Source organism: Salmo salar, chromosome ssa14, assembly GCF_905237065.1.
Source record: "Salmo salar chromosome ssa14, Ssal_v3.1, whole genome shotgun sequence".
NCBI classification, from domain to species: domain Eukaryota; kingdom Metazoa; phylum Chordata; class Actinopteri; order Salmoniformes; family Salmonidae; genus Salmo; species Salmo salar.
In genome coordinates, this window is record NC_059455.1 from 31954697 (window position 1) to 32026785 (window position 72089).

The 72089-nt window shown below is 41.4% G+C and overlaps 4 protein-coding genes across 6 annotated transcripts; 1 reads left to right on the top strand and 3 right to left on the bottom strand.

Moving 5' to 3' along the window:
- Positions 1 to 12787: 12787 nt before the first annotated feature.
- gjc2 (gap junction protein gamma 2) lies at positions 12788 to 34750 on the bottom strand. 2 transcript variants are annotated; one of them, XM_014140579.2, is made up of 2 exons: positions 34509 to 34750; positions 12788 to 15485 (listed from the first exon to the last, which is right to left on the bottom strand). In XM_014140579.2, exon 2 carries the CDS (start codon positions 15463 to 15465, stop codon positions 14200 to 14202), a length of 1266 nt encoding a protein of 421 aa, XP_013996054.1. In that variant the 5' UTR covers positions 15466 to 15485; positions 34509 to 34750; the 3' UTR covers positions 12788 to 14199. The 2 variants fall into 2 exon arrangements, with proteins under 2 accessions (XP_013996054.1, XP_013996053.1); XM_014140578.2 differs by lacking the exon at positions 34509 to 34750 and adding an exon at positions 19989 to 20404.
- Positions 34751 to 36319: 1569 nt separating this feature from the next.
- Positions 36320 to 39054, bottom strand: LOC106569335 (5-beta-cholestane-3-alpha,7-alpha-diol 12-alpha-hydroxylase). Its single transcript, XM_014140577.2, has one exon. It carries the CDS (start codon positions 38996 to 38998, stop codon positions 37460 to 37462), a length of 1539 nt encoding a protein of 512 aa, XP_013996052.1. The 5' UTR covers positions 38999 to 39054; the 3' UTR covers positions 36320 to 37459.
- Positions 39055 to 45959: 6905 nt separating this feature from the next.
- LOC106569333 (atypical chemokine receptor 2) lies at positions 45960 to 48128 on the bottom strand. Its single transcript, XM_014140574.2, has 2 exons — positions 47418 to 48128; positions 45960 to 47309 (listed from the first exon to the last, which is right to left on the bottom strand). The coding sequence occupies exon 2, from the start codon at positions 47292 to 47294 to the stop codon at positions 46176 to 46178; it is 1119 nt and encodes a 372-aa protein (XP_013996049.1). The 5' UTR covers positions 47295 to 47309; positions 47418 to 48128; the 3' UTR covers positions 45960 to 46175.
- A 295-nt stretch (positions 48129 to 48423) lies between these two features.
- On the top strand, positions 48424 to 52927 carry higd1a (HIG1 hypoxia inducible domain family, member 1A). 2 transcript variants are annotated; one of them, XM_014140575.2, is made up of 4 exons: positions 48424 to 48725; positions 49248 to 49322; positions 50225 to 50359; positions 51089 to 52927. In XM_014140575.2, exons 2-4 carry the CDS (start codon positions 49253 to 49255, stop codon positions 51178 to 51180), a joined length of 297 nt encoding a protein of 98 aa, XP_013996050.1. In that variant the 5' UTR covers positions 48424 to 48725; positions 49248 to 49252; the 3' UTR covers positions 51181 to 52927. The 2 variants fall into 2 exon arrangements, with proteins under 2 accessions (XP_013996050.1, XP_013996051.1); XM_014140576.2 differs by having other exon boundaries at positions 48448 to 48639.
- The last annotated feature ends 19162 nt before the right edge of the window (positions 52928 to 72089 follow it).

Sequence of the window (72089 nt, forward strand, 5' to 3'; positions counted from 1 at the left end):
GTGGCCTGTCTGACCATTTGTTGAACTTCTTTTCCATCTCTATCATTTACTAAGGATCTCTGCTCTAACGTGACACTTCCCACGTCGTCCATAGGCGCTCAGAGCCCGGGAAAAAACAGAATGTCGTCATTCCAGCCCCAGGCTGAAACACATTATCGCCTTTCTCAAGTGGCCGATCAAGAGACACTAGCTTATGCGCGTGACCCCGACCGCCCCGCCTTTGGGATTTTTTCCTCTGTTTGCCGAAAAGGAGATTCCCTGTCGGAATATTATCGCTTTCTACGAGAAAAATGTCGTAAAAATTGATTTTAAACAGCGGTTGACATGCTTCGAAGTACGGTAATGGAATACTTCGAATTTTATTGTCACGAATTGCGCCAAGCGCGTGACACTTCTTTACTATTTCGGATAGTGTCTGAACGCATACGAACAAAACGCCGCTATTCGGATATAACGATGGATTATTTTGGACCAAACCAACATTTGTTATTGAAGTAGCTGTCCTGGGTGTGTATTCTGACGAAGACAACAAAAGGTAATGAAATTTTTATAATAGTAAATATGATTATGGTGAGTGCTAAACTTGCCGGGTGTCTAAATAGCGAGCCCGTGATGCCTGGGCTATGTACTTAGAATATTGCAAAATGTGCTTTCACCAAAAGCTATTTTAAAATCGGACATATCGAGTGCATAGAGGAGGTCTGTATCTATAATTCTTAAAATAATTGTTATGGTTTTTGTGAACGTTTATCGTGAGTAATTTAGTAAAATGTTAGCGAATTCCCCGGAAGTTTGCGGGGGGTATGCTAGTTCTGAACGTCACATGCTAATGTAAAAAGCTGGTTTTTGATATAAATATGAACTTGATTGAACAAAACATGCATGTATTGTATAACATAATGTCCTAGGGTTGTCATCTGATGAAGATCATCAAAGGTGAGTGCTGCATTTAGCTGTCTTCTGGGTTTTGGTGACATTATATGCTGGCTTGAAAAATGGGTGTCTGATTATTTCTGGCTTGGTACTCTGCTGACATAATCTAATGTTTTGCTGTAAAATAGTCATATGTTTGAGAAATTGAAGTAATAGGATTTTTAAGGTTTTGAAAATCGCGCCACAGGATAGCCGTGGCTGTTACGTAGGTGGGACGAATTCGTCCCGCCTAGCCTAGAGAGGCTAGGGTAGGTGGCACCAAATCGCCCCACCTACGTAACAGCCAGTGTAATCCCGTGGCGTGTTATTCAAAAACCTAAAAAATGCAAAAACTTAAATTTTTCAAACATATGACTATTTTACACCATTTTAAAGACAAGACTCTCGTTAATCTAACCACACTGTCCGATTTCAAAAAGGCTTTACAACGAAAGCAAAACATTAGATTATGTCAGCAGAGTACCCAGCCAGAAATAATCAGACACCCATTTTTCAAGCTAGCATATAATGTCACATAAATCCAAACCACAGCTAAATGCAGCACTAACCTTTGATGATCTTCATCAGATGACACACCTAGGACATTATGTTATACAATACATGCATGTTTTGTTCAATCAAGTTCATATTTATATCAAAAACCAGCTTTTTACATTAGCATGTGACTAGCATGTGACTAGCATTCCCACCGAACACTGCCGGTGAATTTACTAAATTACTCACGATAAACGTTCACAAAAAGCATAACAATTATTTTAAGAATTATAGATACAGAACTCCTCTATGCACTCAATATGTCCGATTTTAAAATAGCTTTTCGGTGAAAGCACATTTTGCAATATTCTCAGTAGATAGCCCGGCATCACAGGGCTAGCTATTTAGACACCCAGCAAATTTAGCACTCACCAAAGTCAGATTTACTATAAGAAAAATGTTATTACCTTTGCTGTCTTCGTCAGAATGCACTCCCAGGACTTCTACTTCAATAACAAATGTTGGTTTGGTTGAAAATAATCCATAGTTATATCCAAACAGCGGCGTTTTGTTCGTGCGTTCAAGACACTATCCGAAAGGGTAAATAAGGGTGACGAGCATGGCGCAATTCGTGATAAAAAAATTCTAAATATTCCATTACCGTACTTCGAAGCATGTCAACCGCTGTTTAAAATCAATTTTTATGACATTTTTCTCATAAAAAAGCGATAATATTCCGACCGGGAATCTGCGTTTAGGTAAACAGACGAAAGAAAATAAAGCATTCGGTCGACTCGGGCACGCGCCTAAGCCCATAGTACTCTGATCGGCCACTTGCCAAAAGCGATAATGTGTTTCAGCCAGAGGCTGCCTCGATATCGTTCAGCTTTTTCCCGGGCTCTGAGAGCCTATGGGAGCCGTAGGAAGTGTCACGTTAGAGCAAAGATCCTCAGTCTTCAATAAAAAGAGCCAAGATGAAACACAACTTGTCAGACAGGCCACTTCATGCATGGAATCTTCTCAGGTTTTGGCCTGCCATTTGAGTTCTGTTATACTCACAGACACCATTCAAACAGTTTTAGAAACTTTGGGGTGTTTTCTATCCAAAGCCAATAATTATATGCATATTCTAGTTACTGGGCAGGAGTAGTAACCAGATTAAATCGGGTACGTTTTTTATCCGGCCGTGTCAATACTGCCCCCTAGCCCTAACAGGTTAATGTGAGTCTGGAAGGAGATTTTATGGTCTAACCAGACACCTAGGTATTTGTAGTTGTCCACATATTCTAAGTCAGAACCATCCACAGTAGTGATGCTAGACGGGCGGGTGGGTGTGGGCAGCGATTGGTTGAAGAGCATGCATTTAGTTTTACTTGCATTTAAGAGCAGTTGGAGGCCATGGAAGGAGTGTTGTATGGCATTGAAGCTCGTCTGGAGGTTTGTTAACACTGTCCAAAGAAGGGCCAGAAGTATACAGAATGGTGTTGTCTGTGTAGCGGTGGATCAGAGAATCACCAGCAGCAAGAGCGACGTCATTGATGTAATCAGAGAAAAGAGTCTGCCTGAGAATTGAACCCTGTGGCACCCCCATAGAGACTGCCAGATGTCCGGACAACAGGCCCTCCGATTTGACACAATGAACTCTATCTGAGAAGTAGTTGGTGAACCAGGCGAGGCAGTCATTTGAGAAACCAAGGCTATTGACTCTGCCGATAAGAATGCGGTGATTGACAGAGTTGAAAGCCTTGGCCAGGTCGATAAAGACGGCTGCACAGTATTGTCTTTTATCGATGGCGGTTATGATATTGTTTACGACCTTGAGCGTAGCTGAGGTACACCCATGACCAGCTCGGAAACCAGATTGCATTGCGGAGAAGGTACGGTGGGATTCGAAATGGTCGGTGATCTGTTTGTTAACTTGGCTTTCAAAGACTTTAGAAAGGCAGGGTAGGATAGATATTGGTCTGTAACAGTATGGGTCTAGAGTGTCTCCCCCTTTGAAGAGGGGGATGATCGCGGCAGCTTTCCGATCTTTAGGGATCTCAGACGATATGAAAGAGAGGTTGAACAGGCTAGTAATAGGGGTTGCAGCAATTGCGGTGGATAGTTTTAGAAAGAGAGGGTCAGATTGTTTATCCCAGCTGATTTGTAGGGGTCCAGATTTTGCAACTCTTTCAGAACATCAGCTATCTGGATTTGGGTGAAGGAGAAATGGGGGAGGCTTGGGCAAGTTGCTGTGGGGTTTGCAGAGCTGTTGACTGGGTAGTGGTAGCCAGGTGGAAAGCATGGCCAGCCGTAGAAAAATGCTTATTGTAATTCTCGATTATCGTAGATTTATTGGTGGTGACAGTGTTTCTTAGCCTCTGTGCAGTGGTCAGCTGGGAGGAGGTGCTCTTATTCTTCATGGACTTTACAGTGTCCCAGAACTTTTTGGAGTTTGTGCTACAGGATGCAAATTTCTATTTGAAAAAGCTAGCCTCTGCTTTCCTAACTGCCTGTGTATATTGGTTCCTAACTTCCCTGAAAAGTTGCATATCACGGGGGCTATTCGATGCTAATGCAGTATGCCACAAGAGGTTTTTGTGTTGGTCAAGGGCAGTCAAGTCTATATCTGTTCTTAGTTCTACATTTTTTGAATGGGGCATGCTTATTTAAGATGGTGAGGTTAAGCGCTTTTAAAGAATAACCAGGCATCCTCTACTGACGGAATGAGGTCAATATCATTCCAGGATACCCGGGCCAGGTCGATTAAAAAGGCCTGCTCGCTGAAGTGTTTTAGGGAGCGTTTGACAGTGGTGAGGGGTGGCCGTTTGACCGCAGACCCATTACAGACGCAGGCAATGAGGCAGTGATCGCTGAGATCCTGGTTGAAGACAGCAGAAGTGTATTTAGAAGGCCGGTTGGTCAGGATGATATCTATGAGGGTGCCCGTGTTTACGGATTTAGGGTTGTACCTGGTAGGTTCCATGATCATTTGTGTGAGATTGAAGGCATCTAGTTTAGATTGTAGGACGGCCGGGGTGTTAAGCATATCCAAGTTTAGGTCACCTAACAGTACGAACTCTGAAGATAGATGGGGGGCAATTAATTCACTTGTGGTGTCCAGGGCATAGCTGGGGGCTGAGGAGGCTGACAAGATTTGCAACCTGACATCAGATCCTCAAAGTTCTACAGCTGCAGCATTGAGAGCATCTTGACTGGCTGCATCACCACTGGGTATGGCAACTGCATTTCATCCGACTGCAAGGCCCTACAAAGGGTTGTGAGTACGGCCCAGTACATCACTGGGGCCAAGCTCCCTGTCACCCAGGACCTCTATACCAGGCGGAGTCAGAGAAGGCCCTAAAAATTGTCAGACTCCAGCCACCTAAGTCATAGACAGTTCTCTCTGCTACCGCATGGCAAGCGGTACTGATGCACCAAGTCTGGAACCAACAGGACCCTGAACAGCTTCTACCCCCAAGCCGTTACAGCCTTATTCTAAAATTGATTAAATAGTTTTTTACCCTGATCAATCTCCACACAATACCCCATAATGACAAAGCAAAACAGGTTTAGACATTTATGCAAATTTATAAATAAATAAATAACTGAAATATCACATTTACATAAGTATTCACACCCTTTACTCAGTACTTTGGTGAATCACCTTTGACAGCAATTACAGGCTCGAGTCTTCTTGGGTATGACTCTACTAGCTTGACACACCTGTATTTGTGGAGTTTCTCCCATTCTTCTCTGCAGATCCTCTCAATCTCTGTCAGGTTGGATGGGGAGCGTTGCTGCACAGCTATTTTCAGGTCTCTCCAGAGATGTTCGATTGGGTTCAAGTCCGGGCTATGGCTAGGCCACTCAAGGACATTCAGAGACTTGTCCCGAAGCCAATCCTGCCTTGTCTTGGCTGTGTGCTTAAGGTCATTGTCCTGTTGGAAGGTGAACCTTCGCCCCTGGCTGAGGTCCTGAGTGGTCTGGAGCAGGTTTTCATCAATGATCTCACTGTACTTTGCTCCTTTCATCTTTGCCTCGAACCTGACTAGTCTCCCAATCACTGCCGCTGAACAACATCCCCACAGTATGATGCTTCCACCACCATGCTTCACCGTAGGGATGGGGCCAGGTTTCCTCCAGACGTGACACTTGGCATTCAGGCCAAAGAGTTCAATCTTGGTTTCATCAGACAGGGGATCTTGTTTCTCATGGTCTGAGAGTCTTTAGGTGCGTTTTGGCAAACTCCAAGCGGACTGTCATGTGCCTTTAACTGAGGATTGGCTTCTGTCTGGCCACTCTACCATAAAGGCCTGATTGGTGGAGTGCTGCAAATAGGGTTGTCCTTCTGGTTCTCCCAATTTCCACAGAGTAACTCTGGAGCTCTGTCAGAGTGACCATTGGCTTCTTGGTCACCTCCCTGACCAAGGCCCTTCTCCTCCGATTGCTCAATTTGGCCGAGCAGCCAGCTCTACGAAGAGTCTTGGTGGTTCCAAACCTCTTCCATTTCGGAATATGGAGGCCACTGTGTTCTTGTGGACCTTCAATGCTGCAAAAATGTTTTGGTACCTTTCCCCACATCTGTGCCTCGACACAATCCTGTCTCGGAGCTCTACGGACAATTCCTTCGACCTCATGGCTTGGTTTGTGCTCTGACATGCACTGTCAACTGTGGGACCTTATATAGACAGGTGTGTGCCTTTCCAAATCGTGTTCAATCAATTGAATATACCACTGGTGGACTCCAATCATGTTGTAGATACATCTTAAGGATGATCAATGGAAACAGGATGCACATGAGCTCAATTTCGAGTTTCATAGCAAATGGTCTCAATACTTATGCAAATAAGGTATTTCTGTTATTTTATTAATAAATTCACCATTATGGGGTTATTGTGTGTAGATTGATGAGGATGTTTTTTTATTTAATCAATTTTAGAATAAGGCTGTAGTGTAACAAAATGTGTAAAAAGTCTAAGGGTCTGAATACTTTCCAAATGCACTGTAGTTATCGTGAACAATAAAAAACTGTTATTGAATTGTAACTCGTGCACTTATTAGTTCCTTTTTCATTCACAATGTTTCCATCAAATCATTTCATGTTACTTGATGCATGAAAAAAGTCACAACCGGCTGATGGAAACATGAAATGCCAGTACAATTTTATAAATACAATTTGTTCGTTTGACATGGTGGGATCTTTTTGTGTCGGTAAAATTAATTATTTGAGAAATGACGGTGGAAAAACCTTTATAGGCAAATATTGATATAAAAACCATCATATTGAAATAAACTTGGAGTCACGTGATGATATGTTGTGTGGTGATGAGGTTGATGCTCCTTTCCAATAAATATTGAGGATCTTATTCTGGTGATATGATGATCGATGCTTGGCTGCTGTTTGACAAATACAAATAAAATCGCTCTTATCCATAATAATCTCATATTGTAGTTAGCCTATCTGCACTGTATATGTAAGATGTTGGCTAGGCTAGAGCGCATGTGTCAAGATCAGAATGGGCACATTTGCTATATAATGCAAAATATTTTGGGACAACACCATCAGTAGAGTTGAAAATGTGATGGAAACCCATTTCACTTGTATTTTTCATTTGGTACATGGGAATTTAACGGCAACTTTTTTTTTATGTGCACAACGTCATCACGCACAACCTTTTCCCCGCAAAAAGTAATTTGGATGGAAACACATCTCTGGTGGGAAAATGCACGTATTGTTTTATGCAGATTTTAGGATATTCACATGAAAATCGGTTGCAAATTGGATGGAAGCCTAGCTATTGATTATTTGTTATATGTTTCCCCCCCATGTTAAACTTTTTGCATAATTTACCTGCTTTTTCACAGGCAGTTCTGACAAGCCTTTTGGTCCTAGACTTGGCGCTCCGGTACCATTTGCCATGCGGTAGTAAAGAGAACAGTCTATGACTGGTGTGGCTGGGATCTTTGACAATTTTTAGGGCCTTCCTCTGACACTGCCTGGTGTCTCCATAGCTGAGAGAAGCCGAGGAGGGGTATCACTTCGTCCCCAATAATACTACAAATATTTCTAACTGTACCGGTGAGAAAGAGAAGGGCAGACTTATCCATTGTCGCTGAACTGTGTTCAGACAATTTTACAGTGCCAAAATGTTATCAGCCACTAGTCACATGTTCAATAAGGTATTCTGCTAATATAATCACAATGATTACAATGAAGTGCTTTGAAAGGCTGGTAATGGCTCACATTAACACCATTATCCCAGAAACCCTTTCCCACCTGGGCAAAAGGAACACCTACGTGAGAATGCTATTCATTGACTTAGCGTTCAACACCATAGTGCCCTCAAAGCTCATCACTAAGCTAAGGACCCTGGGACTAAACACCTCCCTCTGCAACTGGATCCTGGACTTCCTGACGGGCCGCCCCCAGGTGGTAAGGATATTTAACAACACATCCGCCACGCTGATCCTTAACACAGGGGCCCCAAAGGGGTGCATGCTCAGCCCCCTCCTGTACTCCCTGTTCACCCACGACTGTGTGGCCAGGCACGACTCCAACACCATCATTAAGTTTGCAGACGACACAACAGTGGTAGTAGTCCTGATCACTGACAACGACGAGACAGCCTATAGGGAGGTGGTCAGAGACCTGGCCGGATGGTGCCAGAATAACAAACTATCCCTCAACGTAATCAAGACAAAGGAGATGATTGTGGACTACAGGAAAAGAAGGACCAAGCATGCCCCCATTCTCATCAGTGGGGCTGTAGTGGAGCAGGTTGAGAGCTTCAAGTTCATTGGTGTCCACATCACCAACAAACTAGAATGGTCCAAATACACCAAGAGAGTTGTGAAGAGGGCACAACAAAGCCTATTCCTCCTCAGGAAACTAAAAAGATTTGGCATGGGTCCTCAGATCCTCAAAAGGTTCTACAGCTGCACCATCGAGAGCATCCTGACTGGTTGCATCCCTGCCTGGTATGGTAACTGCTCGGCCTCTGACCACAAGGCACTACAGAGGGTAGTTCGTACAGCCCAGTACATCACTGGGGCTAAGCTGCCTGCTATCCAGGACCTCTACACCAGGCGGTGTCAGAGGAAGGCCCTCAAAATTGTCAAAAACCCCAGCCACACCAGTCATAGACTGTTCTCTCTACTACCGCATGGCAAACGGTACCGGAGCGCCAAGTCTAGGACCAAAAGGCTTCTTAACAGCTTTTACCCCCAAGCCATAAGACTCCTGAACAGCTAATCAAATGGCTACCTGGAGTATTTGCATTGTGTCCCACCCTCCCAACCCCTCTTTTACGCTGCTGCTACTCTCTGTTTATCATCTATGCATAGTCACTTTAACTATACATTCATGTACATATTACCTTAATTAGCCCGACTAACCGGTGACCCGCATATTGGCTACCCGGACTATCTGCATTGTGTCCCGCCACCCTCAACCCGCCAATATCTCTTTTACGCTGCTGCTACTCTCTGTTTATCATATACGCATAGTTACTTTAACCATACCTATATGTACATATTGCCTCACCGGTGCCTGTATATAGCCTCACTACTGTTATTGCCTCGCTACTGTAAATAGCCTCGCTACTGTTATTTTCACTGTCTTTTTACTGTTGTTTTTATTTCTTATCTATTGTTCACCTAATACCTATTTTTTACTTAAAAATTGCACTGTTGGTTAGGGCGCGTAAGTAAGCATTTCACTGCAAGGTCTACACCTTATGTATTCGGCGCATGTGACAAAACTCTGTATGCTATAATGCCCATGTCTTGCAGCTTTAACAGTGTTGAGTCAAGCAAGACCTTTGTCAACTGTCTCACCAAGGACTAACTTAAAGAATGTTATGGCAAAGTTATCCATCTACTCTCTTCAAATTGGGCAAGTACACATAACTTGGAGCTATTGTTACTGGACATATATGCATAGATTGGTGTGGTTAGAAAAATTGGTTTTGGCTTTGGTTATATTTTACTGCAGCTACTGTATCTAGAAATGACCACAGTCATTTGTGTGATTCAACGTCTTAGCCTGTTAGCTAGCTAACATAGTTAGGGGCTGAAGATAGATAATAGTTCAGCGGATACAATCGACAAATCTAGCTTCTGGAACTAGCAATCAAGGTACTTTATACAGTAACAAACGAGTTGCGTGCAAGTTATCCAGGTGCACAGTAGCCTATCTAACATAGTACCAATATTTAGCTAGGATGTAAACAAACTGGATCATTGGGTGAGGCTGACCTGTCACTCCAAAAAAAAGAGCAGGGTAACTTAACCAGAAAATTGCAGGCAAAGAGGAAAGCGTTTCATGCAATCATGATATCATTAGCTTGGTTTCCATCCAATTTGCAACAGATTTTAATGCGAATATTCAAACATTTTCATAAAACAATATTTGCATTTTCCCACCAGAGATGTTTCCATCAAACTGATAAAAGGCTGTGCGTGATAACGTAGTGTACATACAAATAACTTTTTCCATTAACTTCCCATGTGCTGTACCTAATGAAAAATACAAGTTAAAGGCACAAAAGTAATTCCATGCAGATGGACCAAGAATAAACCAAGAGTGAAACTATGGTAAAATAATACCATTAAAACCCAATATGTCTAAGTGTAAACCAATATAACAAAAAATGAAGAAATGTTTAATATTGTGATCCTAGAAAGCGTATGAAAAGGTGCGGGAAATACAAATACCAACAAGTTGAGCAAATAAATGGAGTGGCCCAGCTCCTATCAGATGATTGTTTCAGTGCCAAACTCCTGTGTCCTAAATAAAACGAGGTAGTGGGTTGTAAATTTAACCCACATTGCTCAAAACAGTGGGCATCCTCAATATTAGCATTTTTGTAGCCTTTACTATAAACTTCAGTTTAATAATTCAGTTAGAAGAAAATCTATCTTGTAGCCTATAAAAAGAGCAGAGTGACTGCGTTTACGGATTTGCTGGAACCCAACTTGGTGTTGCTAAGAGCCAATTTTTGCTTGATCCAAAAATGTGGTCAGAGGCACCCTATGGATTGTGTGACGCAATTTGTGGAGCCTCCGGAGGCATGCAGACGCCAAATTGAGCTCCGTACTGCATCGCTGTGCACCTTTCAAATTTTGTAACAATGTGGAGGGCTCCGCATAGCTCCGCATTGACATGTTTGGTTGACGGTAGGTGAGGGCGTGAGGTCCTGTATAAACAGAAACTCACTTCCTTGACAACTTCCTTCACAACAGTTCTGTGCTGGTCGGCGAAGCGCAAGAAGTATGAATGTCTTGACTTCTGCAGAGGCCATATCACTGTAAATGCTGTACAGCCAATGCAGACGTCGGATTGGATCTGCATGGTCCATCTGACCTCTGAAGTGGCCGTACAGCATCTACTGTGATGCAGCGTCTACAGACGTCACAGATTTCATACTTCTTGCTCTTAGCGGAGCAGGAAGTTGTCAAGGAAGTGAGTTTGTGTTTATGCAGGACGTACCTTCCCCACAAACCATCAGCCAATCATCTCAATGCGGAGCCTCACGGAGCCCTCCATATTGTTATAACATTTTGGTTGGGTTGGAGGGGGATGGTGGCTTGGGGGGATGGAGATGGGAGGGTTTGGGGGAGTGGAGTGGGAGGTTTTTCAGGGGGGACTGTGGGGGTGGCTTGGTTGGTTGAGGGGCAGCTCTCGAGGGGAACTGTGGGGGGATCTTGGGATGGTTAGTGGCCTGGCGGTTGGGAGCTTGGGGCGGTGACCAAGAGGTCGATGTTTCGGGTCCCCAATTCGACTGGGTGGGTGATCTGTCCTTGTGCCCTTAAACGTGGCGCTTGACCCTGATTGCTCCAGTGGGTCGCTCTGGATGGGTGTGTCTGCTGGATGACCGAACGTAATGTTGAGCGGCTTCACTGCAGATAGATTGTATGTTTTAAAATTATTTTTAAAATATATAATAATTTTGACTGGTCAGTAGGCCTAATTGTTTTGACATGACTGAACATGTTTGATGACTGAACATGTTTAATTTTCAGCCTTATGGTACACATTCCTTTGGCATTGATATTTTAGTAATGATTCATGGGAGGTAATACTTACTTATTGTGTATGCACTCCATTATGAGCTTGACTTGCCAACATTGTCTCTGGCCTACCATTAGCAAACAGAAATGCTTTTGACGTTGATGGTTTTGGATCAAATTTATATTAGGAAATCATAACTTAAATACTCTTATTCATCATTACACATTTTGTGACATACTGAATCATGAGATACTGAATGACAGTTTTATGGATAATTTACACATTCTTTTAAATTTTATTTGGTATCCTCCTGAGTGCATGGTCAATTAAGGCAGTCCCCCGCACATCTCTGATTCAGAGGGGTTGGGTTAAATGCGAAAGACAGATTTAGGTTGAATGCATTGTTGTGCAACTTACCACAGGAAAAGAAGGACCGAGCATGCCCCCATTCTCATTGACGGGACTGCAGTGGAGCAGGTTGAGAACTTTAAATTCCTTGGTGTCCACATCACCAACAAACTATCATGGTCCAAACACACCAAGACAGTCGTGTAGAGGGCACGACAAAGCCTATTACCACTCAGGAGACTGAAAAGATTTGGCATGGGTCCTCAGATCCTCAAAAGGTTCTGATGCTGCACCATCGAGAGCATCCCGACTGCTTGCATCACTGCCTGGTATGGCAACTGCTCGGCCTCCTACTGCAAGGCACTACAGAGGGTAGTGTGTACGGCCCAGTACATCACTGGGGCCAAGCTTCCCGCCTTCCAGGACCTCTGTACCAGGCGGTGTCAGAGGAAGGCCCTAAAAATGGTCAAATACTGCAGTCACCCTAGTCATAGACTGTTCTCTCTGCTACCACACAGCAAGCGGTACCGGAGCGCCAAGTCTAGGTCCAAAAGGCTTCTTAACAGCTTCTACCCCCAAGCCATAAGACTCCTGAACAGCTAATCAAAGGGCTACCCAGACCCCTCTTTTAAGCTGCTACTCATCTCTGTTTATTATTTACTCTCTGTTTGTTATCTATGCATAGTCACTTTAACTCTACCTACATGTACATATTACCGCAATTACCTCGACTAACCGGTGCCCCTGCACATTGACTCTGTACCCCTGTATATAGCCTCGCTATTGTTATTTTACTGCTGCTATTTAATTATTTGTTACTTTTATTTTCAATTTTTTTATTATACATTTTTTACTTTTTTACACGTTTTTCTTCTTAACTTCTTAAAGCATTGTTGGTTAAGGGTTTGTAAGTAAACATTTCACTGTAAGGTCTTCACCTGTTGTATTCGGCGCATGTGACAAATATAATTTTATTTGACTAGGTATCCCCTTTCACATACAATATACAATGACATATAATTAGAGACACACCAATCATTATAATCTAGGTTTATTTATTTTTGAGTAAAACACAGGAACAATCTTAGCCGTTTGAGGCACTTTGGACTGGAGTATCATAATGCTAAAGGCAGAATTATGTATCTACTATGAAAAAAATGCAGAAAACTACTTGATTCAAGACAGATTCCTAAATATAGGAAAATATGGAGTCAACTTTATGAGGATAGATTTTTGACTATGTACATTGTATTGTATATGTCATATGTGTAAAAATGTAGCAATGTTTTAAAGTAAAAGCATGCATTATATGCCCCACAAAAACAGCAGAAATGATCAGAAATTGGTTTACGGTAAGTTTTCAATACAACAACTTACCTTTTTCTTCTTTAACTAATTTATTCCGACAATGTCTAACACGACAAAGCTTTGAGAAGTGGAGTGAATTAAAATATGACTTTATGGAGAACAGTGTAGCTCAAATTTTTGCTGCTGATGGAACACCATTTGTCCTATAACATGTCACATCTCTTCTTTCAACAAAACCTATACTAACTACATCCAAAATTTCTTAAACAAATAAATTATTCATGCATCATTTCTCTAAATGTCATAATACAACTCAAAATGAGTTAAAAAGTTACAAGTGCAAATCTGAACAGTTCTGAATTTCTCAACAACAAAAAAATCTTCACATTTGGTTGACTGTCCATTTCTCAAACATCATGATTCAAGCATAGTACCATTAAACAGTGCTTACCACTGCATTGCTTTTAACTAGGCTAACGAGGCCACAATTGTTATAGTTAAAACCATTATAAATATATTTTGTCAAATTAATCCAGTTCAATAGCTAGGGTAAAATTATATTGCCAGCATGGTTTATTTTATATCTCCCTATAAATCGCTAAGCAACATATGCATATATTAATTATGTTCAGGTTATGGCATTTAAAGCACACAATAATATACTAATAATAGGATCCATACTACTGTATTTGTTTGTTTAAAAAATATATGTTTACTATTGTTCTGATGTCACAATGTGCCTATTTTATGTGCTCGTGATCCGACATGTCACACTGCTAGTTTCTGCTGGTGACAAAAGTTAAATCTACACTGTAAAAAAAAGTTGTTGATTCAACGTACAGTAGGATTGTGAGTTTGCTCAACAAACATGTTGTTGAGCAAATTCACAACAAAACGTTTGTGTATGAAAATGTTGTTGAGCAAACTCATAATCCTATTGCAGCTGGTTGCCTTACAATTGTATGTTGAATGAAATTGTACTTTTTACAGTGTATTCGGGCAGTGCAATCGATTCATGCTCCAAAGACTTTAATATCTTGTCTCATCTCACACATCTTCCAGTATCCACAGAATATGGTCCTGGAAATTGAAAAATGGCTTTTCAGTATGATTACTGTACCACGTGAAGTTAATCATTCTTAAATCCATACAGAAGTCTTTCCGTTTTTTACAATGGTCGCAGCTTTCTCTGTAGTGGCTGATTTTGGCCTGGCTCCTTGGTTCTCCTGGGCTGTGTTGACCCTGTTCTGCTCTGCCATGGTGCCCCCAGACACTGGACTACTTGTCCTGGAGGTGGACTGGTTCTTGTTAGTATTGTAGGTCTGGAAAGCCATGTCAAGCTGCTCTTGGGCCACCCGTAGGTGGCGGTGCAGACTGGCCAGGTCCGAGGGGATGTTCTCGTCTGGACTGGTGCACTCTTGGTGATGTTCCAGGGCATCGTTGGCCATGTTCTTCTCATGGTGGGTGATAAGACTGTTGGGGATGATCCTGTTGGGCTTGTCTGACTTCATGACCAGGTTGTACATGGGGGGAGAGGTGGGGATGTTACGGGAGTACGGGTAGCTGTACGAGGGCCGTCGCCCCCCCTCGTTCCTCCTCTTGCGGAGAGTGTCCCGGAACTTTCCGATACCCAAGTGGAACATCTCGCAAACATTAAGGAGCAGGCAGAGGCAGCTGACCACATACATGATGAGCAAGAATATGGTCTTCTCTGTGGGCCGAGAGATGAAGCAGTCTACCTTGTGGGGACAGGGCACCTTATTGCACACATAGGACGGATTAACACGGAAGCCATAGAGAAGATACTGGCCCACCAGGAAGCCAATCTCAAATACGGCCCGGGACAGAAGCTGCAGGACGTAGATCCTCATCAGGCCCTCTTGCATGATCCGCCGGCGGCCGTCATGTTTCTGCGGCTTGGTCGGCTCCGGCTTGACCTCCTGGACTTCCACCACGTCCTCCTGGTAGATCATGGGCTCTGCATCATCGTCCTCATTCTCCAGCACCTCCTCAAGTGGGTGGCTCTCCCTCCACCTGTGGGCCTGAATGGGCTTCTTCCGGCGGTGGAACTTCCGGCGCTCCACCTCGGAAGCGCGGGCTATCTTGTGTATGGCGTAGCCCAGGTACATGACCGAGGGGGTGGAGATCATGATGATCTGGAAGACCCAGAAGCGGACGTGCGAAAGCGGGGCGAAGGCGTCATAGCACACATTGTCACAGCCGGGCTGCTTGGTGTTGCAGGTAAACTTGGTCTGCTCGTCCGAGTAGATGGACTCGCCCCCCACGGCGGTCAGCACGATGCGGAAGATGATGAGCACTGTGAGCCACACTTTCCCCACAAAGGTGGAATGGTTGTGGATCTCTTCCAGAAGACGAGTTAGAAAGCTCCAGCTCATGGTGGTCATAGAGGCTTTTCAATTAGCATCTGGGAACACAGAATAAGTATAATTAGGGGTTTGGTTCATTAAAACTTTTGCTTTTCTTTTAAAGGCCCAGTGCAGTCAAAAACGTGATTTTCTGTGTTTTATACATGTTTTCACACTGAAGTTGGAATAATACTGTTAAGTCAACAGGCGGTCAATTAGTTAACAGACCAATAAGAAAGAGGGTTCCAAAGCTCTCTGCCAATAACAACTCGTTTTTGGTTTTCCCCTCCCCACTCACTCCACTCTGACAGTCCTAGCAAAATTCTGCTTGAGAAATTGTTCTTTGCAAATAAACTATTGTTGTTTCTTTTCAAGCATTTTAATTGAAAGCAATCATAGTAAGGTAATTCATGGTTACCCAGAAATGATTTGATATTGAGATAATCCCAACATGAAGACAAAATAAATGCATTAAAATTATATATTTTCACACAACTTTTGCTATAATAAATAGTACATGATGCCAAAGTTGCAAGCTGAGGCATTTAATGATCCTCAGCCCGTCAGCAGTCAAGATAATCCAATTAAATTCACACTACAGTGTCAACCAAGGCGTTGGACATGCAAGACCTCAGAGGGACACAACACAGACTAATGTTAATTAAAAGCAACGACTATGAAGATAATCCCTGGGCCCCGTTTGAAATTAATCAAATGATTAATAGACTGTTCCCACTCACTTCCATGTGCAAAAAAATGATGTCCTAATTTGGCTTTCTTGTATGTCCTTTCTTATTCACTATAATTATCAAACGCACATAAAACTATTGGAGTGCATTCTTTTTTAAATAATAAATAAATTCAATTTAGCTAAAAACACAAAAATGTTTTATGACGTATCACACAAATTCCTACCAGTGTGACAATGATATAACTAATTTAAATTGTAATCCATTGCATAGGCTATACCTTAGATTAGTCAAACATATACATACATAGTGAGGGGTACCTAACTTACTGTAAAGATTACTCAAAAGCTTCTACTATTCTCATATTATTTAATGATGCAGCTTCCAATGACTGAATGAAGGGATAACTAGATTAATTCTCCCCAGGTTAAAGGAGTGTACTGAGTGATGCAGCTGGGTGATATGAAGATAGGAGGCATATGGAGGAGGAGAGAGAGAACACATATGTGGAGGTGTCTCTGTGTGCTGGTCTCAGTATTCTGAGAGAGAATCCCTATAGGTTCCCTTGAACGTTGACCTGGGTCTCTCAGATCGACTGTTGAATCTTAGTCTAGAGACGTCTACGTGTTAAATGTTTGTAATGTCTTAATGTAAATGTCATTTTTTGCAATCTCTTTTAAGTTCTATGGACCCCATGAAGACTAGCTCACGCTATGGCATCAGTTAATGGGATCCTAATAAAAATTACAATTCTAGAAGAACAGAAGTAAACCATCTATAGCCCAGGATGTTGTCCCACTAGTGTTACTACTCCCCTCACACAGAGCAGGCCGACTGCCCGCTTTGTGAGTTGATAGTATCATGACTGTATAGCAGCACTGTTTTCCCTGTCGTGGGACGTGCCATCTCCCCTGATCTCCCTTCGTTGCCATCTGAGTGAACACAGTGAACAGGAGAGGCTTGTTCGTCTGTGTAGCTGCCACGAGGCCTGCCCTCCAGACCCAGTGCTGCTGCTTCAGTCTCACACTGAGGAGGGAGGGAGGGAGGGAGGGAGGATCAGCTAGCACCACATGGCCAGGCCACAGATGGCAGCTACTGTGGGTAACTCTTCATCTGCCTCAGGACCAGGGGTGTAAAAAATAGGTGGGTAAACCCTTATTTGAAACACTTACCTAGTGTAATAAGTTAGTAAACCGTATACGTAAATTACACTTCACTAAAGTACATCACTGCCTAGATCTTGAGGTAAGGCAGGTTTGTGTAACTGAAGCCCAATCGAGGATTATGGCTTGGCTTTATTACGAAGAGTGCCCCAATTTGGGCATGTTTTAGAGGTGGAACTGTATACAGCAATTCAGTGGTTTGTGGGTAGTTTGCAACATTTATTATATTCAGTTGGTATTTCATACAGTTGAACTTGAAAGGGGAATATGTTTTTGTGTAGCTTGTTAACTTCCGCTCTTCCGCTGTGTGATATTGTACTGTTTTATTGTGGGATCTCTAACACGTACATATACCATGCTTAATGTCAGAAAGAGCAAGTTACCCATGCAAGAAAGCAATAAACATGTTTTCATGCTCACAAGCCTGCTAACAGAGCATTTGGGGAATAACAACGTTTAATTTCTGTAAACAATTTCTGTCTCAACAATAATATTGGAAAAATCATGATTTGAGAATGCTGTATTAATGAACGCAATTACTATCTTCATGTGTAAGTTTTAATTGTAGGCACATCTTATTTTATTCCCTCTCATAATATAAATAAATCTTGTAAATATCAATTTCAGTATCTGGATTTAGCTGAAGGAAAAAACTACAGAGTGATATGACCAAAAAGATGCACTGTTATTATGTAGGCTATCTTTCCATTTCTGTATTACAACATATGCTTTGGTCTTCCATAGGGCTGAGGTCAATAAGAATTGAAGGCAGTCAATTCAGAAAGTGATTTTAATATATACATTTTTTGGGGGGGGGAAATCTTTGAAATAAATAGCTTCTACTCCTCATTTTATTGAGTAGTCATTGAAAATAGATACATTTTTAGTTACGTTTACTTCCTGAACTGACTGCCTTCAATTCGAATTGACCCCAGCCTTGTTCTCCCATTTGAAGGCAATTGCACCTGAGGAGTGCAACTTGACTTGCCCTCAAGATCTTGACCTTTGACCTGTGTCCTATTATGAATAACTAATGAAAAGTTGTAGTCTATCACTTTTATTCATCATTGAACATGATCTAAACCAATATTTTGAACACGTCAAATATATTCCAAATGGTACAAATCTGTATAATGAGAGAACAATAACAAGAACTATACCTCAATATCTTACAACAATAGAACGAGCATTTACAAGTCTGGTGTAAACAAGTTGCAGTAGCACATGTTGCTGTAATTGCGTGGAATTTCTTCTCTGGATTTAATCTCTATCCCCATTATTGCACAGGTTGCATCACCATCTGTCTCCAACTGAGAACCACCAATATTAGAAATGAACAAATGTTGAGGTTGTAGCTGCCTGGGAGAATATACATGATAAAGAATTGCAAATGACATGGTATCAGATGCAGGGGCACAACCTTGGTTTTAGAAGTGGGGGGGATATATTATTATTATTATTTGTAAAAAAAATATCCTGTCAGATAAACTCTCCAACAGCCTACCCGACCGCTCAGAGGTGTCCGCATGGTCCTAAAGCACACCTCTGCCACCTTTTGTATCACATTCCAATGATAAAACTGGGAGGGACAAAACTTCAATTTCAGAATGTGGAGGGGATGTCCCCCCGTCCCCACTGAAAGTTGTGCCCCTGGTCAGAGGTGTATGCCAAGTTGAACTACTTTTTTTTTTTTTGCTGCAAAATATGTTTTACACAGCGGGACTAAAGGATGCAGATGTTTGAGATTAAATTGCTGTCATAGAGAGGAGGCATATTGGGCTTTAAGGTGATGAGCATAGTGATGGCATAAAGGATTGATACAGTTACATATAAGAATATTTTTGACGATATATCGTATCGTTTTGACAATATCGCAATATAATTGTTGTGCTAGTTGGCTACCAAAACTCCAGTATTTTTCCTTCATTTACGTTTTAGTCATTTAGCAGATGCTCTTATCGTCAGACTTTTTCGCCGAGTTGGCTCAGGGATTTGAACCAGTGACCTTTCAGATACTGGCCCAACACTCTTATTAAATCACTAGGCTACCTGTTGCCCTTCATAGATTGTTCTCAATCTTATTTTTAAATAGTGAGACAATTTGTTTTCAGCACTTTTATTTCCCTGACTGATCAAAACTTGTTCTCATGACTGTTTCTTGTCCCTCTGCAGAAGACATATGGGGAGTAATATGTTTTGGAATATCGATTCGCAATGAAATCGCAGCATGACATTGCAATACATATAGAATCGTGAGAATCGCAATACATATCGTATCGGCACCTAAGTATCGTGATAATATCGCATGGTGAGGTCCCTGGCAATTCCCAGCCCTAGTTGAGCATATGGATCAAAAGCCTTGAGTATTTTTAATAGACACTTATCTCAATATTATTTCTAAACTATACTTTTACCCTGTGGATTTAAAACGGTGGTACACCTGGCATAACATTTTACATTCTACTTTTGCATTTAGCATTTTTACACAGACACTTTTCTTGGAATTTAATATTGCATTTTTAGTCTATAAAAAAATCCTACCATTCAAATTCAATCATTGGCAATCAGAGACAAGTTCTTTATGGGTTGAAGTCAACTTTCTATTTCCCAAATACAACACCTACAGTATGAAGGGAAAATACGGTAACTCTGCAGAGATAGGCATCCCAGGGTTTGGAGAAAATGTTGACAGAGAACTGACAAAACCCACCTGGAGAAGAAGTTGCACCGCACGCTCTGTTCAAACATAACTTTGTCCACATTTCCACAGCCATCTCTAGAGCTCTCATGCATAGTCTCCACAACAGCAATGGCATGGAGGGTCCATCCTGATCCTGATCTGATGCCGTGACCCCCACTAGCTAACAACAACATTATCTTCCCCACATAGTAAAAACAACAAACATCTTATAATAAGACTATATGTTATTACAGCATTTTCTGTCTATCCTCTCTCTTTTTTGTTTATCCACTGAGTGAGGACGGAACTGAACTCTTTCTCCTGTGAATGCCTCACATTCTGACTCGTGTCTGGTTTCTATTACGCCAGCCTTCTGCCCAAGAAGGAAGTATAAAAAAAGAGAAGAAAAAAATCTCTCCCTCTCTCCCCTGGCAAGTGACCCTCATCGGAGGGGTCAAACTTAAGGACATCTGACTGCAGTTTGAAATTAACACCCACCCAGCTGAGGGAGGCTTGTTAGTGGCAATACCCCCACCCTTCCCCACCCACCCCCTATAGCTCAACACTGCTCAATACCCAGCCCCCATAACTCAACACTGCTCAACACCCACCCCCTATAGCTCAACACCGCTCAATACCTAGCCCCTATAACTCACTACTGCTCAACACCTACCCCCTATAGCTCAACACTGCTCAATACCCAGCCCCTATAGCTCAACACTGCTCAATACCCAGCCTCTATAGCTCAACACTGCTCAACACCCACCCCCTTTAGCTCAACACTGCTCAACACCCAGCCCCTATAACTCACTACTGCTCAACACCTACCCCCTATAGCTCAACACTGTTCAATACCCAGCCCCTATAGCTCAACACTGCTCAACACCCAGACCCTATAGCTCAACGTTGCTCAACACCTACCCCCTATAGCTCAACACTGCTCAACACCTACCCCCTATAGCTCAACACTGCTCAACACCCACCCCCTATAGCTCAACACTGCTCAACACCCACCCCCTATAGCTCAACACTGGTCAATACCCAGACCCTATAGCTCAACGTTGCTCAACACCTACCCCCTATAGCTCAACACTGCTCAACACCTACCCCCTATAGCTCAACACTGCTCAACACCCACCCCCTATAGCTCAACACTGCTCAACACCCAGCCCCTATAGCTCAACACTGCTCAATACCCACCCCTATAGCTCAACACTGTTCGATACCCACCCCCTATAGCTCAACACTGTTCAATACCCACCCCTATAGCGCAACACTGTTCAATACCCACCCCCTATAGCTCAACACTGCTCAATACCCACCCCCTATAGCTCAACACTGCTCAATACCCACCCCCTATAGCTCAACACCCACCCCCTATAGCTCAACACTGCTCAATACCCACCCCCTATAGCTCAACACTGCTCAACACCCACCCCTATAGCTCAACACTGCTCAATATCCAGCCCCTATAGCTCAACATTGCTCAATACCCACTCCCTATAGCTCAACACTGCTCAATATCCAGCCCCTATAGCTCAACACTGCTCAATATCCAGCCCCTATAGCTCAACATTGCTCAATACCCAGCCCCTATTGCTCAACACTGCTCAACACCTACCCCCTATTGCTCAACACTGCTCAACACCTACCCCCTATAGCTCAACACTTAGTAAGTAACACACGACATCTCTCCATCTCTCTGCCACTTCTCTGATCTCAGCAACACATGGTTCTCTCCACACAACTGCCTCTCCTCACCTCCCCATGCCTAGGCTACCTGTACAGCTATACTTGTGTATGTGATAGCTTGCTTTGAAAATGCACAATGTGTAAAGTAGCCGCATCTTCATAGTAGTTGGCATATGGATATTCATGCGTGTGAAGTGCTCTCACTCTCTCTCTCATCTACACACACACACACACACACACACACGGAACAACTGTACTTCTACTTATATGTCATAATTATAACAGGTGTCCTCGATTGTAACAATCAACAATGGAGAAAGAGAGAGAGAGAATGAGAGGGAGCGCCTGCTGGGATATCCACTCTCCAAAGTGCCACCCAGAGATAAAAACCACATGGCCTTACACCAGATTTGCTTGAATGTATCCAACAGGTACGCTCAGTCATATCAGATGTCCAAATATTTAGACGTTCTATCCAGGCGGATGGCCAAAGATGGGACTGGTGGACAGGTCCCACTCTGCGCTACGCTCCGCGTCTTTTCCGACATGGTGTTTACACTCAAGGCTTTTTGTCAGGCCGTAGAACTGGAACGGAATAGCACACAATGTTACTTAGTGCATGTGCCAGCTTTTTTCACATGACTAAAATAGCATCTATGTGTACAGTGGAAGCAAACCATGCCTTATTCATATCGTATTGTTCTCTGGCCATATTCTATATCCCTGCTTCATAACTATTCAACCTGGACTCTGGGGTAGACCTAATATAGTAAACCTAAATCTGTCTCCCTCCATTTTATCATGATATGTTACATTGTGTATGGTATGTATACATTTTCTGGGCTTAAGTAACCTTATGTAAACATACCAAATGCAATATATCATACTTTTGAGAATAATTTAAGTGTCACAGATTTACATTTACTATGTTACGTCCAGTCTTTAAGGCTAGGCTGAAATATTTGTATCCAAGGAGAAATCATAGTTCATATACATAAGTTGTAATTGGAAAAATCATTCCCCAATGTGCTAGCCATTGTACTGTATGCTATTTAATACTGGAAGTGACCTTGAGCTAAACTCAAATACCTTTGGTGCACAACAGTATAAAGAAAACAGTATCTGGCTAATGTTAAAATAAATGTATCTGGCCAGTGTTACAATGAACATATAGCTGTGTTGTGTAGTGATTTACAGTCTTCCTCTAAAAGAGACCTCAATGACGCCAATAATCATAATTAAATGAAATATATCTGGATACAAAGCAGATGCAAGCCTTATCCATCTCTTTCATTAGTAAACTGGGGTGTGTGGGTAACAGATTTGTCATTTGTATCAACTGTAATTTGATCAATGTTTTATTTCTGCTCAGACATCACTGGAAACCTCTGACGCAGGATTAGGGTTACTGGTCATATTTTTCATCTGGGGACAAGTATTTTCAGAAAAAAAGTAATTATTTAACATTTCTTAAAGATAACTCTGGCTATTTTTGAACTTCCTGTTGAAAAGCAATATCCCATGTATAAATACAGTAATGTACACACACTTAAGGGGAACAACATATGTTTACACAACTGCAAACTTCAAGGAGAAGGCTATTCAAGGAGTTGATCTGATGTGATGGCATTGGCCTCCCCCCTGGCTTGCAGGAACAATAGAAGACAAAAGAGGCCCACTTGAAATATACTTTTTTTTTTTATTCAAGCATGAGAGTATGAAATGGGAGTCCAGTGAAAAGTGATCCGACTTAAGAGAGAGTGGAGAGCTGTGTGGAGAGCTGTGTGGAGAGCTTTGTGAGAGTGTGGAGAGCTGTGTGAGAGTGTGGAGAGCTATGTGAGAGTGTGGAGAGCTTTGTGAGAGTGTGGAGAGCTGTGTGAGAGTGTGGAGAGCTGTGTGAGAGTGTGGAGAGCTATGTGAGAGTGTGGAGAGCTGTGTGGGAGTGTGGGGAGCTGTGTGAGAGTGTGGAGAGCTGTGTGAGAGTGTGGAGAGCTGTGTGAGAGTGTGGAGAGCTGTGTGAGAGTGTGGAGAGCTGTGTGAGTGTGGAGAGCTTGGTGAGAGAGTGGAGAGCTTGGTGAGAGAGTGGAGAGCTTGGTGAGAGTGTGGAGAGCTGTGTGAGAGTGTGGAGAGCTGTGTGAGAGTGTGGAGAGCTGGGTGAGAGTGTGGCGAGCTGGGTGAGAGTGTGGCGAGCTGGGTGAGAGTGTGGCGAGCTGGGTGAGAGTGTGGCGAGCTGGGTGAGAGTGTGGCGAGCTGAGTGAGAGTGTGGCGAGCTGAGTGAGAGTGTGGCGAGCTGGGTGAGAGTGTGGCGAGCTGGGTGAGAGTGTGGCGAGCTGAGTGAGAGTGTGGCGAGCTGGGTGAGAGTGTGGCGAGCTGGGTGAGAGTGTGGCGAGCTGAGTGAGAGTGTGGCGAGCTGGGTGAGAGTGTGGCGAGCTGGGTGAGAGTGCTCAAGAAAAGAATCTTGGCCATTTTAGTGGTTGAGACGTGAGGCTGTGTGAGTGAGGTGACAGAGTGGGGTGCTGGCTCTGAAACCAAGCCAGCTGGGCCTGAAGGACCCATCCTCTAGAGGCCTTGCTTCCAAACATCCCCTCCTCCACCCATCCCTCCCTCCCCCAATCTGACTGAGAAGATCTAGAGGAGGAAAGGGGATGCTGCTGGAATGACTGGAGCATTAGGAGTTCATCTAGCCAGCCATGTGCTGTGCTGTCCCTGGGGGAAGCAACACAGTCAGACCATCACGTGGCTTCTTCTCCAAGTCGGATCACATGCACAGCTCCAAAATCTTGCTGCCATCCAAAATACACAGATGGTCCAGTAACTAGCCTATTTATATACATGTTCTGGTTATTATAAGTTAGTCATTATATATTAAGTGGTGCTCACTCAGTTAATAACTAAGTAAGTGTATCAAACTTTCTGTTCAAGCTCGGTATTTAATGTAATCTCCAATTGAAAAAATGCCACTCAATTTAACCTCTACTGTGTCCCTAAACCGGAACGGTTGTAGCTCAGTATGCAATAATGTGACTAGAAAACGTTGAATACAACAGCCAACTTTCCGGGACATGTCTTATATGGGCAGAAAGCTTAAATTATTGTTAATGTATCTGCAGTTTCCAATTTACAGTAGCTATTACAGAAATAAAATACCATTCTATTGTTTGAGGATAGTCCACAACAACGAAACAGTTATTACGGTAATTGGTTTGATGCATTCAACGCTGAAGATAAATTAAAGTACTTACGTTCGGTAATCTTGCTCTGATTTGTCATCCTGAGGGTCCCAGAGATAAAATGTAGCATAGATTTGTTTGTAAATGTACACCCTACTACTGTCTCTGACTCCCCCCCCCCCGACCATCTAGATGTGTGAAGTTTAGTGTATTTTCTGTAGGGAAGCTAATGATCCATCATATATGACATTCCTGGGAGTGTGTAAACTTAATTTTTTTATTATCATAGCATTTCTGTATGTTCTGTGTAGTTATGTACTTGAAAATGCATCAATTGACCAATCCTGGCAGACTTGATGCAAAATATTGTGTAGTGAAGTAATTCTTCACTGGATCCGTCTGAAACTTTGCACACACACTGCTGCCATCATTTGTAAGCAAAATCTAAATTACACATAGGATCCTACCTTAATGTATGGCCTTTCCCTTGCATTTTAAAGATAATGGAACCATTTTTTTTTTTTAAACACATGTTTTTTTGTTTGTATTATCTTTTACTAGATCTAATGTGTTATTCTCCTACATTCTTTTCACATTTCCACAAACGTCAGTGTTTCCTTTCAAATGGTATCAAGAGTGTGCATATCCTTGCTTTAGGTTCTGAGTGAAAAAAAGGGTCAGATCTTTAAGTTTACGGGTGTGATGGTAAACTGACAGAAAATGTAAGTGTGTGTAGGCTATCCCATCCAAGAATTGTATCTACTCAAAATAAAAGTACAAAATGATTTGTTGAGTTGACAAACAGATTCATTTTAGTGTGTCATCTTTTGTTGCACAAAATGGTGCATGCTGTTCAAATAACACTTTACACAAGAATTTGATAAGCGCACAAATATACAATGTATTTGTGAGACCCTGATGCTCAATATCAATCAGTTATCACCTTCAAGAGGTCATTGAGAGTTCTGTTGTCTGTCTGCAGTGGAGTTAAAATGATGCAACATCAAGGACAACAAGAAGTGAACATCTCGACAGCTTTGCTCTCCTCAGCCCCTTGCCAATGTCACCGAGACACTGCAGAACTAAGTTAATGGGAGCCGACTGGGGGCCACGGAGGTCTGTGTTTATGTAACAGATCAAGCACAGCCATGTGACTTGGACGGGGCCCCCCAGAGAAAAGAGTGACACAAGACACCAGAGAAAAGCATGCAACTCTGTCGGTGCTTGCCCCCCCTTCTCCTTTCCCCCCCTTCTCCTTTCCCCCACACCATCCAATTTCTCTTCCCAGGCAGCGCAGAGCAGAGTGGGGTATATCCTATAGGCTCCCTGAGAGTGGTGGCAGTCCTCTCTCATTTGTTCACTTTTCTTTCCGTTTTTCATCCAAGCCTATTCTATCCTACCCCCTGGCTCTGTGCGTCCTGTGCCAGTTTGATGGAGGCTCCAGTCCACTGAAGCGACTGGGGATAAAGAGCCTAGAGTTGAATGCCAACATTATCCTAGAAAAACTTCCTTCAGCTGAGCTTGGCTGTCTAATCTTAGTCAACAAGGCATTGCAGTATAGTTGTGTAGGACTTGGTAACATACTGTACAAAATCCCTGACATTTTGCTGTACATTTATATAATAGAATAATGTACATCTGATGTAGATCTTTAAATAGCCGGTAAACGTTGACTGCCCCAAACAATTTGAGAATTAATTGGAATGGTTGAAGTACTCTTCCTCCAATGGAACCCTTGCTTATCATTACGTAAGAACTATGCATATGCTGTAACTCCATACAATTTCTTAGAACAAACACGGACAAAGAGGACATTTCTACAGCTACAGCCAAAAAGGATGTTCCAATAGAACATTGGGCCTGCTAAATATCTACCTGGAGGTTTTGGTTGTACTGTGTTCAGATAGTATAAACACACTAAGAATTAAGTCTTCTCTATGCAGATTCTGTACTAACGTATATTGAGACAGAACCTCTCGGCTGAAGACTGGCATTGCCTGTAGGGTTGACATGATGAGCAGACATCCATGTCCCGTTAATGTTTATGCAAGTTGAGAGAAATAGTGGAAAAGCATATGCTGCTGTGTCTATTCTGGGGTCAGTAGGAAGTGATGTATCAGTGCTCTGTCTTTCAGGCAGATGTTGCACTTGGAGTGAGTGAGATGTAAGCCTAAGGACTGTCTTAAATTCAGTTTCTGCAGATTAAAAGTGATTTGTTCATTTAATGGATGATCCCAAATATGTAATTAGTATTACCTGAACTACACCAATCCTATTTTCTGCACGTTTGGTAGGTAGTATCTAGAAAGCATGTATTACCTCACCCACATACAGTCAGGTCCATAAATATTTGGAGTTATTGTCATTATGTCTCTGTACGCCACCACAATGGATTTGAAAGGAAACAATCAAGATGAGCAATTTGAGGATACTTACATCCAAATTGGGTAAATGGCGTAGGAATTACAGCACTTTTATGTGGTCCCCCCAATTTTAGGACCTCAAAGGTAATTGTACAAACTTACATATTAATAAATTAAATTGTGAGTTTTTATACTTGGTTGCAAATCCTTTGCAGTCAATGACTGCCTGAAGTCTGTAACCCGTAGACATCAACTGCTGGGTTTCTTCCCTGGTGATGCTCTGCCAGGCCTTTACCGTAGCTGTCTTCAGGTCTTGCTTGTTCTTGGGGCATTTTGCTTTCAGTTTTACCTTCAGCAAGTGAAATGCATGCTCAGTTGGATTCAGGTCAGGTGATTGACTTGGCCATTGCAGAACATTCCACTTCTTTGCCTTAAAAAAGTATTGGGTTGCTTTCGCAGTGTGCTTTGGGTCGTTGTCCATCTGCACTGTGAAGTGCCATCCAATGAGTTTTGAAGCATTTGGCTGAATCTGAGCAGATAATATAGCCCTAAACACTTCAGAATTCATCCTGCTGATTTTGTTAGCAGTCACATCATCAACAAATACAAGGGAACCAGTTCTATTGGCAGCCATACATGCCCACACCATAACACTACCTCCACCATGATTCACAGATGAGGTGGTAAGCTTCAGATCGTGAGCAGTTCCTTCCCTTCTCCATACTCTTCTCTTCCCATTATTCTGGTACTAGTTGAGATTTGTCTCATCTGTCCATAGGATGTTGTTCCAGAACTGTACAGGATTTTTTAGATGTTGTTTGGCAAACTCTAATCTGGTCTTCCTGTTTGAGGCTTACCAATGGTTTACATGTTGTGGTAAACCGTCTGTATTTACGTTGATGAAGTCTTCTCTTGAATGTTGACTTTGACACAGATACGCCTACCTCCTGGAGGGTGTTCTTGATCTGGCCAACTGTTGTGAAGGGGTTTTTCTTCACCAGGGAAAGAATTCTTCTGTCATCCATCACAGTTGCTTTCCGTGGTCTTCCGGGCCTTTTGGTGTTTCTGAGCTCACCAGTGCGTACTTTATTTTTAAGAATGTACCAAATAGTTGATTTGGCCACACCTAATGTTTTGTTATCTCTCTGATGGGTTTGTTTAGATTTTTCCACCTAATAATTCCCTGCTTCACTGGCAGTGACAGCTCTTTGCCACCCTTGAAATCAACTCTAGACTTTTTTTTCTGCTTACTTGTAAATTAACTAATGAGGGAATAAGACACACCTGGCCATGGAACAGCTAAGAAGCTAATTGTCCAATTACTTTTGGTCCCTTAAAAGGGGGGGGGGGGCACATATAAAAAGTGCTGTAATTCCTACACCGTTCACCCAATTTGGATGTAAATACCCTCAAATTAAAGCTGAAAGTCTGCACTATTTCATTTCATCTCCAATATGCTGTGGTAGACCGCTAAAATAATAATAACTTGGTCAATGTCCAAATATTTATGGACCTGACTGTATGTTCTAACAAGTGCTTAGTACTGTCTGCTTGGTACGGACCATGTCTCTCGATTATATAAAACACACTCTAAGCCGCTTCATGTAAAAACGCATGAAAAATGCCAGAAGAGCACCCAATTTTCCATTCACCTGGGTTCTGAGATGAAAGCACCAGTCAATTTATTCTGAGACATTCTAGTATAGTTTCAGTGAGGCAGCAAGAGAAATGCTTTGCTGATATCTAAATAGATTTTCATGCAATATTTTTGCATTTGAAAAAAAGTTATCCTTTTTAATCTCAACATTAAGATGTGATCTGTCTAGAATATGATGATTAGAGATGTTTGTAACCTTATTAGCCAGCCATCAGACATCTTTATGTGAGACATATGGTACACATCGCAACCTTTGCAGTTTTTAGAGTCAAAGCAACTGACGAAAAACTAAATTGCTACTTAGAAAAGTGCCCTTTTTGTCAACTCCGTAAAACATGTTCGTAATCTAGAAGAACATGCCAAATGCTAACGACATTAGACCTGGAACATTATATAACATTATATAAAAAAACAAAACAACATTTGGAGGTTCGTATTTCATATTTGAATAATCTGTTAGAATTAAACAATCAAGGTTTCAAACACTTGTTGTACAATACATTTAAGAATGAAAAGCCTTTTATGGTGTCTGACAGAGTTGACAAATCCATTTTTTATATTCCATGAAGAAGAAAAAAAAGAATTAGGAGGTTGTTCCTTTACATGTTGTGTTAGCTGAAACTTTGGTCTATCAAAATATATATATACTGCTAAAAAAAATAAAGGGAACACTTAAACAACACAATGTAACTCCAAGTCAATCACACTTCTGTGAAATCAAACTGTCCACTTAGGAAGCAACACCGATTGACAATAAATTTCACATGCTGTTGTGCAAATGGAATAGACAACAGGTGGAAATTATAGGCAATTAGCAAGACACCCCCAATAAAGGAGTGGTTCGGCAGGTGGTGACCACAGACCACTTCTCAGTTCTTATGCTTCCTGGCTGATGTTTTGGTCACTTTTGAATGCTGGCGGTGCTTTCACTCTAGTGGTAGCATGAGACGGAGTCTACAACCCACACAAGTGGCTCAGGTAGTGCAGCTCACCCAGGATGGCATATCAATGCGAGCTGTGGCAAGAAGGTTTGCTGTGTCTGTCAGCGTAGTGTCCAGAGCATGGAGGCACTACCAGGAGACAGGCCAGTACATCAGGAGACGTGGAGGAGGCCGTAGGAGGGCAACAACCCAGCAGCAGGACTGCTACCTCCACCTTTGTGCAAGGAGGAGCAGGAGGGGCACTGCCAGAGCCCTGCAAAATTACCTCCAGCAGGCCACAAATGTGCATGTGTCTGCTCAAACGGTCAGAAACAGACTCCATGAGGGTGGTATGAGGGCCCGACATCCACAGGTGGGGGTTGTGCTTACAGCCCAACACCGTGCAGGACGTTTGGCATTTGCCAGAGAACACCAAGATTGGCAAATTCGCCACTGGCGCCCTGTGCTCTTCACAGATGAAGCAGGTTCACACTGAGTACATGTGACAGACGTGACAGAGTCTGGAGACGCCGTGGAGAACGTTCTGCTGCCTGCAACATCCTCCAGCATGACCGGTTTGGCGGTGGGTCAGTCATGGTGTGGGGTGGCATTTCTTTGGGGTGCCGCACAGCCCTCCATGTGCTCGCCAGAGGTAGCCTGACTGCCATTAGGTACCGAGATGAGATCCTCAGACCCCTTGTGAGACCATATGCTGGTGCGGTTGGCCCTGGGTTCCTCCTAATGCAAGACAATGCTAGACCTCATGTGGCTGGAGTGTGTCAGCAGTTCCTGCAAGAGGAAGGCATTGATGCTATGGACTGGCCCGCCTGTTCCCCAGACCTGAATCCAATTGAGCACATCTGGGACATCATGTCTCGCTCCATCCACCAACACCACGTTGCACCACAGACTGTCCAGGAGTTGGCGGATGCTTTAGTCCAGGTCTGGGAGGAGATCCCTCAGGAGACCATCCGCCACCTCATCAGGAGCATGCCCAGGTGTTGTAGGGAGGTCATACAGGCACGTGAAGGCCACACACACTACTGAGCCTCATTTTGACTTGTTTTAAGGACATTACATCAAAGTTGGATCAGCCTGTAGTGTGGTTTTCCACTTTAATTTTGAGTGTGACTCCAAATCCAGACCTCCATGGGTTGATAAATTGGATTTCCATTGATTATTTTTGTGTGATTTTGTTGTCAGCACATTCAACTATGTAAAGAAAAAAGTATTTAATAAGATTATTTATTTCATTCAGATCTAGGATGTGTTGTTTAAGTGTTCCCTTTATTTTTTTGAGCAGTGTAATAACTTTAAAAAAATTAAGGAAACCAAACCAAGCAACAAATACAGCTTCTTTGGATTGCTGGAGGTCCGTAATCTTTGACATTATCTTGTCATAACTGCCATGTCACGGGGTGGACCCAGGCCAGGCCCAAAGAGCAGCAGACCTATTCAAGGTCATTTGGATTTCAGTAGCAGAGAAATGCTTAGTAAAGCAACACCCCCAGAGCTCTTAGTACTCTAACAACCTTTTACTGCAGTGTAAGAGGCAGAACCAGTAACTCAGTGAACTTCGGCCACTGGCAGTGCTACTGCAGGCCTAATATCATGTCAGCCAACACTTCCTAGCTGTAGATTTGCCATGCAGTGTTGTCTCATGCAACAATAGCTGACACCAGAACTGCATATCTATGGCTCTTTCTCCTGCCACCGTCAAAAGTGATATTTCATGACTAATGCTGTAATAACGAGATCAAGGTGTTGAAGTCAGCTCGTTAGTGCTGATTTATGGTTTTATGTAGACTATGTTTGATAATAAGATAATACTCAGTTTTAAAAAGATAATGCTGATTTCATAAAAAATATCACTTTGATACAGATATTAGGCCAGAAAAGACAACACAATAATGATAATACAACAACTCTGTCACACCCTGATCTGTTTCACCTGTCTTTGTGATTGTCTCCACCCCCTCCATGTGTCGCCCATCTTCCCCATTAGCCCCTGTGTATTTATACCTGTGTTCTCTGTTTGTCTGTTGCCAGTTTCTTTCTTTTCGTTAAGCCTACCAGTGGTTTTCCCTCTGCTCCTATCGCTCGATTGGTCCTATTTCCTAGTTTTCCTGGTGTTGACCATTCTGCCTGCCCTGACCCTGAGCCTGCCTGCCGTCCTGCACCTTTGCCCCACCTTTCTGGATTACTGACCTTTGCCTGCCCTGAGCCTGCCTGCCGTCCTGTACCTTTGCCCCACCTATCTGGATTACTGACCTCTGCCTGCCCTTGACCTGTCTTTTGCCTGCCCCCTGTTCGATTAATAAACTGTTGTTACTTCGACGTCGTCTGCATCTAGGTCATCTCCTGAAACGTAATAAACTCAAAGAAGATATGTGGTGTATAGACTCGTTGAAATCCAATTACTAATATTGAATTGCTTGTTATTAAATTTGATAGGGTACAAAAATCCTATTTATTCTGGTGTATTCACAGGAAGGGATAGAATATGCCCTTCTCTGTATGCAAAGAACAATCTTATTTCTTAATGCAAGAGGTCATATTCATTGTTACTGATACAGAATGTAATTTCTATACAAACGTGTGTAAGCAGTATGTAATTTCTCCACCACATCTGGTTTTGCCAGTGGATGTTTTAAACCACTAGGTGGCATCCATGTATCTTAATGGTTGTGCGTGCACAGGCTGTCTCAGGGTAGTAGGCCACTGCAACAATATGACAAAAGGCTCTCTATTGTATCACTACACAATCCTAGCCTGTAACAAATGCTACAGTAAACGTGTGGTCAGAATTAGGTAATCCGATCCAGCCTACTTTGTAAGAGAATTGACAAGCTTTTGTTCTACTAGGACCGTAGCAACACTGTAGGGTTTCACACATACATGTCGTTGAGATTCATGGGACACAATAAAAAAAAAAGTTCACTAATTCCACATTTACATCAGAAGTGGATGCAAACAGACAGGGTAACACATTAGCTATACTTAAATAATGTGTTGAATCTGATAGCTTAGCCTATGGTGCATCTATCACACAGTCGGAGCCTCCTTTGTTCTTACATAGCAGAAACCACCTTATTTTCCCATTTGTAAGCTGAGCATATAAAATGTATTGTATATTTTATGCATAATTAATTCAAAGATTTGGCCATCAGTGTCCCCCCAAAAGAAAGTAGGTGCATGACCCCTCTGTATAGCAGTCCATTCCTTTTTTAAATATGGGATCGGTATTTTATGACTTGTTGGTTCAGACTTACAGAAGGCGTCAGGTGTTTGGCTTGAGGTGAGCCTACACTGATCATCTTCAGCCCAGTATGACACCGCATGTAAATCTTTGAGTAAGGCTGGTGGCCTAGTAACATGCAATAGTCACTGTAGGAATGCCAGCAGAATAACAAATATGAATCTCAATAGGTTTTGTTGCCATTGAGTAACTATTACTCTGTCAACACATAGCACATGTATAGGGGTTGGCCATACTGAGAATGTTTATTACATACCAACTACCAATGAAGTCATTTAACAGGAGCATGATATTATTGAAATACCCCAATATAGCAACAATGTCCGGCTGAAAATTATTTGGTTAGTAGTCTCTTTACAATGAAAAAGCATTTATTTGAACTCTCTTTCTGGTTCAAGTGTGATTCAGGGTGACAAGGTCAATGACCTTGTTGCTAATCCACTTTTGTAGTGTGCCAACAGATAACTGGAGGATGACCTGAGGTACTCTTTAACGGGCTGATGACACAAGTCACCCTTTAACTCAGGTTGACATTTATTGCCAAGAGTCTTGCCCTAGAGGTAGATCAAGGTGTTGACGTCAGTTTGTTAGTGCTGGTTTATGGTTTTACGTAGAGTATGTTTGATAATAATATAATACTCATTTCTAAAAAGATTATGCTGGTACAGATAATAGGCCATTAAAGACATGATAACACAATGCAATAATGATAATACAATAACTCAAGGAAGATACGTGGTATATGAACTCATTGACATTCAATTGCTAATATTGAATTGGTGGTTATAAAATTTGATAGGGTACAAAAATCATATTTATTCTGGTGTACTCACAGGAAGGGAGAGAATACACACTGTGCTGTATACAAATAACAATCTTATTCCTTAATGCATTGTTGGGAAGGACCCGTAAGTAAGCATTTCACTGTTAGTCTACACCTGTTGTTTACAAAGCATGTGACAAATAAAAATTGCTTTGAGTGGTTTCCACTAGATGGGCCAGCTGCAAAGTCAAAATTGTCAATATGAAAACAAAAATGTGTTTTTTGGTCTCAGGCATTAGAGTTAGCATTGTGGTTAAGGTTAAAGTTAGGGTTAGGTTTAAAACAGATGTTATGGCTGTGCCAGCTCTTGACCACCCTGCAGAGCAGCCTCCAGGGCAACATTGATTGATTGTAGTCTGCAGTTCGATGGTAACTGACCTACAGAAACAGTAACAACACTCAGCTGTTCTTCTCCTTTGACTGTAAATACTGTAAATTATATGGTCTATAAGAATCCAAGAAAGCTTCTTTGGAAATAACATGCAAAAATGTACCGGTGTGACCACTGCCCAGAGGGCAGCTGCCTGATCAGCCTGGTGCCCTCATAATTAGAATACATATCATACCTAACTACAGTACATAGCATTACATAAAAATACATCAGAAGAGCCCTGAGGTAAAACAAGAGCATCACAAATGGATAACAAATAAAGAAGGCACACCTACCTCTCCATGGGGCCAGCTAGGTTTGACCAGACTAGTATTCTTCACAGTGGAGCATCCTGGGACGGCTTCCAGAGACATTGCTCAGCTTTGCTGAGGTTCGGAAGCAGGATGAGAGAGAGAGACAATGGCTCATTTTTCTTCAAAACCCCTCACCACCAAGTACAGGCAAGACACTCAGGACTCCTGCCAATGGCCTCATTGTTCCCTGGCTTGGTCTGTCGGTCGCCTTCATGACTGGTGCTCTTGCTCAACTACTGTAGTTCGACTATTTGTTTATTTCATCCAGGATGACTTGTTCTGTTACAGCCGTTTATTCACCCAGAAAGTTTTCACTGATGCTGCTATGAACCTCCAGAGCTACAGAGCCTTGTGACTTAACTAACAGTGTGTGTATGTGTGTGTTTCACGGCAGCAACTCAGATGGAGAGAGTAACCACTACAGTTTTCTCTAAATATGTACAGCAAAATAATGTATTAATGTGGACAAACGTAAAAGGTGAATTTACACCCATTGTCAAATACAAATGAAGAAGTCCTATTTCAATTATATGAACATTATTTTTCTCTTTCCAATGTAGTTTCTACATTTTCTGTAATTATCAATGTATATTATAAACTTAACATAAAGAGTACATCATGTAGTTTGGCCATAAGACAATTTGTTAATATTAAATCAAATGTACGCCTTATCAAAGGTAGAATACAGACCAACGGAACCTTTTTGTCTCTTATGGTTTAGACAGGGCTGTCAGAAAGATTCAACTATTGAAAATGTCATAGTGTGGATTTATCAAGAATGAAGGTAATCAAACTGGAATAAATTACAGTGTGTCTTTCAAAGGGCACAACAAGCTTGAAAGATGATCATATTGTGCATTATTATTGCTAGCACAATACAAATTCAAGCTGTTTATTGTTGTAAACAGGTCTTCAGTACCAGGCCTAGTTCCCAGTGCTCAGTTGTAAATTGCCAATGAAAAAACAGGAGTAAATATTCTGTTTGAACTGATGATAATCTTGCCCCAGGCATTACAGTACAATCACACTATATGCAGTGTTCAGGAATCATGGCCCATATTGTTGAACACAAGGCAGGCAGCACTATGGAGGCTGAAGTTCAGTATATTTCCCTGCCATGTTGGGTTGCCCAGCATTAATAAGAAGCCTAATTCAAGGTGACTGCTCAGTCTAACCCTATTACTGGTCTGTTGTGGGGTCTGTTAGAAGCCATCCCAGGCTATTATTGGTCTATTTTCAGAAATACAATGAGTTCAATCTGAATTTGAGCCTTGATGTTTTCTATGTTTTTTATTTTATTATTATGGTTAAAGGCCATAATGTTAAACGAAAGTGAGAATATACTCTACAACCTTATTAACCAATACTTTTTTCCTGAATAGTCCATGGGAGCAACTTTAGTAACCTTAGACTGATTTCCACATTTGCCCTTTGTGTCCACTGGGTGCCCTAGGACACTTGTAGGAGTATGCATCACCCTTTTATGTGCACAGTAAGCTTAGCATATCACAAAGCTTCCTTCTATCTAGCTTACTAGTTTAGCGGTTGGGGAGCTATGTGTTGAATCTGTGGGATGCTTCAACCCCAAATAACTCCAGCCAGTCTCTACCAATGCATTAGAGGCAAGTTTCTCAGTACACCTGAGCGTTTCTCAGGGCACATCTGTGGGAGCTAGGCTATAGTATTGATCGACCCAGTTTCCCAGAGTCTCAGGTCATTGCTCACTTAGCTTCACCTCTGCCAATACATTCAAGGCCACATTTCATGTGCACAATAAGACTTGTATGACAATCAAGGCTTTAAAAGCATATTTTATTACATTTGACAGGAGGAAAAAAACACAAAGATGTAATGCTTAACATTACAATGTTATTTAAAGAGCAATGTTTCTTATATTGCAAGATGATGAGCTGTCTTGTTTGCTAAATTTACAAATTAAATAGGCAGTGGCATGGTATATATAGCCATAGAAGCACTGTGACATACACTGAGTGTACAAAACATTAGGAACACCTGCTCCTTCCATAATATAGACCGACTAGGTGAATCCAGGTGAAAGCTATGAACCCTATTAATGTACAATCTGATTCGCTGGGCCTGGCTCCTCAGTGTGTGAAAAAAACACAAAGATGTAATGCAAAGATGTAATGCTTAACATTACAATGTTATTTAAAGAGCAATGGTTCTTATATTGCAAGATGATGAGCTGTCTTGTTTGCTAAATTTACAAATTAAATAGGCAGTGGCATGGTATATATAGCCATAGAAGCACTGTGACATACACTGAGTGTACAAAACATTAGGAACACCTGCTCTTTCCATAATATAGACCGACTAGGTGAATCCAGGTGAAAGCTATGAACCCTATTAATGTACAATCTGATTCGTGTCAGTCACTCAGTTTTAAAACCTGAATATCAGGAAAAGATACCTGATATTGACATAAAGCGCTGGGGCTTTGGGTCCATGCAGCACACACTGAGGAGCCAGGCCCAGCTAATCAGATTGTACATTAATAGGCTCACCAGTGGGTAGGCCCCTGCAATCTGGTACACAGCAGTATCTTAAAATAATTGTCAACTCAACTCCTACATGTAGTTGGTTCTGAACATCTGTGCATTTCTAATACTATCTGTAAACCAGCTTTACAGTCTTTCTTTTTTCTGCTCATGTCAGCTTTCCAGCTGACTCAAAACTAATCCTTAAAGATGTTTTTTTTGAGAGACAAAGTTGATGATTTTTCCTCTAATAAATACAACAATTATATCCAGTATTGTAATACTGTACCACTTGTTGCTGTACTATGTACTCTAGATAAAGTCATGTTTAGGCACAAGCTAGTTTATAATAATCAACATCAGATTAACAGCTCGGAAAATTGACATTTAGATTCAAAGTGTTGCTAAAGGCTGGTTTGTGTCAGTCACTCAGTTTTAAAACCTGAGTCTGTATCTAAACTGGATGTCTTTGGTTGGCTGCATGGATCCAAAGCCCCAGCGCTTTATGTCAATATCAGGTATCTTTTCCTCTGGGTTCTTGAGCTCAAAGTCAAAGTACATGAGCATGAGGAAGACAAACTGCTTCAGCTCGTTGGTGGCAAAGAAGCGCCCAGGGCACATGGTGATCCCAGCACCCCACGGCATGTTGTAGTACTTCAACTTCTTCCCACCTTTGTAAAAATCAGATTTTTTACCCCCCTCTGGGGTCAGGAAGCGGTCGTATTTAAAGGTGAGTGGGTCGGGGTGGACCTCTGGGTCAATATGAACAGCGGTGTAAGGGAAAAGGGCCACCCTGTCTCCCTCCCTGATGCGGTACTCATTTCCGTCAGACATCTTGAGGGACATGTCCTGGAGCACAGCCCTGGTGAGGACAGGGGCAGCAGTGAGGCGGAGGGTCTCTTCCACAGCGCTGTCCAGAATGGGCGTCTTCAGCAGCATGTCCCGGGTCAGATCGATGAGGGGTCCACCGTGCTTCACCTCCTGGTCTGTCTCCTTCAGCACCTCCTCCACCTCCCCCTGCACAGCCTTCATGGCCTCTGGGTGCTTCATGAGGTAAAGGAGAAGCCAGAAGGCAGCAGGGCCGGTGTTCCCCTGGGAGGCCCAAAGGAGGAGGAACATGTACCTGTTCTGCATGAAGTCCTCCATGCCATGCTCTTCCCTCACCTGCTGCTGCTCGCGCACCCAGCCACTGATGTTATCCTTGGTCCTCACCTTCTGCACTGACAGCATGTTCCAGAACAGTCTCTTCAGCCTCTCTGCCTCCCTCTTCTCCCCTGGAGGCAGGACCCCATAGGCCAGATTGGGGAAGAGCTGGTCATACTTACGGAACTCACGGAAGAGCTCCTGGGACTCCTCTCTGTCGACCTCTTTGGCTTTCTCTAAGCTCCCCGTGGATTTGGGTGTCTCGTTACCAAACAGAGCCAGGTAGCCTGCCCTGAAGACAATATTGTAGCTGTAGTTGAACAGGCCATCCTCATTCCAGGTCTTATTTTTATCATGCTTTGTCCCTACACTGTGCAGCATTAGATTCTGTAGGTTGCTCATCATGGCCTGTGTCATTACCACTAAACCATCACCCATCAGGTGCTTGTTGCTGGACATCTGCAGAAACTTGTGGTCATTCTCCATGGAGTGGTAACCAAACACTTTCTGCACCAGCTGCTGTGCGAATTTGGTGAAGTCCAGCTTGGCGCGAGCCTCCTTCACGACCGTCCCGAAGGACAGAGGGTCCATGAGGAATGTGAAATAGAATCCTCCCAGCTGTATGGTGAAAATATCCCCATGTTTCCTCTTCATCCTCTCCAGAAACTTTGCTGTGTCCCTACGGAACTCCATAACGTGGCCCAGCCAGGGGATTGGGCCCCGGTCCAGTGGGGGTTCCCCGGGTCGACGCTGCCTGAAGGCCCCAAGGAAGTAGAGGCCTCCCAGCACAGAGGCTAGCAAAGCCAGGAGGATTGGAAGCAAAAAACCCATGTTCTTTCCTCTTCGTTCTTACTGAGCCAGTCTGGGGCACAGATCAAATTCCTTTGTGTTGAAGATAGCCATGCTCCTCCCCTTCCCTAAGCACTGTGGGAGTCCCCTTAGTTTACTAAATCACTTTTACAGACTCAGGGAACCACTAGACTTTCATGTTTTGAACTGTTTTAGTCACTTTCTTTTACAACACTCAGCTATGTTCTGTACCGTAGCCAAAAATGTATAAACTTTTGGAAAGAATAGAATGTAAACATTTTGTACTGTACATGGACAGATCTAACCATGCAGTGATGAAACTATGATGTCCCTGTCAGCAGTTAATAAGTAACTAGATTGCGCACTACCCAAAAGTACAGAACAGTCCTTGGTGTTGCAAGTTTGTTGAAGCGTTAGGTATAAAGGTCAATACATTGATATAATTGCATATTACAGTAAGTAAAATTTGATGTAAAATTGGATGTAATAAATGTATCACCAGTCACTTAAACAATGCCACTTTATATAATGTTTACATGCCCTACATTACTCATCTCATATGTATATACTGTATTCCATCTACTGCATTTTGACTATGCCACACGGCCATCGCTCATCCATATATTTATATGTACATATTCTTATTCATCCCTTTACACTTGTCTGTATAAGGTAGTTGTCGGGAAATTGTTAGATTACTTGTTAGATATTACTGCACGGTCAGAACTAGAAGCACAAGCATTTTGCTACACTCGCATTAACATCTGCTAACCATGTGTATGTGACCAATAAAATTTGATTTTTGATTTGATTTAAGTGCAAAATATTTAGAAATTTACAATAATTGTGTTTCATAATCCTCCTCTTACATACAGTATTTGAAATATAGAATTGATAGTCCCCATGTCCTTAATGGATTGAGTTAAAATACTTTTACAAAGGGAGACCGGGGCTAAAAGTAAAACTTTTTGCCTTTTGCTTATTTATGAAAAGATTGTTTGAGTTAGATAAATAAAAATATTATACAAACAACATGCATGTCTCAGCTACCATTACACACTACTCTACGTTTCTAGGACATACCAGTCATTTACAGTTCAACTGAGAGCGGCGGAGGTGAAATGTTGCAATTGACCCTATGGATGGAGAACAGGATTCACCCAAGTTCCGTCAAAATCGGGACAATGGGGGTGCTATAGTAATAAACTGAAATTCCACACTTTAAACAAGCATATCTCCTGTCCCATTTGAGCTACAATCATGACATGTTGTAGATATATGCAGCCCCTCATGAGCAACAACTTCCCATAACAACCTATAAACTCCACACATAGACTTTCTGCAAATTAGACTTTTTGTCCCCTACCAAAATTTGAACAAGTATATCTCCTGCCCTGTTTTCACGATATTGACGAAACTTGGGTTAAGATACAGTACCAGTCAAAAGTAGCCACCCTTTGGCTTGATGACAGCTTTGCACACTCTCAACCAGCTTCATGAGGTAGTCACCTGGAATGCATTTCAATTAACAGGTGTGCCTTGTTAAAAGTTAATTTGTGGAATTTGTTTCCTTCTTAATGCGTTTGAGCGGAGTGGAGTGCAACTTTAAGTTTAACTGTAGGGTGGCAACATACTAAGCATGGACTTCCTTCACCATGATAACACTTTGAAACCCTGAGTGATGATTGAGGAAGAGAGAATACCATAAACATCACGCTATACTATCTTGTCAGTGAGGAGCCTAGAAACACATCATTTTAGAAAGGATCCGCGTTCATTTCTCTTGGGACATGCCGCCCCCATCTGGCCAAAAATGATAGTATACATTTGTTTTGCTATAGATACACACAGCGAGGCAGGTTTTAACGTGAACACGCCCCCGAGTAGGATACAGCCATAGGGTACTCCCGTTACTCATATATCTTAAATTAATTACTTTATTCATAACCCGACAACAGCTGTATTCATTTTTGTATTAATTCTATAAACACTTAGGATAAGCTTGGTTGGTCATTTTTCATACTTCCATGCCGTCTTAATCAACAAACTACATCATTCCTAAAAACACTTTCATTCGAAACGTAAAAATATTAGCATGAACAGATGGATTGTCGCGTGGAATGTACGTCTCGATTATCAGCAAAAGAGACGATTAGAGTGGCAGAATAAGTATCATGCAAATGATTTGTTGTTGTGACCGCCAAGTATGTTAATAACGACATGTGAGGCTGCTGAAAACCTTTATTGAAACGACCAAAAAGTGACAGTTGTTTGCAGCAGATGCCGCCAAAGTTTGACTAATTACATGGAAGTATTGGGAAAACCCTATTGCTGTACACTACTCGGGTGTGTGGTCACGTTAAACCCTGCCTCGCTGTGTGTATCTATTGCACCACTGACCATGCATTCTTCTTTACAAAGGGGTCACAGAAAAATGGTCCGTGTTGTTTCCATGTTGTAGTATAATCTCTTTGAGACTACTTATCAGTGATTGTGTCCTGGCAGGAATTGGAGTGGAAAGTCTGATGGGTCAAAGTTGCTTCCTGTTTTGTTTCATACCCCTATGATGAACATTGAAGTACCTCTTGGGGAAACAGGAATTGAGATGTCTCTGTGACAAATTACTTACATAACAAATTAAAATGCTGTAGGCTACATTGAGATTTGTACCAGTTTTATAAACTATTATGGTGAGTGACAATGTTTGTATTATTCATTACACTGTGTGATAGCAAAAAATATAAGTTCAACTAATAAACATCTTTATGGTCAGTATCTTGACAATATAACCGCTGTATATGAAATCAAATTATTTTGAAAAGGATCTGAAGGAAAACTGAGTTATTTTCTCTTGGGACATGCCATCTGGCCAAGAATGATAGTATACATTTATTTTGCTATAGATACACACAGCGAGGCAGGGCTTAACGTGAACACGCCCCCGAGTAGGATACAGCCGTAGGGTACTCCGTTATCTGAAATTAATAACTTTATTCATAACCCGACAATTGCTGTATTCATTTTTCATTCATTCTATAAACATTTAGGATATGCTTGGTTGGTCATTGTTCATACTTCCATGCCGTCTTAATCAACAAACTACATCATTCCTAAAAACACTTTCAATCGAAACATACAAATATTAGCATGAGCAGATATACTGTCGCATGGAATGTACGTCTCGATTATCAGCAAAAGAGACGATTAGAGTGGCAGAATAAGTATCATGCAAATGATTTGTTGTTGTGACCGCCAAGTATGTTAATAACGACATGTGAGGCTGCTGAAAACGTTTATTGAAACGACCAAAAAGTGTCATTTGTTTGCTGAGGATGCCGCCAAAGTTTGACTAATTACATGGGAGTAATGGGAATACCCTACTGCTGTACACTACTCGGGTGTGTGGTCACGTTAAACCCTGCCTCGCTGTGTGTATCTATAGCACCACTGACCATACATTCTTCTTTACAAAGGGGTCACAGAAAAATGGTCCGTGTTGTTTCCATGTTGTAGTACACTCGATCCCTCCGATGTCAACAACTACAGACCAGTATCCCTTCTTTCTTTTCTCTCCAAAACTCTTGAGCGTGTCGTCCTTGGCCAGCTCTCTTGCTATCTCTCTCAGAATGACCTTCTTGATCCAAATCAGTCAGGTTTCAAGACTGGTCATTCAACTGAGACTGCTCTTCCCTGTGTCACGGAGGCTCTCCGCACTGCTAAAGCTAACTCTCTCTCCTCTGCTCTCATCCTTCTAGACCTATCTGCTGCCTTTGATACTGTGAACCATCAGATCCTCCTCTCCACCCTCTCCGAGTTGGGCATCTCCGGCGCGGCTCACTCTTGGATTGCGTCCTACCTGACAGGTCGCTCCTACCAGGCGGCGTGGCGAGAATCTGTCTCCGCACCACGTGCTCTCACCACTGGTGTCCCCCAGGGCTCAGTTCTAGGCCCTCTCCTATTCTCGCTATATACCAAGTCACTTGGCTCTGTCATATCCTCACATGGTCTCTCCTATCATTGCTACGCAGACGACACACAATTAATCTTCTCCTTTCCCCCTTCTGATAACTAGCTGGCAAATCGCATCTCTGCATGTCTGGCAGACATATCAGTGTGGATGACGGATCACCACCTCAAGCTGAACCTCGGCAAGATGGAGCTGCTCTTCCTCCTGGGGAAGGGCTGCCCGTTCCATGATCTCGCCATCACGGTTGACAACTCCATTGTGTCCTCCTCCCAGAGTGCTAAGAGCCTTGGCGTGACCCTGGACAACACCCTGTCGTTCTCCGCTAACAGCAAGGCGGTGACCCGATCCTGTAGGTTCATGCTCTACAACATTCGCAGAGTACGACCCTGCCTTACACAGGAAGCAGCGCAGGTCCTAATCCAGGCACTTGTCATCTCCCGTCTGGATTACTGCAACTTGCTGCTGGCGGGGCTCCCTGCCTGTGCCATTAAACCCTTACAACTCATCCAGAACGCCGCAGCCCGTCTGGTGTTCAACCTTCCCAAGTTCTCTCACGTCACCCCGCCCCTCCGCACACTCCACTGGCTTCCAGTTGAAGCTCGCATCTGCTACAAGAGCATGGTGCTTGCCTACGAAGCTGTGAGGGGAACGGCACCTCCGTACCTTCAGGCTCTGATCAGTCCCTACACCCAAAGAAGGGCACTGCGTTCATCCACCTCTGGCCTGCTCGCCTCCCTACCTCTGCGGAAGCACAGTTCCCGCTCAGCCCAGTCAAAACTGTTCGCTGCTCTGGCACCCCAATGGTGGAACAAGCTCCCTCACGACGCCAGGACAGCGGAGTCAATCACCACCTTCCGGTGACACCTGAAACCCCACCTCTTTAAGGAATACCTGGGATAGGATAAAGTAATCCTTCTAACCCCCTCCCCCCCACCCCCAAAAAAGATATAGATGTACTATTGTAAAGTGGTTGTTCCACTGGATATCATAAGGTGAATGCACCAATTTGTAAGTCGCTCTGGATAAGAGTGTCTGCTAAAATACGTAAATGTAAATGTAGTATAATCTCTTTGAGACTACTTATCAGTGATTGTGTCCTGGCAGGAATTGGAGTGGAAAGTCTGTTGGGTCAAAGTTGCTTCCTGTTTTGTTTCATACCCCTATGATGAACATTGAAGTACCTCTTGGGGATACAGGAATTGAGATGTCTCTTTGACAAATTACTTACATAACAAATTAAAATGCTGTAGTCTACATTGAGATTCATAGCAGTTTTATAAACTATTATGGTGAGTGACCATTTTTTTATTATTCATTACACTCACTGTGTGATAGCAAAAAAAATAAGTTCAACTAATAAACGTCTTTATTGTCAGTATCTTGACAATATAACCCCTGAATATGAAATCACATTATTTTGAAAAGTATCTGAAGGAAAACTGAGCCATTTTGTCATATGGCCAAAAAACACCATTATTTTACAACACTTTTGACCAGTACAATGGTTCATGTGGTTTGAATATTATTGACTGTCTTCTAATCTAGGGGATATTTTAGAGTAGTTCAATCTCTTTGGGTCTACTTATCAGTGATTGTGCCTTGTCCTGCTGTCAGGAATTAGGGGTCACAGTACTATGGTCCATGTTGTTTGCATATTATTGACAGTCTTCTAGGAGATATTTTAGAGTTATTCAATTGGGTCTACTTTTCAGTGATTGTGTTCTGTCCTGGCAGGAATTGGGGTGGAAAGTCTGATGGGTCAAAGTTGCTTTCTTACCACTATGACCTTAGAAGTGCCTCCTCAGGATTAGTCTGTGACAAATTACTTTTAAACGAAAAGAAAAAAAAATCTGATGCAGTAGGCTACATTGAGATTTTTAGCAATTTATACATATATCCCTTGAATACAGTAGATATCCTCTACCTAGATACAGTGCATTCGGAAAGTATTCAGACCCCTTGCAAAGTTTTTTTCAGGTCTCTCCAGAGATGTTAGATCGTGTTCAAGTCCAGGCTGTGGCTGGGCCACTCAAGGACATTCAGAGACTTGTCTGTGTGCTTAGGGTTATTAGGTTGGAAGGTGAATCTTCATCCCACTCTGAGAGTTCAATCTTGGTTTCAGCAGACCAGAGAATCTTGTTTCTCATTGTCTGAGTCCTTTAGGTGCCTTTTGGCAAACTCCAAGCGGGCTGTCATGTGCCTTTTACTGAGGAGTAGCTTCTGTCTGGCCACTCTACCGTAAAGGCCTGATTGGTCAAGGCCCTTCTCCCCCGATTACTGCCAGCGGCCAGCTCTACGAAGAGTGGTTCCAAACTTCTTCCATTTAAGAATGATGGAGGCCACTGTGTTTTTGGGGACCGTCAATGCTGCAGAAATGTTTTGGTACCCATCCCCAGATATGTCCCTCGACACAATCCTGTACGGACAATTCCTTCGACTTCATAGCTTTGTTTTTGCTCTGACATGCACTGTCAACTGTCGGACCTTATATAGACAGGTGTGTGCCTTTCCAAATCATGTCCAATCAATTTAATTTACCACAGATGGACTCCAATCAAGTTGTAAAAACATCTCAAGGATGATCATTGGAAACAGGATGCACCTGAGCTCAATTTTGAGTCTCATAACAAAGGATCTGAATACTTATGTAAATAAGGTATTTCTGTTTTTTTACATTTGCAAACATTTCTAAAAAACAGTTTTTGTTTTGTCATTATGGGCATTGTGTGTAGATTTATGAGGAAAATAATAATTTAATCCATTTTAGAATAAGGCTGTAATGTAACAAAATGTGGAAAAAGTCAAAGGGTCTGAACACTTTTCAAATGTACTGTACATAGCCCTGATTAAAAAAGTCTGTACTGGCATTATGAAACTATGAATTACAGGAAGGGAGAACACCACTTTATCCTTGTAAGATAGTCACGAGGTTTAACTGGTGTCACACATATGCTGAGTGGCTTTATTTTATATCTTTATTTTATTCAGAACACTGTGTGATAGCAAAACAACTGCTCAACTATTAAACATCTTTATTGTCATGTATCTTGCCAATATAACCCCCCTATTTGTACAATGATATACTGTATATGAATACAAGGAATAGAATGACACAAACACACTGTAAATAGAGAGTGATTGTAAATAATCCATTTAACTCCACAGGTATAGTTAACATGTTATAATGTTAACAGTTATTTGTGCAAAGCCATTTCAACTCTTAATGGAGGATTATCTCCGCTCTGTGTTTGTTGGTTGATTAGTATTATTCTCTAGGTAGCTCTGAACTGCTTGTAACTCTATCACTCCACTCTGAACTGACATGGACTTTGTGCTATCGGAGCACTCCAGCACGTACTCATCACTGGTTCTTCTTCTGCATTTCCCCCCACACATCTTAGCAAAGCCCTTCCAAACCCTCTTGTTGACAAAGGCATACACAATGGGATTTACAAAACCATGGCTATAGGCAATGACCTCTGTAACCTGAATGGCGAAATCCAGATGTAGGCTTGTGGCACAATTATAAATCGCATGCAAGTGTTGCAAGGAGTGTAAAAAGGACACAATGTTGTACGGGAACCATAACACAAAAAATACCACAACAACTATCATGACCAATTTCAGACTCTTTCGTCTCGGTCCCACTTTAACCTTCGCTACAGCACAGCAGACTCGCAGGTAGCAGAAGAGCATGATCAGAAAAGGTGTGAGAAACCCAAAGACGTTCAGCTGAAACTTCATGAGAATCTTCCACAGAGGCAAGTGATTTTCCTCTCCAAAAGGGTACATGCAAATCTTCTGGCCGTGAAACTCTTGTTCCTGAACGAAGGTCCAATGTGGAGCTGCTGCTAAGATGGAGAGGCTCCACACCACAAAGCACACTAAGGTGTTTTCCATAGGTGTACAGTGATTCCAGCTGGAAAGAGTCCATACTACATTTAAATACCTATCCACACTTATACAAGTGATGAACAGGATACTGCTGTACAAAGTAGTGATGTAAATCGCAGTAACTGTCTTGCAGGAATCATTGCCAAATATCCATTCATTGTGGGCATACACTGCCCAAAAAGGGAGTGTTAATGCAAACAACATATCAGAAATTGCCATACTCATAGGAAATGTTTTTCTATGATGTTTGGATTTGATTAAAGTTGAAATAAAAAGTATATTTACTATAATGCTGAGGGTGCAAATGATAATGTAAGAGATGGGTAGAAAAATTCTTCCAAATACTTTGACGTGTGCCTTTTCACAAAGTCCAAAGCCATCCAATGGTTCATCTCCATAGTCATAATAATGGCTGTAGTTATAGTCATCAGTCAGTTCTGGGATGTTTAAATCCATTATCCTGTTGTATATCTAAGGAGGAGAAATGTGAAATACAGACTTCAGACAGATGATTTACCGTCAAGAAGAAGAAACAACTTTCCTCTATGATGTTTTATGCATGCAGTAGAGTAGGCTTACCTCTGGGGAAAAAAAAGTGTTTCTGAAATCCTAAAAGCCAGTAGTAAAGTTTCTGTTCCAGCAATACAAAACTGCCTTTAAGTAATAAGCACGATAGGTAGGACAAAGTAAGCAGTTTGTCTGAAGTAAGAAGGCATTCCTGTTTCCTGGTATTTGTCATTGCCTCTTCCTCTTAGTATAAGCAGCATGTAAAATCCTTCCTTTTTTTTACTCTTAATGGAAACTCAAAATACAGCATCTGTTGAATTTATCAAACAGCATATTTGTGGAATAAGTTCATAGAAATTGATCATGGATAGTTAAAACGTATCTATTTAAACATGTCACAAGATACTATGTTGACGTTTTGCCCTTTTAGAGTAGCCTATCACATGACAGGTTGTAATTTAAACTATATTTCCAATGCAACAAAAATCCACTATAGACCCTCTTGGAAACATCTGAATTAAATGATCAGTTTATAAGTTTGAACTCAACGACTCAACGATTTACCTCTAGACCTATACCTCTATAGACCTAACTTGAATCTATTTTATGTATAGATAGGGTATAGACATTTATTATGTTGAATATTTAAAACATGAACCACCTGTGTTTTAGTCAATTCTATCAATGTCTATAAACCTACGATAGATATTTGAGTTGTATAAAATAATCATTTCATGCAAATCGATTCACAGCACGAGATCCAAAATAACTAGGGTACATTCCGTTCTAGCACGTGGCGAATGCGCACATCGGATGAGACAAGCTATTTTAAAACACCACGCCCCCCGTTTAGTTTTGCACTCTGGGAAATGGCGTTCCAATAAACATTAAAACGACGTTTAAAATGTAAGTAGCTCAAAAATAAATATATACTCTGATCCTTAAATACATACGTACACATGTGTATCTCATGGAATTAAATACGTTTTATTTGGAAGTATATACTCTGTCAAAACCGATTTTGTAATTCCTCCCGAACTACAATTCATACAGATTTTCTTCTGTGAACGATTTAGTTTATTTGCAGCTCGAGTTTATTATTTTCTAGGAAAAGCCATAATAAAATGTACCATAAACAAGGGATAATAATCAAGAGATTGAACAAATTAATTGAAAAGGGTTGAGGGGTATTTATTGGCTAAACGTGTGAGATAATTCAATGGAAAAAGACAGCCTACGTCACATGTGTTTGAAAATGTTACTTCATTTTGGACTGCTGTTTGAGTTGCTCAAGGTAAGGACAGCGCGGTGTCTATTTGCTGTGTAGCGCATACAGAATCAGTCCGGATCCATTATCTTCAATAGAAGTTTGACAAAACGGTAAGAATACATGTTCATTCTAATGTCGGATGTTGTCTTTATTTAGGGTATCACAAGTGATATTTACTATGAAACAGTTCCCTTTGACCTTCATTCAAACGTGTCCTCGACGTGGGAACTCTTATATAGCTTGGCCAAAACGAATGAATTATAATGTTATTCTGTATTAAATCATCACATTGTTTTAATCTCTGATATTAACTATTTGGTTACATCCTGACAGTCCTTGAAATAAATCGACGTTTTACTGTATTTTCCAAGAGAATACCATGTTACTGATATCTGAACTTCTACTTCAAGTTATTGATTACGTTTGGTGTTGTAGGTTTTACAAGCTCAGATAGGCCTACTGAGACCTATAAGTATGTCCCAATATTTTCCAATAATATGACTGCTAATAGCCTATTTAATGTAGTTATCTGTGTCGTTGACGTAGTGAGAAAATCATTGTGAATAACGTCTTTGGTAGATTTATGTTATAAAGTACAGTACCTCTGAGTAATTATAATTTTCTGGTTTCAGCCAAGATGTCTGCATATGATGAAGAAGAATCGAAGTTTATGCGAAAGGTGAAGGAGAATCCTTTTGTCCCAATAGGTGAGTAGTATAAAATGTTGTATGTAAACCAATGGCGGTTCTAGACCATTTCAACTGGGGGGGCCAAGCTGGGGCCAGTTGTACTGTTAGAGGGGCCACTTACATTAGACTTTATTGTTGTCATATCGTTTTCTTCACTGCATTGCAGGCATTAGCAGGCAAAAGACCATGTTCCGCATTGCCACTGTCTAATAACGGATGTAAAAAAAGAACGATAGCTAAAATTTGTTATGGAAAAATTATTTCGTACTCTACATTTAGGGGGGCCACAAGGCGGTCCAAAACTGTTGTCACAGGGGCACTGCCCCCCCCCGAACCGCTAGTGATGTAAACCCTGGATTGCTGATGCAATGTATTGGCACTCCCCAGAAGAAGCAGTCTCCATAGGAATGATTGGAATTCTACAGTGTTTCAATTAAATGTTTCAAGGTCAAAATTACATGTATTTTGTTGTTGTAGTGCGGACAGTAACATTAGAACTTTATAAAAATTATACTTTAACAAACATTTTTTTTAATATTTTTTGCTCACAAAATATGTAGAAGTATGCATTAAAGTCTCTGTAATAGAATGAACGTGGCAAAAACAAATGTAGACATTGACAAATTCATTTCCATTGCTTCTAAATTATTTTTTACAACGGTGGGGGATTGCCAAGATGGTGGCTTTAAAACAGTGCCCCATGTCAGTCATCTAGTGTATACTACCAATAATTTATATACACAGCACACACAACCACACCTGTAGCCCATATCCATCATAGTTTTCTCATGCACCTTTATGGACCTGCAAATTGGTTGTTTTTTATTGATGTAGATATTGACTGTATGTCTTCAATTGCCATTGTCCTATATGCCCAGTCGTCCTTTATATTGTGTACTAAGTAAACTTTTTTTTTTAAGGAATGGCAGGATTCTTTTCCATTGTGGGCTACAGACTTTACAAGTTGAAGAACCGTGGAGACATGAAGATGTCAGTGCACCTTATCCACATGCGTGTTATGGCCCAAGGATTCGTGGTGGGAGCTATGACCATTGGTATGTACAGTATTACAGGCTGTTGGACCCTGTTGACACCTAGGGGCTGTTCCAGAAAGCAGGATCAATAAGTAAGCCAGGTAGCTAACTGTCCAAAAAATAATGAAATAACTTCATATTTTTGAGAAATATAAACTTTAAATAATTGACTGGACAACCAACAACCCATATTCAAGTTTAGCATTCTAAATAATTTAGAAAATCAAGAGCTATATTTATCAAAGTTTGCTTGGTAACTTAATGGTCCTGCTTTCTGGAACACCCCACTGGTATTAAACTTGAAATCTGTATTTGATAAAATAACTTTGTGTCCACACATGACCTTTAAATGTGTCATGTGTCCACATTGTGATTGTATGAGGTTGTAATGTTATTTAACGTTGCAGGCACCAGTTTTCTGGCACATGCCAAATTGAAATATTTTTGCACAGTGTTGTAAGGTTTCTGGCGAAATGTATCTGTCCCAAAACAGATTTGGCTACAGATCAGATCGCACAGGATGTGGAAACTGTTATTTTGATACATTGTTATTCTAGATGTAAACTAGTCTTAAAGCCTCTCACGCTGCAGATGTCGTCATTATGTTGCTATGTTACATGAAAAAGTATACCGTATGAAATGATGTACACTTTCCTATTTAATAGTTACAGCAGCTCCAATACAATGTAATTTTATGTACTAGTTTTGGAAATGATCTTCATTTAACATTTTCTTCCCTCTGTTTTTCAGGTGTCATTTATTCCATGTACAAAGACTACATTGTGAAGCCAAGAGAAGAACTGAAGGCATTGCAACAGCAGACTGCATTTCAACACAAATAACCCGATAAATGAATATGGACTCTTTTGGATTAATATTTTGTATGTCCCCTTAATATTACCTCAGTTTGCCATAAGTTGTATATCTACACATCTTTCCCACGTATAACACACCTCTTAATGTACTAGGTAGTTTTAAGGAATTCTCACTCAACAAGAATGTCTACTGAACTCTTTTTAGACGAAGATGCTGTGCCTTACCTCAACTCAGTTTTGATTCTCCATATCCTCAAAAGGTGTGTGTTTCCTGAGGGTTGTCACTTTGATGAGACATAGATATGAGCCAACTGTAACTACCTGAGATGGTATTGCAGCTTAGTGACACACAAAACATGATGTATGAGATGATTGTGAAAGCAAGTCTGTTGAAGGTACGTGGTTGACTAGAGGACAAGTGGTAGTGGAAACTCACATTAAAAAAAAATATTTTAGGAGAACAATATTTTGGGATAGGTCACAGGATGTTGTATGAAATATTTATTGCTAAGGATGTTAGTTACATCTGGTTATCAAATGAGGAACAAACAGGCATTTGATGCTATAAAACAGGTACTCTTACCCTACGAGGTCCGAAGCCTGCTGGTTCTATTCTACCTAACAATTAATTGCACGCGCCTATTGTCCCAGCCTCTGATTAAAGGGGAACAATGCAAATAGAGTGAAACTGGCTTTGAGGTCCAGAGTTGAGTTTGAGGGCTATATAACATGCTCTGGATCAGCAAAGGCTATTAGGTAGTTTGAGTTGAAGTGACTGTTGGTACAAGACAACCAGCTGTTATTAGGACACAGGTCTTGCTCAACCACCACTATTCCAATCGTCACTCTGAATGCTTTTCTGGATTTCCTTTGGAAGGGTATTTTATTGTATTTATTTTATTGGTTGATTATTACATTATTTAGATTCACTCTATTATTAAAGCTGCAATGTGTAACTTTTTGGGTGACCTGACAAAATTCACATAGAAATGTGAGTAATCGATATGTCACTCATTAACAGCAAGTCTAGCGGTAGATCTGTTCTATGTGCACTATTTCTATACTTTCCACTTTTAAGTTTAATTTTTGCTTCTTTTACTTTCGGTTTTGTGCACCAGCTTCAAACAGCTGAACATACAATATTTTTGCCTATGTGAAAATACATTTCACAGCAGTTTAGACGGTACAATGATTCTCTACACTATACTTGCTTGTTTTGTCACATAAACTGAAATTAGGCAAACTATTAGAATTTTTGCGATTTAGCAACCAGGAAATGGCAGAGCAATTTCTGCATAGTACATCTTTATGTATTGTATTTTACCAATGAAAAATATGTGTTGCACCTTACTATTGTCAAATGGCCTTTACTTATGAGTGCAATAAAGCATCCCCCTAATAGGTGGTAGTGACCTGACAATAGGAGAGGCTAACACACTATTAGGTCTGGCACTCGGACTACCTAAATCAGGATCTCAAAAGAGATCATTATGTGATTTTTCCTTTTTTGATAGAAAGTTAATAAATTTATATTCTGTAATAAAATGGTCTCACACAGCTAATGGCTGAATTGTTTATACAGAGTAAGTAATTGAGCTGTAGGCCTATAATCATAACTTTTATGGAACTGCATTTAAGGCATTATTGTCTACAAACTGCTGAAATTTTAACCATCTATGTTATAAGTCATTCTCTCTCCCAATGTTGAATGGTTGAGTGCACTGGAACATATTCATCAACAATAGTGTGTGAAATAAATACAAATTATTATTAAGTGTTGTGTATGACAATATTACTTTAGAAAATCAGTCAGAAAACAATATTAACCCACATCATCACACTCATTCTAATATACCTTGGATTATTATGGGTTTCAATAATAACTAGACTGATAATGCTGAATGCACTGGCACACAGGTTGCCAAATCAAAATGGTCATGTGTTTGATTGAATGACGTAGGTCTACTGTATGTCTATGATTTGATCATCCAGTATGTCTGGCAAAAACATCAGACCGGACACGGGGCCTGGTCCTCTCCCCGCCTGTTGACCTGTTGCGCCGTGCGTGCCTCCAAGGAAGAGCACGTTGCCATGGAAACAATAGCATTTGATGGGACTAGGAAGTGCGTCACCACTACCAAAACAACAGTCCATGCAAATCGGGATCCGTGGGGGACGTCCACACTACCGTTGAAGTTAAAATTCAAGATGGTTAAGGGTTAAAACCTCTTAAGGATCGGACCCTTTTTTTAAATTTTCGCCTAAAATGACATACCCAGACACAGCAGGGGTTCAAACTGTAGAACCCAGTTCCTACATTTGAATATAAAAATGGATTTTATCAGGATGACCCTCAGGATGACAAATCAGAGCAAGATTACTGAATGTAAGTACATTATTTACCTTCAGAGGTAAATGTATCAAACCAGTTGCCGTGATAAAAGTTTTTTGTTGTTGTGCACTCTCCTCAAACAATAGCATGGTATTTTTTCACTCACTGTAATAGCTACTGTAAATTGGACAGTGCAGTTAAATTAACAAGCATGTAAGCTTTCTGCCCATATAAGGCATGTCTATGTCCTGGGACAATGATCCCAAAAAGCACTGACCCCAAAACAAGCTTATAACCACAGATATCTTCATAAACAACCTTCTTAGCGTTTGCTTCTTGTTATAAAAGCTGATGTTGAATAGTTCCGCGTTTAGCTACAACATAACAATAACTAGCTAGCTTAAAACCTCTTAAATGTAATGGCAAAAATGTAGATTTCCGCCTAAATAGACATACCCAAATGTAAGTGCTTTTAATGAGCAGTTACATAAGGACATGCATAAACTTGGTGTCATTAGAAAGAAGTCACCTGGGAGATTATAAGGTAATGGTCAGAACATAGATAGGAATGGCACAGTTCAGATCACACAAGATCAAGCACACACAAACGAACTGTTTTTTGGACAACCTGTAAGTCAATTGTTGATGAATAAAGCTGGAAACACATCAGATGGCTTCCACAAAAAGTCTAAAACTTCTGGAAAAAATGGTATTGATAGACACAACTGCTTGAACTTTACAGATGTTTAAGTAATGGGTATTAGTTGCGGTCAAGGGACATATCCTCTCCAAAGTGTCCTAAGTATGTAAATTAGGGAATTCCATTGCTATTACACATTGAATATGCCTAAAAGTTATTGGTCACTGTAAAAACACAATTTCTACAATATCAACTGCTCTCAAACACTGTAGTGTGTCAAAGGACATCCAAGTGAACCTGGGTCCACATAATCTTCAATGAGTGTGTGCCATCTGTCCTCAGGTTCATCTCCCTCTGTTGTGCTGGTTCCAGTGCTGGTTCCAGTGCCTCTACCTCTGCTCCTCCATCTTCTCTGTTGAAGCCTAGTTGTCCTCCATGTCCCCCCACCTCTAGATGAACTGTCTGAGAGAGGAGTGGAGCCAGGGCCTGCAGTGGAGGTAGTGGAAGAGGAGTGTGAACTGGTGGAACTTGAACCATCATTAGAGACAGCAGTGGGGGTTGTGGATCTGGCAGGGGAGGGTGAAGACCTTGACCGGCCGGGGGAGCAGGTTGAGAGCTTCAAGTTCCTTGGTGTCCACATCACCAACAAAGTAACATGGTCCATGCACACCAAGATAGTCGTGAAGAGGGCATGACAAAACCTATTCCCCCTCAGTAGACTGAAAAGATTTGGCATGGGTCCTCAGATCCTCAAAAGGTTCTACAGCTGCACCATTGAGAGCATCCTGACTGGTTGCATCACTGCCTGGTATGGTAACTGCTCGGTCTCCGACCGCAAGGCACTACAGAGGGTAGTGCGTACGGCCCAGTACATCACTGGGGCCAAGCTTCCTGCCATCCAGGACCTCTACACCAGGCGGTGTCAGAGGAAGGCCCTAAAAATTGTCAAAGATTCCAGCCACCCTAGTCATAGACTGTTCTCTCTGCTACCGCACGGCATGCGGTGCCGGAGCGGCAAGTCTGGGTCCAAGAGGCTTCTCAACATCTTCTACCTCCGAGTCATGAGACTCCTGAACATCTAATCAAATGGCTACCCAGACTATTTGCATTGCCCCGCCCCAGTCACTTTAATAACTCTACCTACATGTACATATTACCTCAACTTACCGGTACCCCCGCACACTGACTCTGTACCGGTACACCACTGTGTATAGTCTCGCTATTGTTATTTTACTGCTGCTCTTTAATTACTTGTTACTTTTATTTCTTATTCGTACTCATATTTAAAAAAAAACGGAATTGTGGGTTAAGGGCTCATAAGTAAGCATTTCACTGTAAGGTATACCTGTTGTATTCATGTGACTAATAACATTTGATTTGATTTGGGGGTGATTTGCTCCTAAACGTCATCATCCTCTATGTGGAGAATAAAATAAAGGAATACAAAAGGATCGATATTGCTAAGATACACATCACTACATTACTGTTATGTAAAAGCAATATACTTAACGTTAACACCCAGCCTAAATGTTGCTACAAATTCCCTGCTGGTGACTTTTATCACACCATCTCACAGCCCTCTCAGAGGCAAACTCTGTAAGTGTCTAACTACTTCAGTAAGTTCCCCTCCCCCACTGCACATAGTAGGCCATGGGGAATTATTTATTTTACCTTTATTTAACTAGGCAAGTCAGTTAAAAACAAATTCTTATTTTCAATGACGGCCTAGGAACATTGAAATCTGGGATATACACCCCTGCTCCCACCCTACCACTGACTGGATCCTTTGAACCATCTCTATACAGTATATCCTTAAAAACAAATAAAAATGATTATCTATATTTCTCTCCTCACGTCCTTACCCCATTCTCTCCTGCCCTCAATCATGTGCACATCTACACATGGTTTCGGAAACAGCCATGGAGGAACGTTCCCCAATGCAATTGCTGGCCCTATCTCTCTCTCTCTCCCCCAGTCCATTTTCTGCCCAATTGTCCACCCGTTCTCCCTCTGCTTACCCATTCCTCGCTCCCAGCATTCCCCAGTTACTGTGACCGCAGGATGTCCTTCTGAACTCCCTTTCAACCTCGCCCAAGTACGCTAATGCAAGTTTGTTCCGCCTTATCCTCAGTGGCAGTTCCTCACTATCCACTTGTAATGCCTCAACAGGTGTCGTTCTGAAGGCACCCACACACAATCTCAATGCCCTTGACTGTATACTATCCAGGCACTATAGTACCGTTTTGGCTGCTGATCCATATACAAAGCACCCATAATCCAAAAATGACCTGATCAATGCCTGGTACATACACAACAGTGTTTGTCTATTTGACCCCCAATCACATCCTGCCACTGCCCTCATGAGGTTTTGCACCTTCCTGCACTAAATTTCAATATACTCAACTTCTACTTAAGCCTCTCATCAAACCACATACCTAGATACTTAAATTCGGACACCCTACCTACAGTCGTGGCCAAAAGTTTTGAGAATGACACAAATATTAATTTTCACAAAGTCTGCTGCCTCAGTGTCTTTAGATATTTTTGTCAGATGTTACTATGGAATACTGAAGTATAATTACAAGCATTTAATAAGTGTCAAAGGCTTTTATTGACAATTACATGAAGTTGATGCAAAGAGTCAATATTTGCAGTGTTGACCCTTCTTTTTCAAGACGTCTGCAATCCACCCTGGCATGCTGTCAATTAACTTCTGGGCCACATCCTGACTGGTGGCAGCCCATTCTTGCATAATCAATGCTTGGAGTTTGTCAGAATTTGTGGGTTTTTGTTTGTGCACCCGCTTCTTGAGGATTGACCACAAGTTCTCAATGGGATTAAGGTCTGGGGAGTTTCCTGGCCATGGACCCAAAATATTGATGTTTTGTTCCCCGAGCCACTTATGGCAAGGTGCTCCATCATGCTGGAAAAGGCATTGATCGTCACCAAACTGTTCCTGGATGTTTGGGATAAGTTGCTCTGGATGTGTTGGTACCATTCTTTATTCATGGCTGTGTTCTTAGGCAAAACTGTGAGTGAACCCACTCCCTTGGCTGAGAAGCAACCCCACACATGAATGGTCTCAGGATGCTTTACTGTTGGCATGACACAGGACTGATGATAGCGCTCACTTTGTCTTCTCCGGACAAGCTTTTTTCCGGATGCCCCAAACAATCGGAAAGGGGATTCATCAGAGAAAAGGACTTTACCCCAGTACTCAGCAGTCCAATCCCTGTACCTTTTGCAGAATATCAGTCTGTCCCTGATGTTTTTCCTGGAGAGAAGTGGCTTCTTTGCTGCCCTTCTTGACACCAGGCCATCCTCTAAAAGTCTTCGCCTCACTGTGCGTGCAGATGCACTCACACCTGCCTGCTGCCATTCCTGAGCAAGCTCTGTACTGGTGGTGCCCCGATCCCGCAGCTGAATCAACTTTAGGAGACGGTCCTGGCGCTTGCTGGACTTTCTTGGGCACCCTGAAGCCTTCTTCACAACAATTGAACCGCTGAAGTTCTTGATGATCCGATAAATGGTTGATTTAGGTGCAATCTTACTGGCAGCAATATCCTTGCCTGTGAAGCCCTTTTTGTGCAAAGCAATGATGTCGGCACGTGTTTCCTTGCAGGTAACCATGGTTGACAGAGGAAGAACAATGATTCCAAGCACCACCGTCCTTTTGAGGCTTCCAGTCTGTTATTCAAACTCAATCAGCATGACAGAGTGATCTCCAGCCTTGTCCTCGTCAACACTCAGACCTGTGCTAACGAGAGAATCACTGACATGATGTCAGCTGGTCCTTTTGTGGCAGGGCTGAAATGCAGTGGAAATGTTTTTCTGGGATTCAGTTTATTTGCAATGCAAAGAGGGACTTTGCAATTAATTGCAATTCATCTGATCACTCTTCATAACATTCTGGAGTATATGCAAATTGCCATCATACAAACTGAGGCAACAGACTGTGAAAATTAATATTTGTGTCATTCTCAAAACCTTTGGCCACGACTGTATATCCTGACCGTATATTTGCAGCCTAACATCTTTAACCTTCGTCCTAGAATACACCATAATGCAGGACTTGGTCACAGACATCCTAAAAACCCCATGTTAGAGACCAATCCTCCACAACTTCTTGCATCTTCCTCATCACATATTTCACATTCCCACCTGTCTTTCATACAGCCCCATCATTAGCATACAAGGCCACACCCATTCCCTGTCCCACCTCCTTAAATATGTAATCTGTCATCAGGGCGAACAACACCAGACTAACCACACTTCCCCGAGGAGTACTATCCTCCACTTCAACCCCATTGACAAATCTGATCCCACTCTCACCCATATGACTGATCCCACCCTCACCCATACAGATCTCCCCCAATGTCCCCCAATAGCCTACGACTACAGTTCCAGGCTCCACAGGAGCAGCAGGAGAAACATCACCAGAGAAGACTAGACAAACAGAAGGAGAAGGAGCAGAAGGCCACTGAGACCCAGGATGACTTGAACCTCTCCCAGCTAGACACTGATCACACAGATGATCTTAGTAAAAAGTGTGAATATTTATAAAGTTAGGTCAATATTATTCAAGTTGGACAACATTTTATCCCCCAATGCAGCCTAATATTATGCATACCATAAGCCTGGGGTTCCCAAACTTTTTTGGCCCACCAGCCCATTTTGATATTTGAAAATTCTCATGACCCCAACCATCTGAAAAAAAATTATGCAATTAACAGCCATTGATTGTCTTCTCAACTCACCATCACATACCTTTAATGTGGAGCTATGACAGTCAATGAACAAATTAGTCTGACACAATGTATGTTATCTCACCACCAGTAATGAGATGAGTGTGCTTGATGCATGTCGCATTGGAGATTTTCAAAGTCAGGGGGCGTGGTCGACAGTGCGCACCTCATCTTTGCTGTCACATCCAACCTGGATCGATATTTGTTTTTAATGCAGACGAGAACACTGAATCCAGCTTCACATATATATGAGCTGGCAAAGGGTAAAATTAGTTTTATGGTTCTTTCAAGAACACTAGGTAGTTGGAAAAATACAAGGTCAAATCATGATGTCAGTGATTTTCAGGTCGAAAAGTTGGAGCGCTGGAAAGAGGAATTCCAAGTTGGATGAACGTTAAAAACAATTTTTCCGAGACAGAGCTCTGTTTTTTCCAAATTCCCAGTTGTCTTGAACGTCCTGAAGTCGGAAGTTTGAGATTAATGCTCAGACGGAAACAGCAGGGTATTCCTTTTGAGTCAGGGACCAACGCTTATCCGAAGTGACCCGTGAATGCATTCGGTCACATGACAGCTTTTCAATTTCGCTTACCGGCATGTCAACTGAGCAGTGGCAACCCGTCATTCAGGGCATGTGGGGCAGAACCCCACCTGTTTTGGGGGCTTGCCTGTTTTGCATGTTATTTTGGCATTAATACATGTCACATATTAGTTTGCAAACAATGTAAAAACAATGCATATCATTGAGTTAATAAAGCCACATACAAACGTGGTCTCTTTTTTGTTTTCTTGAGTAAGGCAGCTCTAAAATGGAGGTGTTTCAGCCTAGCTCAGTGCTTTCTGTGATGGTGGGGCAAGCCCTGAGAAAATACGGTGCATTGCGCCGTGATTGCCTCAGTGTTTTGTCACTCATGAGGACACTTCGTCACCGCCAAGTCTAAGGGTAGAGCTAGAAAATTCTAGCCCCTTGGGTGCTGCCATATAGTTACATTAGAAGTGCCCATCCAAGAACGCTCAAGGTCATTGAACACAGATAAAATGACGTCAAATCACGTTATATGTACGGTAGCTGTGAATGGACTGATCATGTCAACATCATACTTTCAAAATCTTAGCTAGCAGTCATCATCATGAATCAAGTCGACAATCTACTGGCAAATCCTTTTTAATCCTTGACATATGAAGATAAATAATGAAGAGAAATTATAGATAAAATGTATCAGTGCTCATCGGCCATTGGACATAAACATTACAAAACAAGTTGGAAATCGTAAATTCAACAATGAGTGGTTCGGAAGGACTCAGTGACAGTGGCTAACGTTAACTGCTAGCATTACAAAGCAATCACTAGCCTGCTATTCAGTGGAGTGGCTGCGTGGTCCCAAATCTGGGATTAAGGGGTCCTTTTCCAAATTTAAAATGATAAACATTCAACATTGGCCATGGTGTCAATGAAACATGATTTGTGCCGTGCTCAAAACAACTGTTAACTCTGAACTGTGAAAACTTGACTTCAGTGAGTTCAAGACAACTGGGAAGTCGGGAATAAACAAGCTCCGACTGGGAAAATACATTTAGAACGGTCATCCAACTTGGAATTGTAAATCCGGCCTCTTTCTAGAGCTATGACCTGAACATCAATGACTTCATCATGATTCAACCTTGTTTTTTTCAGAGTTCCCAGTTGTTTTGAAAGCACCATAAATCCAGAGAATGCCAGACTTTGATTACAAAATTTGCCCACGAAGGACCACCTTCCTGTTCAAGTGAGCACAACACAACAAGTTGAGTCCAAAAATGTATTGTATGCTGCTGTAATAAGCCAGGGAGATATCTATACTGTAGCTAATAAATTAATACTAAGTGTATGTTGTGTATTAAGATGTTAGTAGCCCATATGCCTCACCCTAATAATTTGGTCTATTTACCTCTATTCATTTTGCATGCTGTTCTGACTTGGTGGTGCACATTTAGCCTATAATCTGTTTCAGAGAAATGTAATCATTGAATATGGTAAGAGCTTTCATTGTCTGCTTATATGCCCCCTTTATTTATCCTACGCTTCTGACTTGGTGTACAAAGAGAACACTGTAAGAATGGCCCATGTTCTGAATTCTGTCGCTGTACATTTCGAAAGTGCTAAACAAATAGTTATATTGACTACGTCCATCCTAGCTCGCTCCTTAATGTCTTAATCGGAATTACGGATTGTCTATTATCTGCTTGTCGTCCCCTTATGCCATAGATGGTACATCTCAATTGTCATTAGAAACCACAGTTGTTTAAGCAAGTCAGCCATATCAGCTATGTTTTTTTAAAAGGCAGTAAATGAGGCTGAATGAACTGTTTTGTTGCCAGACAAGGCTCTGCTGATAGCCAGGTGTGGCAGTCGTAAGATGTTGGGACTGCTGTTGGGACAGCTTCATGTAGGCCCTAACAGTTTGTGGGCACCGTTTGTCGCCATTATAGTGCAATTAAAGTATTGTTTAGTGTAGTGTTGTGTAGTGGCTTTGCTGGCATGCATCCCACCTTCTTATTTTTTTGCCCCACCAAGATTTACATGCTAAGATCGTCACTGCAACAGAGCCAGGATCACATTCAAACGGATTGGGAAGTCGGTCCCAAAGTGCTCTTCCAAGCATTGGAGATGAGCAGTCATCACTCGTGTGGGACACTTACTGATGCTGTTTTCTGTTAAAAACATGCATAGCCAAGGGAAACATGCACTTTCCTCTGAATCCACTAATTCGGTCACTCATCTGCAGAATGTTTTTGTATTTCCCCTGCATGCTTGGTTTCATTTAATTCAGTTTCCCAAATACGTCTGTTACAGGCAAGGAGAAACACTTTCTTTGCGTTACACAGAAAGTCAACCATGTCAGTTTTTTTACATCCATTGTGAATGACAATAGTTCCTCTGTCAATGTAAAATAATCTTTCCAACACTCCCCCTTGATAACCACCAAGCTTTAGTATGAAATAGAATATTGTCATGCTCTGATCCCATATCTCCACATAGTTCTGTGAACAGCCGTGCGCACTGTGGATGTGGTTTGATGTGGTTTACAATCAAAGTTACCTGCTGCAGTATACCTCAGAGTTCTGTGCTCAGCTATTTTGCCGCCAGTTGCTCTCGGCGTATCATACAATGCGTCCATATAGTATAGGGAAACACATTTATAACTAGAGTGCAGAGGCCTGCCGGCCGTCCCGCTTTAGAGACCCATCTTTGCAAAAGCCTACCATTTGACCCCATGGAATCTGTTTTTCGTCAATATAGCCATGCAGCACACTGAACATCCCCTGTGCCCTTTCATGCTCAGGAATCGTGAGACAGAACAATATGTCCTCGTGAATAACATTCCCCGACATGTATAGTGAACAGAAAGTCAATGCATGGGCATCTCAGCCCTCACAGCTAACGTCTATTTGGAGAGCATAAGCTGGGGAGTTTTTGAGTCGTTCAGTCAGTTTCCTCATGATTGCTAGCAATAGCATAAATGATTTGTTTAAAACCTGTTGGGGCTAGGGGGCAGTATTTGCACGGCCGGATAAAAAACGTACCCAATTTAAAGTGGTTACTACTCTTGCCCAGAAACGACAATATGCATATAATTAGTAGATTTGGATAGAAAACACTCTAAAGTTTCTAAAACTGTTTGAATGGTGTCTGTGAGTATAACAGAACTCATATGGCAGGCCAAAACCTGAGAAGATTCCAAACAGGAAGTGCCCTGTCTTACAATTTGTTGTCCTTCAGTTGCATCTCTATCAAAAATACAGAATCTCTGCTGTAACGTGACATTTTCTAAGGCTACCATTGGCTCTCAGAAGGCGCCAGAAAGTGTAATGGGGTGTCTGCAGTCTCTGGGCGAAGTACAGCAGCTCTGTTTGTGAGTGGTCAGCCTGGGAACAGTGAGACTGAGAAGCGCGTTCATGAGAATTCTCAATTCTTTTCTTTCAGCCTTTGAATGAATACGTCGCCCGGTTGGAATATTATTGCTATTTTACGAGAAAATTTTAAACAGCGTTTGACATGCTTCGAAGTACGGTAATGGAATATTTTGATTTTTTTTGTCACGAAATACGCTCGCGCGTCACCCTTCGGATAGTTACCTGAACGCATGAACAAAACGGAGGTATTTGAATATAACTATGGATTATTTGGAACCAAAACAACATTTGTTGTGGAAGTAGACGTCCTGGGAGTGCATTCTGACGAAGAACAGCAAAGGTAATCCAATTTTTCTTATAGTAAATCTGAGTTTGGTGAGTGCCAAACTTGGTGGGTGCAAAATAGCTAGCCGTGATGGCCGGGCTATGTACTCAGAATATTGCAAAATGTGCTTTCGCCGAAAAGCTATTTTAAAATCTGACACCGCGATTGCATAAAGGAGTTCTGTATCTATAATTCTTAAAATAATTGTTATGTATTTTGTGAACGTTAATCATGAGTAATTTAGTAAGTTCACCGGAAGTTTGCGGTGGGTATGCTAGTTCTGAACATCACATGCTAATGTAAAAAGCTGTTTTTTGAAATAAATATGAACTTGATTGAACAAAACATGCATGTATTGTATAACATAATGTCCTAGGAGTGTCATCTGATGAAGATCATCAAAGGTTAGTGTTGCATTTAGCTGTGGTTTTGGTTTTTGTGACATATATGCTTGCTTTGAAAATGGCTGTGTGATTATTTTTGGCTGGGTACTCTCCTGACATAATCTAATGTTTTACTTTCGCTGTAAAGCCTTTCTGAAATCGGACAATGTGGTTAGATTAACGAGAGTCTTGTCTTTAAAATGGTGTAAAATAGTCATATGAATCCTACAGACGAAGAACCATATATGTGACATTTTTCAAAAAAAAGAGATATACATGAAAAATCGTTATTGGACACCCTTTTTCTATAGTGAACCGGTTTCACAAGCTTTCCACGCGCTAATTAACAATATTTTTAAATTTAAAGATAGGCTCTCGTGGAATAACCGTTTATGTGCACCACTCAGAATGGACGGACAAGCGCACAACTTTTCTGTTGCTGATGAAAATCGCCGAAATGTGGGAAAGAAACGTAAAACTAAACTAAAAGAATGGAAAGACAGGCAAAGGAAGATCTTACGGGATGCGGGAAAACCCTATACAAATCGTAAGGGTCAAGAAAAAACTGGAAAAAGCTGTCCAAAAGAGGTATGTGGAAGAACCGTATATCAAACAATCTAGCTAGCTAGCTATTGAGTACAGTAACTAACATGTATGTTCTGGGTTGTCTAATTTGTAACTATAGAGAAAACATATTAGCTAAAGTTCGTTGGCTACTAACTTATACATTATCGTTACAAATGTTATTGCTAGATTATAGAAGAAACATAGCTAGCTACTTTTTCTCCATCCACCGGATGATTCGACATGGCTACAGTAGCTAGCTAGTTATATGTAACGTTACACTGTATCCTGCAGGGAAGAGCGTGTTCCACTACGTGCAGAAAGGATTGTGGAAAGTTGACTGATGAGCGCAAGCTGCATCTGTTCAACACTTTCTACACTGTCCCATACGAGAAACAACAAGCGTTGATTCTCTCCGGCTTAGAACAGGTTAGAAATAGGACAAAACTCCTATTATTATTATAATAGCTATATTGAACACTTGCATAGTTTAACTTTGACAGTAATGATACGTACATTAACGTTAACTCTAAAAGTGCAGTGTTACACAATGGTGCAACACAAACTCATTCTGTGTATAGGTTGGGAGTGTGTGAAAGATGGAGGTCCTGATCAAGCAATACCCTGAATGTGCTACAGTATATTAAATTCTGAATTTATCATTGTCAATTTTTATTGCAGCATGAGGTGAAACGGAGACGTAAACCTGAGGATACAAAGGAGAACAAACGACGGAAACAAACCTTCAAATACCATGTACAGCAAGCAGGCCAGAGATTGAATGTGTGCAAGGTCACTTTCATGTCTGTGTTCCAGCTAACCAACAGCCGTCTTCAGGCAAGTGAAAATATGAATTAATGTCTATATGAATATCAATTACAAACATATTGTATTCTTTGTACTCGTTTTTTTAGAACCTGCTAATTGAAATGTAATTGTTTTGGTCAGGTTGTTCAGGAAAAGTTAGGAGTTCAAGCTGAGGCAGGTGAGGTTGCAGGGTCTCCAGATCAGGCTACTGAGGCTAGGTCTCCTTTAGAAGATGGAAGAGGGAAGCATAGCAATAGGTAATGCGCTATGGATTCCAGCCTGGATTATTTCACTATAGCAGTGCTCTAAACAATCTTCTAAACATTAACATAGAGTATCGAATGGATGAATAGCGAATTCTGAAACAAAAATATAAAAATGTTTATTACTTTTAAACAAAATGATGGTAATTAAGCTGTCCAACTACAACCTGAGCATTGAGGACTGAGTGCCGATTACCTTCCCCCTCCCACCGGACGGCACTGGCCTAATTCTCGCCGCCCTACAGGACCCCCCCGGCCACAAACGGCAATGGCGTGACCGGGATTTGTACCCCGGTTATAGCGACACAGTTGCACTCTAAGGCAGGTCCCTAGACCATTGAGAGAATACAAGTTCAACAACATCTTGTTGTCTCCTTACAGGCCACATCGGATACATGCTACAGTGAAAGAGGGCATCAAGGAGCACATTTTATCTTTCCCAAGAACCCAGAACCACTACTCTCGGATGAAGGGGGATGTACACAGAGAATACCTCAGCCCTGATCTGAATTTGTTGCGAATGTACCGACTCTACAAAGAGAAGAATACCACATCATCTGCAAAATTCTGGGTTTATAGGGACATTTTCAAACAGCAGAGTCTCAATTTCGGCCAACCCAGGAGTGACACCTGTGGCAAATGTGACGCATTCTTCACTAAGATGTCAGCAGCAACATCTGAAGAGGAGAAGAGGAAGATTGCAGTTGAAAGTGAGTTGCACCATCGAAAAGCCGAAAAGGCCTACACACAGCTTCAAAGTGACACTGAGTGGGCTAAAGCCAATGCTGACTGCCATGTCATTTCTGTGGATCTACAGGGGGTGATGTACACCCCTAATCTGACCCACTCCAATGTCTACTACCAGCGGCAGCTGTCAAATTTTAACCTTTGCATCCAGGAACTTGGAAAAGAAGATCCTGCATACATGTGTGTTTGGCATGAGGGGATTGCACACCGAGGTTCCATTGAGGTAGCAAGCTGCATATTGAAGTGGGTGAAGACAAAATTCACGCCACTCCCCAAACCAGAGGTGTGCAAGTTGATCATCTTCAGTGACAGATGCTGTGGGCAGAATAACAACTGGCGGATGCTCAATCTGATGTCGATGCTCATCTCTATGGGTTACTTTACCCAAGTTGAACAGAAGTTCATGGTCTCTGGTCATTCTTTTCTTCCTTGTGATCGATCTTTTGCCACCATTGAGAAGAGGCGCAAGGTGTCAGTCCTTCATACACCTGATGATGTTTCAAAGATGATACTTGAAGCACAACCAGCAAAACCATTCAAGGTGATGAGGATGCAATGTGAAGACTTCAGGCACCTTCCAGATTCTGTCCTCAAGCGACCAGCTGGACTACAGATCACCTCAGTGAGGTGGTTAAAAGTCACAGGTATTGGGAAAGGAATCGATCGCAAACATTGGCTCATTCTAAGATCCGATGACAGTATATCACAGGTATTGCACAGAGAATAGTTTACTAACATTCATCATCAACATGCAACATGTTGTTCTAACAATAAAATATCCTAGTGCTTGACTGTGAAAATTGTTTATTGATGTCAGGAACTTAAAATGTTTCTGTTGTAATTTCAGTTGAGGATCCTTGGAATCTGTACGCCAGACAGAGCCACAGTCTATTTGAGGGATGGAAATCGTGGCTGATCTCCAAACCAAAACAAGGAGCTACACCTCAACCTCCCTATTTTGCAAGCCACTACCCTAGAGCATATGAGAGTCCTCTGCCCATCAAAAAAAACAAGTACCAAGATCTGATGACCATGCTCAACTACTTGCCAGCTGCTGCACGCTCTTTTTATAAATCACTGCAGAGTGAATAATTTGATGTTAAACCAAGCTACATAATTAACCGTTTTTTCTGTGAGTTTATGATCCCCTGAACCTGTATAGTATGTTGAATCTGAATACATTTCAGAAAACATGTCACCCCTATTGTAGGAATTTTCTATGTGAATCAATTTGTGTATGATTTCAACCAGCACAATATATTGAATTAATTTAATTTTAAGATGTTGTTCCTAGTGTAGAAAATGTTATGTACAATGTGTTCTGTTGAGAATGATTTTGTGTGTGATCATTTGAACCTTTTTTAAATCTGAATTAATTAAAAACAAACAAGTCATCACATACAGTATGTGAGTATTCATTTGATCTTGATTCCCTTTTGTTATTCATTACAATACACAGTACGTCTCTCTGTCACCACATTTAGCATCAACTCTAAGCAGTTAATACTTATTTACTGCTGTCACCTCAGTACAGGACATTTCTTGCCTTTAGCATGGGTTTAACGCAATTCAAAACTTAATTGCTGATCATAGTGTTAAACGCAAAGAGAATGGGTTTCTGAACGTTTTGTAATATTGACCTTAGGGACCTGCATATTGGCACATGACATTGATCCATATTTGATATGTAGAAGTTGTGCTTCTTTTGATTGAATTCTATTTTTGTAGTTATTCTATGGTATGTTCACATTGAGGGCTTCATTTTAAATGAGACTAAGATTTCATGACTCAACTTTTAAGAAAAGTCATCAGTGCTAAAGTTGATAGACCACCTTTAAATGAACCTCCATTAAATGAATTAACTACATATTGCATTTAAGTTATTTACATGAAGGGCATCTGCACTTGAAAGTACTTAAAACATCATATCAGGTGTTAAAAAAGGACATCTTACAAGTGTCATGCAAAATGTCACATATACTGTTCTTCCACAAACTGAAATCATCACTGGAGATATACTGTTCTTCCACATTCTAAAAATTAAAACGGCAATAAAAAAAGTATTTTTTGAAATAACAAAAAAATATCAATTGTTGTTGGAAGATATGAGTATGGTGAATTATTTGTCAACCATAAAACACCTAATGTGGTACACACAATTAATAATATAAAAATAACTGATTATCTTAAAATGGAAAAATTGTCACATATATGGTTCTTCGTCTGTAGTATTCATATGTTTGAGAAATTGAAGTTATAGCATTTTTGAGGTATTTGTATTTCGCGCCACGCGATTCCACTGGCTGTTGACTAGAGTCCCACCTCGCCCAGGGAGGTTAACAGTGTTATCTGACAAAGGTATTGATGGGAGTTTCTGTGCCTCTGCCTCCCCACACACTGTTTTCACCATATCAATTGTGGTTGGTAATATCAAGGTCTCTGCAATAGTGTGTGGTTTCATAGGGTAGCAGACCTAACCATTCACCGTGGGAATGACTTAAGTGCAAAGGTCAAGTCCGTCCTTTTCCCATGATCTAAGGGCGCTCCCTGGATGAAATGTATCTTTTAGATTTGGATAATTTTCATTTCGATTTTTGAGGTTAACCACATTACAATGATTTTGAGATACAAAGACAATATTAAACTATAAATATTTTCTGTATATACAGTAAAAATAAATCTTCAGGATTTTGGAAATTCTCCCACGACCTCAATTTCATATCAGGCAATCCCACATGGGGTACCGACCCCTAGTTTGGAAACCGCTGCTGTAGGCGTTGTAGCATTGTGTGAATGAATTATACTTACCTATCTCCAGTAGCAGTGTGTGGGTAAAATCACTGGGGAAGCCAAGCACTCCCCCCCTTACGACCGTGATACATACAGTACTTTTCCCACATTTTGTTACGTTACAGATTTTGTTACGTATACTAAAATTGATTAAATTCATCAATCTACATACAATACCACATAATGATAAAGAAAAACGTTTTTTAGAATGTTTGCACATTTATAAAAAAAACAAAACAGAATGCACTAAGTTTTTAAATAAGTATTTAAAAAAAAAATATTATTAAACCTTTATTTAACTAGGCAAGTCAGTTAAGAAAAGATTCTTATTTACAATGACGGCCTACTTTTTGTAGGCCGTCATTGTAAACTTTTTCTTGTTCAGAATTAAAAAATATACTTGGCAGAATAAATTCAACCACACCTTTTTTTTAATCACAAAACCAGATAGAAACCTGTCTAGCCTGCTCCCGCTCTCCATCACTGGCACCCGAGGACACCAGGCTGCCTTTCATTAAGCACACATGTCACCATTATTACGTGCATCAGCGCTCATTGGACTCACCTGGACTACTTCACGTTTTGATTGCCTTTCCTATATCTGTGTGTTTCCTCTGTTTCATCCTCGTGTCAGCATTATTGTCGTTTCGGTTTCCCCTGTCCAGACGCTGTCCGTATTCTGTTCCTGTCCGTGATTATTAAATGTTCACCCAGAGATCCTTACAGAAACCTCTATCTGGTGAAGTCCACGACGCATATCACATGTTACATAACCTACAGCATGGTTAAGCAAATTAATGTTTCCGACATTTGTGGACCGCTAAACAACTATTGATTTAGAACCACAGAGAGTTACAAAAAAATCACAAAGAAAACAGGAGCTGTCTCCACTATTCCAGCACCATTTCAACTTCAACATCATCAAATCAACTAAAAGATAGCAAAAACAATTGAGTCCAATCAACATAAGCTAAATATAATGTGGCTGTCCATGGATCTGATTTCTGTTTGTGGGCTCATGTGTGTGTGTGTGTGCGTGCGTGCATTCGTTCGTGCAAGTAGAAAAACATGTTGACTCACCCTACTTGTAGAGAAATGCCAATGACATCCTCCTCTCTTTCATGTTGATGAACCGGTCTATCACTCTGTCATACAGTAGCTGCTTTTAGTTTTTGTTGTCCTAGGCTAACTTCCATTCATGGGCAACATTAGCTAGATAACATTAGCCTTCTACATCTAGCTACATATTGAACTTCCATCCTCTCAGGCCAGGGGCACAACAATGTATGAATTAATGGTTGGATCAGAATCTCCGTTATAATCATTGGCCAGTACGGAGAATTAATTAAAACCACAAGTCAAAATCCCTATCTCCATCCATGGCTAATTTAGGAAAGGGACATTTTTTTCTAGGTAGCTAGCCACCGGAGGACAACAACACAACGAGATGCAGCAATTCAAGTTATTTCTGTTAATGATGTACGCTTTCAAAGATAGGAGAGACACCAAATCCAAGCTGCCTTCCCTTGACCCTTTTTTTCCCGCCAGGACCATTCACAGTTGAGCTCGCTCAGTTTAGCTCAACGCTGATTGGCTAATCTTTTATACTTTTTTGTCAAGGGAGGCCAAACGCTCGCTGGCTTCCCTTGCATTCAATGCTACGGGCAGCAACAATGTCATACTGATGTGGCAGCTACTAAGATTGTTGCGCTTTCTAAGAGGAATCGAGAGTTGACTGCTGAAATTGAACAAGAAAAAGTTTAAGCAAAGCAAACCAGCAACAATATAGGCCTAATATGGGCCTAATATAGTGTATAAGAGGTCATACAATACGTTTTGTGGTGATTCCTATGTTGTTGATCTGTGATGTGTGATGAGGAGCAACCAGACGCTGCACTTGACACATTTATGAAATTGCTTATTCCCATTACTAATAAGCATGCACCCATTAAGAACATGCCTGTAAAAACTGTTAAATCCCTGTGGATTGATGAGGAATTGAAAAATGGTATGGTTGAGAGGGATGAGGAAAAAGGATGAAAAAAGTCTGGCTGCACAACCGATTGGCAAACATACTGCAAATTGAGATATCATGTGAATAAACTGATTAAAAAGAAGAAACTACACCATGAAACAAAGATAAATTACATAAATAATAATAGGAAAAATCTTTGGAGCACATTAAATGAAAGCTTAGGCAAAAAGGAAAACTCAGCTCCATCATTCATTGAATCAGATGACTCATTCATCACAAACCCCACTGATATTACCAATTACTTCAATTATTTTTTCATTGGCAAGATTTTCAAACTTAGGCATGGCATGCCTGCAACAAATGCTGACACTACACATCCAAGTATAACTGATCAAATTATAAAAGACAAGCATTGTAATTTTGAATTCTGTAAATGAGTGTGGAAGAAGTGAAAAAGTGAGTGTTGTCTATCAACAATGACAAGCCACCGGGGTTTGACAAATTGGATGGAATATTACTGACGATAATAGCGGATGATATTGCCACTCCTATTTGCCATATCTTCAATCTAAGCCTACTAGAAAGTGTGTGCCCTCTGGCCTGGAGGGAAGCAAAAGTAATTCCACTATCCATGAATAGTAAAGATTGTAAACTGTCATGGTCAAAACATGTTGATACAACAGTAGCTAAGATTGTAATGCTCCTCTTCATCTGAAGATAGAGAAATCGCTGTCGGAAAAAGTGGACCAATACGCAGCGGGTTGCGTGCTCATCATATTTATTTTAAATGTGAACACCAAGAAAAAAACCAAGAAACAAAGACCGACAGGAACAGTTTTGCAAGCTATACACAACACAATGCAAAAACAACAACCCACAAACCCCAGGTGAAAAACACTCCTAATATATGACTCCCAATCAGGAACAACGATAACCAGCTGTTCCTGATCGGGAGCCACACAGACTAACAAAGAAACAGACATACTAGAAAAACCATACAACACAACCCTACTGCCACGTCCTGACCAAAATCTAATACAATTACTCCCTCTGCTGGTCAAGACGTGACAAAGATGGGGAGAAGTCTGTCCATAATAAAGCACTGCTCTGCTTTTAATTTTTAATTTTACTTAACAAGGCAAGTCAGTTAAGAACAAATTCTTATTTACATGACAGCCTAGGAACAGTGGGTCAACTGCTTTGTTCAGGGGCAGAACCAAATATTTTTACCTTATCAGCTCGGGGATTCGATCTAGCAACCTTTCAGTTACTGGCTCAATGCTCTAACCTGCTGCCCCAAGTAACCTAGTGGTTAACAACACTATCAACGAGGCACATCCTACAGGCTCAGTTTTGTCGCACCTGGACTACTGTTCAGTTGTGTGGTCAGGTGCCATAAAGAGGGACCTCGGAAAATTACAATTGGCTCAGAACAAGGCAGCACGGCTGGCCCTTAAATGTACACGGTGGACTA

What these genes read in the sequence shown, in the direction of transcription:
- LOC106569335 (XM_014140577.2), bottom strand. Translation starts at nt 38,998, where the DNA reads ATGGGTTTTTTGCTTCCAATCCTCCTGGCTTTGCTAGCCTCTGTGCTG.
- LOC106569333 (XM_014140574.2), bottom strand. Translation starts at nt 47,294, where the DNA reads ATGGATTTAAACATCCCAGAACTGACTGATGACTATAACTACAGCCAT.
- higd1a (XM_014140575.2), top strand. Translation starts at nt 49,253, where the DNA reads ATGTCTGCATATGATGAAGAAGAATCGAAGTTTATGCGAAAGGTGAAG. An exon ending in GAATCCTTTTGTCCCAATAG is followed by an intron (nt 49,323 to 50,224) that starts GTGAGTAGTATA and finishes TTTTTTTTTAAG; the next exon opens with GAATGGCAGGATTCTTTTCC. An exon ending in GGTGGGAGCTATGACCATTG is followed by an intron (nt 50,360 to 51,088) that starts GTATGTACAGTA and finishes TCTGTTTTTCAG; the next exon opens with GTGTCATTTATTCCATGTAC.
- gjc2 (XM_014140579.2), bottom strand. Translation starts at nt 15,465, where the DNA reads ATGACCACCATGAGCTGGAGCTTTCTAACTCGTCTTCTGGAAGAGATC.